General features: G+C 51.3%; 2 protein-coding genes across 2 annotated transcripts; both read left to right on the top strand.

Annotated features, from left to right (window-relative positions):
• Positions 1–18,869: 18,869 nt before the first annotated feature.
• Positions 18,870–19,829, top strand: LOC135999307 (olfactory receptor 14J1-like). Its single transcript, XM_065652868.1, has one exon. The coding sequence runs from the start codon at positions 18,870–18,872 to the stop codon at positions 19,827–19,829; it is 960 nt and encodes a 319-aa protein (XP_065508940.1).
• Positions 19,830–66,469: 46,640 nt separating this feature from the next.
• Positions 66,470–67,402, top strand: LOC135999352 (olfactory receptor 14A16-like). The gene has a single exon (XM_065652910.1). The coding sequence runs from the start codon at positions 66,470–66,472 to the stop codon at positions 67,400–67,402; it is 933 nt and encodes a 310-aa protein (XP_065508982.1).
• The last annotated feature ends 3,970 nt before the right edge of the window (positions 67,403–71,372 follow it).

Consider the following 71,372-nt stretch of genomic DNA (forward strand, 5'->3'; position numbering starts at 1 on the left):
CTGCCCCAGGTAGCTTGTTCCAATGCCCAACAACCCTTTCCAGGAAGAATTTTTTCCTAATATCCAATCTGAACCTTCCCTGGCACAACTTGGCGTCATTTTCTCTTGTCCTATCACTTGTTACTTGGGAGAAGAGACCAACACCTTCCATGCTCCAACCTCCTTTCGGGCAGTTGCAGACAGCGAGGTCTCCCCTCAGCCTCCTGTTCTCCAGGCTGAACAGCCCCAGCTCCTTCAGCCACTCCCACCACACTTGTGCTCCAGCCCCTCACCAGATTCGTTGCCTCCTCTGCACTCTGTCTGGTATTTCAATATCCTTCTTATGATGAGGGGCCCAAAACAGAACACAGGATTCAAGGTGCTGCCTCACCGGTTCCAAGTACAGTGGCACAATCACTTCTCTAGTCCTGCTGGCCACACTATTCCTGATACAAGCCATGATGCTGTTGGTGGCCTTTTTAGCCACCTGGGCACATGCTGGCTCATGTTCAGTTGCTGTCAGTCAACACCCCCATGTCACTCTGCCACGCAGCTTTCCAGCCACTCTTCCCCGAGCCTGTAGCGCTGCCTGGGGTTGTTGTGACCCAAGTACAGGACCTGGCACTTGGTCTGGTTAAACCTCAGACAACTGGCCTCAGCCCAATGATCCAGCCAGTCCAGATCCCTCTGTGTGGCCATCCTTGGTGTCATCTGCAAACTTACTAAGGGTGCACTCAATCCCCTCATCCAGATAATTGATAAAGACATTAAACAGAACTGGCCCCAATACTGAGCCCCGGGGACACCACTTGTGACTAGACAACTGGGTTTGGCTCCATTCACCACAACTCTTTGGGCCCGGCCCTCCAGCCAGTTCTTTATTCATCACAGATACACCATCCAGGCCATGAGCTGCAGCTTCTCCAGGAGATGCTGTGGGATACGGTGTCAAAGGCTTTGCTGAAGTCTAAGTGCACAACAACCACAGTCTTTCCCTCCTCTACTAGTTGGGTCACCTTGTTGTAGTAGGAAATCAGGTAGGTCAAACAGGACCTGCCTTTCACAAACCCATTTTGACTGGGCCTGATTACATGGTTCTCTTGTAAGTGCTGTGTGATGTTAGCCAAGATCATCTGCTCCACGATCTTCCCTAGCACGGAGGTCAGACTGACAGATCTGTAGGTCCCCAGATCCTCCTTCCAGCCCTTCCTGTAGATGGGCGTCATGTATGGCAACTGCAGAAAAGTTGTAACAACCAGGTGCAAACTTCAGTGGAGAATCTGATGTAAAGAAAAGCGATGTAACTCTCAGGGGGAGTTTGCTTGGCTTGCTTTCTGAAGCAGAAAGGAGAAGCCATGACCTCCAGGCAATGGGAAGGGGGATCCTGCCCCTCACACACAGCTCAGGGCTCTTCCTGGGACCGTGGGATGTGGGTGTGCAAGGCCGAGGGAAGGACAACGCTGGTACAGCACCTTCCAGCTTCCCCATGGGGCTGCAAGGAGGCAACGAGGCCCCAGTGCCGTGAGGACAACATGTCTTCTCCTGGGCCTCAGTGGCAGAGACAACTGCCATGGCCAAGGGGACAGAGACCTTGGTTCTCTTGGTGCCTTCCAGCCTCACCAGTGCCCTTTACCATCTCCATCACAGGCTGTTCTACACGGTCCTACACCTGCCCCTCTTTCCCTGCAGGCTGCAGACACCCATCTGCTTCCCCACCTGCTCTCACCCCAGCATTTCTGTCCCTTCACTGGTGTGTCTGCACCCTCACTGGCTGTTCTTTGGAACACAAACCATGGGCTGATCCAGCTCCCTCTGGGTGACCTCTTGCACCACAGCCCTGCCCTTCCAGTGACATTTCTTCCTCCTGGTATCCTGTCCTCACCTTTCAAGTTGCATTTTATGATTATTTTTTTCTCTCTCCTGCTTTTTTGCTCTATCAAGGAAAGCTTGACCATCTCAGAAACTGCTCTTCATGCAGGGAACCCAACCTGTTAGGCTTCTTGTGTTCTTTTACTTGGCCAGAGAGAAGTCACCTCACCATGATCTTCTAAATCCCATGAGTGCTGCTGACCTTTCACCTTCTCTGATAGACACGACCATGTTCCTGCTGCTGACTCGTCATGTTCTCAGGCAGAATGGACATGACAACATGTCTCCAAGGCCTCTTCCTGGGTAGGGCCTGTGGGTACATAGGCAGAGATACCTTCTCAGCTCTGTTCCTACTACTGGGCTGTCACCTCCAGAGACAGAACTGACCTCACTCTTCCCTTCACAGCCAAAGTCTCTGAACTCAGTTATGAGTTTCCTAGACACAAGTGATCTCATAATCCCATACCCATCCATCACCCTCCTTATGGGCCACAACCTGACTAGATAAAAGTATGCTTGTGTTATCAAATTGATCAAATCTATTTCCTACTAAAGATCTGAGTGGAGAAGCATTCTTTACAGGACTGTGAAATGTTGACACCTTTTCTATGTCCTTTCCTGCCTCTTCTATTTTTTTTTTCCTTCTTCCTGGTTGCTAATTGCGAATTTGCTACCCAAAGTGCAAAGCCAATCCCACACCCAGAGATGAGATATTGTTTATTACAGAGTTGTGCAAGTCTGGATGCTGGAATGAAACCAGCACATCGGACAGAGATGGAATAGCCATTACATACAAAATCTTATCCCTACATTCAGACCCTCATGCAGTCCTAAAGAGCCAAGTGATTACACAATGGCATATTGGTTAGAGAGTCGTTTTACCACTACACAGACTTATTAAGGAAGGGACCCGGGCTGAGCCTGGGTCTCCCATCCTAGCGATGTGTATTTTACTATTATAATGAGTGTATAATGAGAAAAGTTCAGCTAAAGGACACTTGATGTAGCAGTCTTGTGATAGATGTTAAAACAAGACTCAACTAATAGTGCAGGCTCCAGAGTGTCTGCACTGCAAGGACAGTGTTCTTTGCAGGTTCTGATTAGGTGTTTTAAAAGTCACTTTTACCTTTGTTAGAGGAGCAGACTGACCAGAACTGAGAGGATTTAGATAGCTTAGGTTAGCAATTGCAGGCAGGATTCATTCTTTTAACTGGTAAGGACTACTTATTCTGTCTTCAAACACCTCTCCAAGGTAAAGGTTCGTTGAATCATAGAATAACTCAGGTTTGAAGAGAGCCCTGAACATCATCTTGTCTGACTCTCCTGCTCAAGGCAGGGCCAACCAGGTGAGGTTGTTCTAGGCCCAGCTTTGCATCATCCACAAAGGAGCTGAAAATGTGCTCCGTGACATGATGCACGGGGAGAATAAAGACGTTCAACAGAGTTGGCCCAAGTACTCATCACTGAGGAATGCCGCTAGAAACTGGCTAAATACAGGACTTTGTACCACTGATGATATTTGGGTTTGGTCATCCAGCCACCTTCCCACACGTCATAACATCCACATCTTCATCACAGATCTCACCAAACTGCTCTAAGGCCACCACAGGAGACCATGTCTGGAGCCTTGCAAAGCTCCATGTACACAACAGGCCTTTCTTTCCCCTGCCACTTTGGGTTCAGCAATCCCTTCCTTGTCCTACAACTGATGGTACAGGAGAATGTGACCCGTCCCCCTCCCAGGGACAGACGTAGGCTGAGCAGCCTGTAATTCTCCCAGTTCTCCTTCCTGCCATTCTTGAAGATGGGTTTGACGTCTGCCTTTCTGAGGGACCTCTGAACCTCTCTGGTTACTCTGTCACTTTTGAGACCACAATCCAGAAGTTCCCACAGGGAAAGAGGGGCAGGTGTAGGACTGTGTAGAACAGCATGTGATGGAGATGGCAAAGGTGATGTAGCAAATAGGGACACTTGAGATGAGCCTGTCCAAGGGAGCTGAGATGAATCTCACCAGGCCACTGGGGTTTGTCCCTGGAGTCACACACAGAAATGTCAGGTTCTGTCAGGTGTCCACATCTGAGCTGGCCTCGTGGACTCATAAAACACATTTTGATATTCAGGGTTGGACACTTTCCCTTTTACACGCAGAAGCAGGAGTCACAGTGTCTCTCTGTGCTCCTGTTCCTGATCCCAAAGGATGGGAGGCACCTCAGCCCCATGGTGTGTCTCCATGTTCTGCGTTCATCTTTGATGTCCCTCATCATTAGGAACGGACATTGGTACAAGGAAGCACATCACAGTGCTGCATTCTGGTGGTTTCCTATGGGATATTAGTCCCAACATGATGTGACCTCAATAAACTGTCTGTCTCACAGGCCTTCATGGAACCCCAAGGAATAGCTGATGGTGTTTGTGCTCACTCGGGTTCATGTCACCTCTCGTACATGATGTGCATGCTCACATCTCATCTAAACAATGCAAACATGAACAGCTGAAATACTCATTCAGTGTGATTCCATGGAGGGACAAAGAACTCTGAGCTGTGGTGAAAGGCTGGAAAAGGTGGTTGTGAGGGGCCAGTCCATGACGATGCCCTGGGGCAGCTTCCGCGGGGTGTCCAGTGCACAGGGGCACAGCCCAGCCCCTGCTCTGCTGGTCCTGCAGGTCTCTGGCAGGAGGCCTGGCTGTGAGAGGACACTGCTGAGTGCCCAGCCCTGCACACACACACTGTGCAGCTGTACACTGGTGTTTCCTCTGTGGCCATTTTTTTGGGCATGTTTTTGAGAGAAGGTTTGGAAGAAGAGCTAAATCTTCAGGCCCTACCCATAGGAGATGACCTTTCTTTCTGGAAAGGCTGTTGTGAGGCCAGCTCTGTCACAGCAGTGCCCATGGCCTGTCCCTGCCTGCGCTCACAGGACTGACACACAGCAGGACGGTGACCAGGCTGCCAGAGCACTCAGGCCTTGCACCAACACAAGGGATGAGAAGGAGAGTGTGGGAGTGGAACGAGAACAGCTCTGGAAGGCCAAGCGCTGGTGCTCCCTGGCAGGGCTGCCAGGCTGGACTCTTTTCTCCTCCTCCCATGCACACAGGAACTGTCCCTGCAGCTCCAAACAGGCCTTGCAGGGAGGATATAGTGAAAAACACATCACTACGGGACCCTTTATTTTGTTTAAATACCCACAGATCATGGCTCCTCATTTATACACCCAGTGGTTACAAAAGAAAAGCAGAAAGTAATTTAGAAAGGGGATGACAATGTTATCACAATTAAAAAAAACATCAATAACAACAGAAAATAGAGATGAGAGGCTGGGTCTGTAAGTAGTTACATTAAAACTGCTATGTAGAAGCAGATGTGCAGTTTATTGCTTCAGAAAACACTTAGATACGAGTTTCCACAGGGCATCCTTGAGCTCCTGGTTCCTCATGCTGTAGATGAGGGGGTTCACTGCTGGAGGCACCACTGAGTACAGAACAGACAGCACCAGGTCCAGGGATGGGGAGGAGATGGAGGGGGGCTTCAGGTGGGCAAATATGCCAGTGCTGACAAACAGGGAGACCACGGCCAGGTGAGGGAGGCACGTGGAAAAGGCTTTGTGCCGTCCCTGCTCAGAGGGGATCCTCAGCACGGCCCTCAAGATCTGCACATAGGACAGCACGATGAACACAAAACACCCAAATCCTAAACAGACAGTAACCACAATAAGCCCAGCTTCCCTAAAGTAGGTGCCTGAGCAGGAGAGCTTGAGGATCTGGGGGATTTCACAGAAGAACTGGTCCAGGGCATTGCCCTTGCACAGTGGCAGTGAAAATGTATTGGCCGTGTGCAGCAGAGCATTGAGAAACCCAGTGGCCCAGGCAGCTGCTGCCATGTGGACACAAGCTCTGCTGCCCAGGAGGGTCCCGTAGTGCAGGGGCTTGCAGATGGCAACGTAGCGGTCGTAGGACATGATGGTGAGAAGAAAATATTCTGCTGAAATGAAAAAGAGAAACAAAAGCATCTGTGCAGCACATCCTATATATGAGATAGACCTGGTGTCCCAGAGGGAATTGGCCATGGATTTGGGGACAGTGATGGAGATGGAGCCCAGGTCGATGAGGGCGAGGTTGAGCAGGAAGAAGTACATGGGGGTGTGGAGGTGCTGGTCACAGGCTATGGTGGTGATGATGAGGCCGTTGCCCAGGAGGGCAGCCAGGTAGATGCCCAGGAAGAGCCAGAAGTGCAAGAGCTGCAGCTCCCGTGTGTCTGTGAACGCCAGGAGGAGGAACTGGCTGATGGAGCTGCTGTTGGACATCTGCTGCCTGTGGGCATGAGGACCTGTGCAAGGAGGAAAAGACAGTGACAAGTTAAGGGAGACTTCTCAGAGCAAAGCCAAAGTCATTTCCCACAGACCCTCCCACAAAGAGACCCTTTTCTTTTTCCAGGAGAACGTCCCGGCTGGAGCCCTGGTCGGTGCTTGATGAGCGTGCAATGAAGAGCAGGGTCTCTGCCCAGGGGCTCTTGAGGAGTCAGCCTGACCCTGTGTGATGGGTGGGGCAGGGGCCAGTCCTGGGGTTCAGCTTTGTCAGATGGAACCGCTCCTGCTGCAGAAGGGACTGTCAGCATCTGTACTCCCAGACCTGAGAAAATGAGTTTGAGAGGTTTGGCGTTTCTACAGCTCCTTCTCCCACCCTGGGAAGTGTTGTTGGGTGTCAGAAACCCTCAGCATTTCTGCTGCACTCAGGGAGAACAGAGCGAGTCCTGCGAGACCAGAGGATGCCTGTGGGTCAGTGCAGAGTGAGGGCAGCTGCTCTGTCCCTCTGTCTTGTTCCAGCTGCCCTGGACTGACACCTTTCTGAGATGGAGGCTGATCACACTGCCATGTTACCCTGAAAAGCCACCAGGCACTGCTGAGAGCAGAGGGACCCACCTCAGACCACATGTCTCACCCTCTCCTAAGGTTTCAGTATCCCACGTTTATCCCGGAAACCACTGATTTCACAAACCCAACAGCATTTTCTCTGTCACAGCATCTCTGTGCTCCTCCATGGGGTTTCACATAACAAACAGATGCTGTAGGACAGGTTTGCATCCTGGAGGGTAGTTCAGAGCCTCTAAGGAAACCCCCAGGAGATATCCAAGTGTCCTAATGATGGCATCTGATTAAAGGAGACTCAGCTCATTCCCCAGCCCCACACACTGCATTGCCCACAGCCCCACAGGGCAGAGCAAAGCTGGGACACGTGTTCCCATGGACACAGCTGCAGGAAAGGACCCACAAGATCAGGCTGTGACTCTGCAGCTGAAACTCCCATCCCCAGAGAGCCTGACAGCAAGAACCAGATCACACCAACAGTGACCCAGAGCAGTGGAGCAAGAAGGAAACTGCGGTGAGGGTGGGTGTGAGAGAGGCCAGGGCAGAGGCAGCCGGGCACTCAGACAGCGTCACCCTTCCCCAGCTGTGCAGCCACCTCCCACACACCAGCATTGCCGGGCAGCTGCTCTCAGCCCCTGTGCTCTGCAGAGGGAACTGGAGCTCTGGCTGCACAGGAGCTGCTTCATGCCTTGGAGCCCCCGGCCCTGAGGGCAGAGGCTTTGCTGGGTGGGAGAGGAGGCGAGGGGGCTGCTCACAGGAGGCATCTGCACTGCAGGGGATAATACAGAGTTTTACGTGTTCTCCCTCCCATATCAATTCTGAGTTTAGTTTCCTCTCATTTCTGATCATTTCCCTGATGTCTGGAGATTCTCCCCCTGGGCGGTGTTTCCCTGTACATGTCTCTTCCCGGTCAGCGCTCACAGACCCCATCCCACTCTCTGTGCCCTCACCCTGGCTCTACAGATCCTGCCTGTTCACAGGGCACTGCCTGGGGGCATCTTCCTGTTTGCAGGTTGGAAAACAGGACAGGTCAGACTAAGGCTGATGGGTTCAGCAGATGTGATGCTGGTGCTGTGCAGAGGCAGAGCAGCAGCTGAAGGGATGTTATGAGGCTTCTGGCAGATGTACTGATGACTCTGAGTTGCAGTTCAGGAGTCTCAGTGACTTGTTTAAGCAGGAGAGCTCATTTTCACTTTATCCTTTTCTGCACCCCCCAACCCTCGGGATAGAAAACTGAAAAGGCAGGCTCAGGAAAGCTCCCTATCTGTCTAGACAATCCTTGCATTGATCTTCTCTTTGAGGCATCCCCTCGGAAAAATCCTGGGGGTGATCTGAAGCTGTGAGCAGAACTGATCCACACAGCAGCCTCTCCACAGCAGAAGCACCTTTCCTGCCCTGATAGGGGTCGCTCCTTCCCCCCACAGCTTCTCCCCACAGCACCGTGGGGATCTCCCCGGGCAGGCTGAGTGCTGACCCTGGCAGGCAGCAGAGTCCCTGTCCCGGCACAGCCCTGGGGTGCAGGGACCCTGCTCTGCAGGACAGCCCTGGGCACCCCTGGCTGCTCACCCAGCTTCACAGCTGTTCAAAATTGCCTGACAAGAGCCCCCTCCTCACAGATCCCTCAAGCTGTGCCTGTGCTAACTTGAGGAGATGCCTCCAGGAGCTACAGCTGCATTGCACTGCACCCAGAGACTTACCATGGCAAGGGCTGCAAAGATTTCTCCTCCAGTGAGCTCTCAGTCATCCTCCCCATCCTGACCACCTTTCATCTCTCTCTGCCTTGCTCGTCTCCCTGAGATCCCCAGGCAGAGCCCTCAGCCCTGCTGTGCTTTGCAGAGGAGCTGCTCCTGGGCAGAGCTGTCTCTCTGCAGCGCTGCCGCTTGCCATGAGCTCCCTGTGTCCTAGGAGCCCAGCCCAGCTCAGCAGCACAGGAGCAGCCCAAGGCGCTTTAATGACCCATCTGGTGGCTTTGGTGCTGAGTCCATGAACCTCAGACCCTGGAGGAAGCTGAAGAAACCTCTCAAGAAGTCCAAGTCAGATTCAAACTCCAAAGTTTCTTGTAATGTTAATGGGTCCCACTGAGGAACACTACTGAGGAAATGACCCCAGGGTCTGATTAGAGAAGAAAACTGGAGGCAGAGATGCCAGGTCAGGACAAGCAAGGTGAAGGTCTCTCTGATGATCAGTAAACCTGGATGTGTTTCATTAATCAAAGGGCCAACCCCTGACCCCCAGCCCTGGGAAGGCAGATCCTGTCCCTCCCACGTTGCCCAGGGCCCTTCCTGGGACAGTGTGATGTGGGGCTGTGCAAGGCCAAGGGCAGGACTATGGTCCCACACCTCCCAGGTTCCTGGCTGGGGACAAGGAGGCCATGAGGCCCCTGTGCTGTAAGGACAAGGTGTCTCCTCACAGGCATCAGAGCTGGAGACAACAGCCACAGCCAAGGGGAGAAGGAGCTCCAGCTGTTAGTGTTTACATGCAGACGGTTTATCCTGATGAGAGCGTCTATCCCAAGATAACATCATGAGGAGTTACAGGACACTACGAATATCACCTGCAGGAGAAACTTTGCGGTCTTGGGGGGCTAGTGCTCGTAATGCCAGAGGTCTGGACTTAGAGGGGAAGTTTCCCTTCGTGTGGGAGAACATCAGGAATGTGTGGAGCTCTGCCTGGGGACAGAGTATATCAGCTGAAAGTTGAGGAGTCAGCGTGAGAGGGCAGAACAACATGGGCAGTGTTGTGGTGGGTGGACATCAGCTACTGACTCACTGATGAGGAAGAGGAATTAGATGAGGCCTCCTTCAGACAAAGGAAAGAAGCCTCCTGTTTCCAGGCAGTGTCCTCATGGCAGACCTAAGATATCCCAATAGCTGCAAGGTACCAGCCATGCAGGAGGGTTTTGGAGCTCATGGACAACATCTTCCTGACACGGGTGGCTGAGGGGTCAGTGAGGTGAGGTGCCCTGTGGGACTTCACACTTACAAACCAGAAAGGGTTGGTCAGGGATGGAACAGTCAGGGATGGGAAAGTGGAGTTGAGGCTCCTGGAAGATGCTAACAAGGCAAAGAGCAGGATTTCAGGAGAGCAGGCTTTGGCCTGCTGAGGGACCTGCTTGGGTCCCATGGGATATGACCTTGGTGTCTGCAGTGTTTTTTCTCTCACATTTCCTCCCTCCTCTCTCCTACCTGCTGTTGTGCAGCATTTTTTACCCTTTCTCAAATACAATATCACAGAGGTGCTGCCAACATCCCTGAGTGGCTCAGATTTGGCAAGGAGTGGGTCCATCTTGGAGCCAGCTCATATCGGCTCTGTCTGACATCAAACTCCCGTTTTCTTCTCAGAGAGGTGACAACTGTAGCATACCCACCCTCACCCCAGTTCCAAGACTTTGCCATGTAAACCCAACACAGGGTGATAAAATGTTGGATGTTACAAACTTCTTGATCATGGAGAAGAAATGGAAAAGATCTTCTGTTAGTAACCTGAGGAAGTCACAAGTCAATGAGCAGGTTCCTATGGGGAACTGTAATTGCCCTGACATTCGCTGGCCAGGCAAAGCGGCAGGTGCCAACAGTCCAGAGGATCTTGGGACAACTTCTTAACGTGGCTGCCTGGTGGGACAACAAGGGTGATGCTCACCTGGATCTGGAACTGGGAGACAAAGAAGAGCTGGTGAGGGATGTGAACATCAGTGTCCACCTTGGCTGTGGTGACCAGGCAACAGTGGGATTCCAGGCACCAGAGGGGAGGGAGGAAGGCCAGCAGCAGAGCACAGGCTGGTGGGCTCCAGAGGAGAAGACTTTGACATGCTGGGAGACGGCGGCCAATAAAGGTGGTGACATGGAAGTAGGTCTGAAGGGTGAAGGAGCTCAGGAAACCCGAGAAGCTTTACAGGATAGCCTGCTCCAGGCACAAGAATGATCTCTCCAAGTACCCATGAAAAGAAGACTTTACATCATGAGGCTGCTTGTCTGAACTGACAGAGCTCCAGGGCAAAAAGGCAGCACACAGAAGGTAGAAGCAGGGGAAGCTGTAAAGGAGGAATTTAGAAACCTTGTCAGATGAGCTGACATTGCTTCCTTACAGTAAAATTATAGACAGGGCAAACGTGGGCCTGCTGCTGAACTTCGTAAGAGTAGAATTAGACAGGACTGATGTACTTCATGGCTTCTTTGCCTCCATCTCCACCAGCAAGGTTTCCTGGGACTTTGTTCCTGAAGGCAGGAGTCTGGAGAACAGCCAGGAGTGGATGGGGCTCAAGTCAGAAGTTACCTGAGCAAACTCAGACACCATTACAGAAAAGGAGATGGGTCACTTGACCAGCTCCCTGAACACAAGTATCGCTGTGCTGTGGCACCTGAGATTCCCAGGAACTCCCACCTCTGGGTCCAGAGTTGTGTGATTCCTCTTGGGGTGTCCTGTCCTGTCTCCTCACTCAAGTGGTGCTTTAGGCACTCACTTTTCTGACACATACAGTCTTTATCAGGAGATTCTCTAGATCAATATTTAGTGGACATTGATACCAGTTGTTCTGGCAATGAGGGCATTGGGAGGGGGACAGAAATATAAGAAATTTGGCTTTATGACTACTTATTAAGGAAATGCTCACTGTTTGGCTACAGTTCTGAAATCTGTCTAATCATCCACACCAGACTTGACGCCTTTAGCAAAGTGCTGCAGAGAGCCTTGTAAGAGCATTTTGGATGTTAACAAGCCCTCTGCTGCCATGGTCCTGAACTGCAGCTACTGAAAGAATGGACAAACCTCTAATGAAGTGAAAGGCAGAAACAAACCCCAAGTTTCTGAGGGTGTTTGGGACCCCATGAGGGGCCATCGCTGACACAAGCAGTCCCTGTCCCTGGAGGCTGCTGAAGGAAAAGCCTGGAGACAATGGTCAGAGGTGGTAAGGGCAATGTGGAGGTGGCTCTGGTGCCCTGTCAGCCCTTCATGGTTGTTTAGCATCAGAATGGCCAAGCCCTGACCCCCAGGGCCTGGCAAAGGAAACCCTTTCAGTCAAATGTTTCTCAAGGCTCTGCCTGTGGTCACTGGGAGGGTATTTATGGTTTGGGTGTGGGTTTGGTGCCAAGTGCTGTTACTTTTACTACAAGGCTCTGGTTTTCTGAGGGTTTGGCAATGCCTGTGAGGTCTCCCAAACCCATGCAGCTTCTTTCATAGACCTGCAATGGTCACCAATCACCTGAGCTGTCCTGGTCCCAAACTTGCTTGAATCCGCTCTTTGGATCCATGCCCCAGCACTGAAAGCACACGTTCCTTCTTCTGTTGCCCTAAAATAAAAAAGAAAAATCAATCTATTCCACATTAGCACAATCAGCCAATGGTCTTTAGGTCTTCTTCTTTAACACGTTTACTACTACACATAGACCCGTGTCTTCCTGCACTCCCATGTGTCTCACAAACCTTTCACTCGTGTCCTCCAGTAATGGGCCAACACTCCAGGAGGCTGGTGCTTCCTCCGGGCTCATGGATGATTCCTGAGGACCATCCAAGCATGGGGAGTGCAAGAGAGGAGCAGAGCAAGGTCAGCTCATGGGCCATGCCTGAGCACAGCCCCCCCAGCAGCAGCCATTCCCATCTCCCAGGCACAGCCATGCCCACAGCATGCAAATGTCACTGCCATATATGACTAGTCCAAGAGAAGCCTGCCTTCTTTCCAGGATCCCCCAAAGTCTTTCTCCTATTCCTCCTCCACCCGCAGACATCAGCCACATCCCACTTGCAGGCTCAGACATGGTTGTAAGGATTTGCTGAAGTCATCAGCCATCACCCTTCTCTACCTCACATCCCCTGACCCTCCCACACCACACGTGGCCGCTCACTGCTGCTCAGGGCCTCTCACTCTTCAGAAGAGGCCTTGAGCTCCTTGGTTCTTCCTGGTGCTTATTATCATCTTCCTCCCTTCCTCCAGAGCTCATGGTGAGATTTCTTGTCCATCACAGCACCTTTATGACCATGTTTTTCTAAATGGGTGTCTTTTTGTGAGCATTTGTGCAGAAAGAGTAGTCTCAGGAAAAAACCAAATATATAAAAACTGATGCCGAGTGAAATGCCATGAAGACCTGAGGAGTTACCCCCATTGCTGTGTCTCTCCTGGAAGGAGTCTGTCCCGAGAAGGACATCCGGCTTCTGCCACTCTCTGGAGAGGCACATGAACAGTGTCCGTGCACCTGGGGAGGAACAGGGTGATTTTTGCCAGACCACCCTTCATCTGAACCACTTAGATATGTACTTACGGATGGGGTGTCGTGCCTTATACTGCAAATACCTATTGGATTGGCACTGGTCGTGGGGCTGCCACAGATGCAGACTGCTGTGTTGCAGGTATTTATATGTAGGCAGATGAACCCTTTTCTATTTTTTTAATTATTATTATTTTTAATACTGACACTCTTAGAGAAATTACACAAAGACTTGAATGATTATTGATGCATTTTAACATGATTATCCACAGAAGGCCCAGCAGCTTTGCATCTCAAGAAATGGGATGCCAGAGGCCAAGGGCAGGATGGCTTGGGCTCTGTCCTGGCATCTGGAAACTGAAGTGTGCGCCCATCTCCCAACACCTGCCCTGCTCAGTGAAGGGTGTGAGAAACTCTGAAGTCACAGCCATGACAGGTATCTTATGTGTAACTGCAGACAGTGTTGTCCTGCCAGCTCAGGATTGGAGCTTCCATCCCTGAAGGTATTGAAAAGATGTGTAGACATGGCACTTAGGGATATGGTGTAATGGGTGGGCTTGGCAGTGTCATATTTACGATTGGACTTTATGACCTTAAGGGTCTTTTCCAACCTAAATCATGATTTGAGTCAAAACCATTTCAATTCCCATCACCTCCAGCTTCCTCCGAGGTCGGCTGTTGTGTGGCACCACTCACCTGGCTCTCCAGGCAGGTTGGGTACTGGTTTGAGCCTGCATTGGGAGTTTTCCCCTTTCTGGGGTAAAAGATCTTCAATGAGAGACAGTTGTAGAGATCTGAGTTGCAGAGATTTCAAGCAGTCCTTTCAAAATCTGAGCAGGCTCAATTTTGGAGCCAGCAAAAAATAGAGACAATCTCAAGTGTCTTCTTCAAGTTTTTGAAAAGTGGTACAGTCACTAATAAGAATAACACGGAATTCCTTATTCTTGATGATGATGATGATAAACTAAAGTTTTTTAATTTCATTCCCAACAGTCATTCTTGCTTCTCAAAAGAGCTGCTACGTCTCAGTAGCTGACCTCTTGCATGGAGTTCTTTTTAAGAGCTTTTTCTCTCACTTCTACTAGTTTTATCATTTAAAAAGTACATCCTAGGAGAGAATTGCCCTGAAATCACCCCTCTTTCATGCTTCTTCCCCTTTTTTTCTGGTGTGAGGGGAGGTGACATAGGGCAGTTTTATTTCTTTTTTGACCAAAGAATGACAAGGAACAGATCCCAGGTAGGTGCAAAGGCACAAAGGAAGCCAGAATGTTTATGTGGTGTGCACTGACACACACCGTCACCTGCATTTCCAGTCTCTGAAGTTCCAATGGTGCAACAGAGTCTGGAGTTCTGAGCTCCCTTCATCTGCCCTTCGTGACACATGTAAAAAGAAACTACCCCAGCCAAAGAGTTGGTTTTGATTCTCTTCACAGCCTGAAGCACCACATGGGTCAGGAGACAGGCCAGGATACCCAACGAGGACTCGCATGCTCTGCACTTAAAGTTCAGGTGTTCCCGAGAATCTCAGCAGACAAGTTGTGGCGATTCGTGGGTGCAAGGAACTGGTCAAAAGCCTCGTCTCCATTTCTGTAACGATGGCTTTGCTGCCTGGCTGGTGTGCAGACTCTGTACATGGATGCTGACACCTGTTGAGCAACCTGCTCTGAAAGGATCAACAAGGTGGGCATGAGGACAGCAGAACAGAAGAACCTGGGTGGGGGCAAATGAAAAGGGATGCACAAGATGTGGTCAGGGCTGTTTGGGGGCACTTGTAAAGCAGCCCTGCACCTCATGTGAATTATTCCTGTGGCCAGGGAGAACTTGAAAGCTGTCCCTAAATTGAAAACATGAAGGGAATGAATGGACAGCATCATTCAGGCTGGATGGGACCTCGGGAGGTGTCTTGACCAACCTCCTGCTCAAAGCACGGTCAGACCAGATTACTCAGGGCTTTATCCAAACACATCTTGGACACTTTCTGGGACAGAGTGGATGCGCACCCCTGGGAAACAGCTTCCAGGGCTTGACTGTCCTCAGGATTGGAAAGTTTCTCCCTTTCTATAGCACCTTTCCAGGCCCAAACATCCAGATTATTTTTTACCCGTCTACTTACACACTGACACAGACCATAATATCCTACCTTGGACACAAGAATATTGCAGGGGATGATGCTGAATGCCTTGCTGACTTCCAGGTAACAGACCACCACTGCTGTCCCCATATCCTGCAACCCTGTCCTTTCCTCACAGAAAGCAAAGAGGATGGACAGGCACAACCTGCCCTGGGTAAACCCCATCACCTTCTCTTTCAGACACCCAGAAATGAGGTCCCAGTGGCCATGTTCTGGGGTACAGCCCTTAGTTCCCCTGCTCGCCCACTGGCCAATTTTGAAAAGTGCACGTAATGTGTGAGAGCTGCCAGTGGTCAGGGAGTCCCCCCAGTCTCCATGAGCTTTCCAAGATGTTGGAGAGTGGCCTCAGTGTGACATGGTCCTGCTGTCTCAGCTCCTGGGATGCTGCCCCTCCTGTCCCATAGACTGGAAAGGATTGTGTTAGTTCCAGGGACCCCTGACTTGATCCCCATCCACTGCCGGTTGTTCCGCCTCCAGCCACAGAGGCCTGGGAGAGCTTGCTGGTGAAGATGGAGGACCAGAGACACAGAGAATATCACTTCTTTCCCTTATTAAATTCATCAGTAACTACAAGTTGTTTGTTTCTCCTTTAACTGTTCCTGCAGTAGTAACAGCTCATTATAAGGCTCTTGAATTGCCTTACAGGTCTAGACTGAGTTTTGCTCTGGACCGTTGCTGTGCTTGGAGGCTTCTGTGCTTGCAGACCAGATGAACTAACTTCTGCCACCCTGCCTTGGCAGTTTATTCCATCCCTGTCACAGCTCTGTCTGCAACACTGACAGCTCCAGCTCCCCCAGTCAGGTCCCTGGCTGAGGACATTGCCTCACATCTGGGCTGAACCACCCCAGCTGTGGCACCAGGAAACCTCTGAGTCGGCCCATGGAAACCTGGTACCAAGTGTCCAAGAGCCCATGTGTGCAAAGGCTTTGCTTCAGAGCACAGACACGGGATGGCCAAAGATTGCTGAATTTCTCTCTAGACCTAGGAGTATAAAACCAGAATATAATGCCTAAATTCTTTCCGGGGAACATGTTCCTCCCCCAGCTTGGAAAAATTAGATCCTTTGCTGTAACATTCCTGGTGTCCTGCCTAATGATGGGACAAGAAAAGGTGATTCCCATACCAATTTATTTTTTAATACAAAGAACACAATGATGGCAAGAAGTGTCACTGCTGAAGAGAGAGAATCTACATCACTGATTACTTGAGGTTGTTTCAAAGGATGTGCCCCTGGAGCCCCAGGGACAGAGGGAGGGAGCCCAGAGGGGACAGAGGAAGGGACATCGTGGGCTGCTCCTGTGCTGCTGAGCTGGGCTGGGCTCCTGGGACAGAGGGAGCTCATGGCAAGCGGCAGCGCTGCAGAGAGACAGCTCTGCCCAGGAGCAGCTCCTCTGCAAAGCGCAGCAGGGCTGAGGGCTCTGCCTGCAGCACCGAGGGCAGAGGAGCCAGGGTGACAGGGGGAACGCAGTCTGGGGTGGGAGGACAGATGAGAGCTCACTTGGAGAATAATCCTCACAGCCCTTAGCATAGTAAGTTTCTGGCTCCAGGGCAATGCAGTTGCAGTTCCTGGAAAGATCTAAAGCTGGTACCTCTTACAGTTTATGAGACTTTTCAGGAGGGCTCTCTCAGTGTCTCTAATATTGAGGAGGATGTTCCCCAGAGCAGGGCTTCCCTGCTGCACCATCGGAGGGACAGGACATGATGGCTTCTTTCTCCCAGGGATGGTTGTAGAGATGTGCATCTGCAGAGCAGGGTCCCTGCACCCCAGGGCTGTGCCGGGGCAGGGACTCTGCCGCCTGCCAGGGTCAGCGCTCAGCCTGCCCGGGGAGATCCCCACGGGGCTGTGGGGAGAAGCTGTGGAAGAAGTAGTGACCCCTATCAGGGCAGGAAAGGTGCTTCTGCTGTGGAGAGGCTGCTGTGTGGGTCAGGGCTCCTCACAGCTCCAGATCACCCACAGGAGTTTTCCAAGGGTATGCCCCAAGGACAAGATCAATGCAAGGATTAGCAGACAGATAAGGAGCTTTCCTGAGCCTGCCTTTCAGTTTCTTATCCCAAGGGGTGGGGTGTGCAGTAAAGGATAAAATGAAAATGAGCCCTCATGCTTAAAAAAGTCATTGAGACTCCTGAACTGCAAATTTGAGTGATGAGTATGTCTGCCAGAAGGCTGATAACATCCCTTCACCATCCCTCTGCCTATGGACAGCACTTGCATCACCTTTGCTGCACCCCTCAGCCTTTATCTGACTTGTCCTATTTCCCAACCTGCAAACAGGAAGATGCCCCCAGGCAGTGCCCTGTGAACAGGCAGGATCTGTAGGGCCAGCCTGAGGGCACAGAGCATGGGATGATCTGTGAGCACTAACAGGGAAGAGACATGGACAGGGAAACACCTCCCAAGAGGAAAATCTCCAGACAGCAGAGATGTGATAAGGGAAGAAGAAACCAAAACCAGAAATGTTGTGGGAGGGAGAATTCAGAAATCTTTGTATGATCCCCTGCAGTGCAGATGCCTCCTGTGAGCAGCCCCCTCACCTCCTCTCCCACCCAGCAAAGCCTCTGCCCTCAGGGCCGGGGGCTCCAAGGCATGAAGCAGCTCCTGTGCAGCCAGAGCTCCAGTTCCCTCTGCAGAGCACAGGGGCTGAGAGCAGCTGCCCGGCAATGCTGGTGTGTGGGAGGTGGCTGCACAGCTGGGGAAGGGTGACGCTGTCGGAGTGCCCGGCTGCCTCTGCCCTGGCCTCTCTCACACCCACCCTCACCGCAGTTTCCTTCTTGCTCCACTGCTCTGGGTCACTGCTGTTGTGATCTGGTTCTTGCTGTCAGGCTCTCTGGGGATGGGAGTTTCAGCTGCAGAGTCACAGCCTGATCTTGTGGGTCCTTTCCTGCAGGTGTGTCCATGGGAACACGTGTCCCAGCTTTGCTCTGCCCTGTGGGGCTGTGGGCAATGCAATCTGTGGGGCTGGGGAATGAGCTGAGACTCCTTTAATCAAATGCCATCATTAGGACACTTGGATATCTCCTGGGGGTTTCCATAGATGCTCTGAACTACCCTCCAGTATGCAAACCTGTCCTACAGCATCCTTGTGTTATCTGAAAGCCCCACGGAGAAATACGGAGCTGCTGTGAAAAAAAAAATGCTGTTGGGTTTGTGAGATGAGCGGTTTCTGGGCTAAATGTGGGGTGTTGAGACATTAGGAGAGGGTGAGACATGTCATGGTCTGAGGTGCATCCTTCTGCTCTCAGCAGTGCCCGGTGGCTTTTCAGGGTAACATGAAAGCAGTGTGATCACCATCTCAGAAAGGTGCCAGCCCAGGGCAGCTGCAGCAAGACAGAGGGACAGAGCAGCTGCCCTCACTCTGCACTGACCCACAGGCATCCTCTGGTCTCACAGGACTCGCTCTGTTCTCCCTGAGTGCAGCAGAAATGCTGAGGGTTTCTGGCACCCGAGAACACTCCCCAGGGTGGGAGGGGAGAAGGACCTTCAGAAATGCCAAACCTCTCAATCTCAGTTTCTCAGCCCTGCGGGTACAGATGCTGACAGTCCCTTCTGCAGCAGGAGCGGTTCCATCTGACAAAGCTGAACCCCAGGACTGGCCCCTGCCCCACCCATCACACAGGCTCATGCTGACTCCTCAAGAGCCCCTGGGCAGAGACCCTGCTCTTCATTGCACACTCATCAAGCACCGACCAGGGCTCCAGCCAGGACGTTCTCCTGGAAAAAGGGTCTCTTTGTGAGAAGGTCTGTGGGAAATGGCTTTGGTTTTTCCCAGACAAGTCTCATCTAAACCGTCACTGTCTTTTCCTCCTTGCACAGGTCCTCATGCCCATAGGCAGCAAATGTCCAGCAGCAGCTGCATCACCCAGTTCCTCCTCCTGGCGTTCACAGACACACGGGAGCTGCAGCTCTTGCACTTCTGGCTCTTCCTGGGCATCTACCTGGCTGCCCTCCTGGGCAACGGCCTCATCATCACCACCATAGCCTGTGACCAGCACCTCCACACCCCCATGTACTTCTTCCTGCTCAACCTCGCCCTCCTCGACCTGGGCTCCATCTCCATCACTGTCCCCAAATCCATGGCCAACTCTCTGTGGGAAACCAGGGTCATTTCCTATGCAGGATGTGCTGCCCAGGTCTTGTTTGTGTGTTTCTTAAATGGTGCAGAGTATTGTCTCCTCACTGTCATGTCCTACGACCGCTACGTTGCCATCTGCAAACCCCTGCACTACGGGACCCTCCTGGGCAGCAGAGCTTGTGTCCACATGGCAGCAGCTGCCTGGGCCACTGGGTTTCTCAGTACTCTGCTGCACACGGCCAATACATTTTCACTGCCACTGTGCAAGGGCAATGCCCTGGACCAGTTCTTCTGTGAAATCCCCCAGATCCTCAAGCTCTCCTGCTCAAACTCCTACCTCAGCGAACTTGGGCTTCTTGTGGTTACTCTCTTAGTAGTATTTGGGAGTTTTATTTTCATTCTTTTCTCCTATGTGCAGATCTTGAGGGCCGTGCTGAGGATCCCCTCTGAGCAGGGACGGCACAAAGCCTTCTCCACGTGCCTCCCTCACCTGGCTGTGGTCTCCCTGTTCCTCAGCACTGCCATGTTTGCCCACCTGAAGCCCCCCTCCATCTCCTCCCCATCCCTGGACCTGGTGGTGTCTGTTCTTTACGCATTGGTGCCTCCAGCAGTGAACCCCCTCATCTACAGCATGAGGAACCAGGAGCTCAAGGAGTCCATTAGGAAAGTGATTTCATGGGCCTTTGTCAATACTGACCATCTTTCCATCACTGTCCACAAATGATGTCTAATTGTATCCCAATGCAGGCCTGTACCCTGTTTTATCCCTTTTACTTTGTTAGCATTACCCATATTGTTATTTATGGTTATTATGTTTGTACATAACTGTTCATGTTTAGCTCACTATTCTGAATAATGAACCCATTATAAATAGTTTTAAAACACCTGAAACCTGTATAAATGTTTTTCTAACACTGTGTCAGAGCTTAGTCTCCCATAGCATCTCTGTGACAAAACGACATCTTCAGAGTGCAGTTCCTCAAGATTTGGTTGGTCTTCCAAAGCTGTTTTCAACAATGGGCCCAGGAATTTCCCTCAAAAGGGCCTGAGGAAAAAGCTCAATGTCACCTTGGAAGCTGATTCACAACAGAGTTGTGATTTAAGACACAACCCTTGCTGTCTGTTGACAGTGGAGATGAGGAGTGGTCATGAGATACAGCCACACTGGGCTGTCCTAGTGCATGATGGGGCAGAGGACAATCCTCCCGGAGAGGAATCTGGAGCTGCCCGAGAGCCCATGAGATACACACGGACCGGCTGTGCCTGAGGTGGGCAGTGACAGGACCCCACAGAGTGAGACATGGCCCAAGGTGGAGTCATCAAAGGGAAAGCACTAAATGCAGGTATCTGCAGGGAAACAAAGATGGACACAGACAGTCTGATACAGACCAGCTCCAACAGGCAACAGCACCTTCACAGCCACCACACCAACAGCAGCACTTACACAACCATGAGCAACAGAACTGACCCTGTCCTGTTCCCCCTCTCAGACTGATCTGGTGTGAAAGTTGCACGAGTGGTCTGTACATCCTGGGTAGAACCTACCTGCAGTTTCACACACCCCTGTGGTCCCTCCAGTGTGGACCTGGGGTTTGGGTCAGCCCAGACTCAGAGATATTACCCACTTGGACATTCCAACCCTGGGGTTCTCCAGATCCTGGTGTCCTCCTCCTCCTTGCTAGCCTCACTTAGAATTGACCAAGAAGGTGTGTACGTGCCATCACACCCAAACGCACACACAATAGTGAGCCCACTCACACAGCAAAGAGCCAGGAGCAGAGTTTAATTAGTTTTGTGGTTTAACCCTGACAAGCAGCTCAACACCACATAGTCTGTCACTCACTGCCCCACAGCAGGATGAGGCGGAGGATTGGAAACACAAAAGAAAACTTGTGGGTTGAGATAAAGACAGTTTTACAGGTAAAGCGAAATCTATGCATGTAATCAAAGAAAACTAAGGAATTCATTCACTGCATCATCGGCAGGAGGGTTTTCAGCCATCTTCAGAAAAGCCAGGCTCCATCACATGTAATGGTTACTTGGGAAGACAACACCATCACGCCGAATGTCCTCCCCTCCCTTCTTCTCCCAGATTTTATTGTTGACCACGGTATCATATGTTGTGGAACACCCCTTTGGTCAGTTTGGTTCAGCTGTCCCAGCCATGTCCTCTCCCAATTTCTTGTGCACCCACAGCCCCCATGCTGGTGGGGTTGGTGTGAGAAGCAGAAAAACCCTTGATACTGTGCAAGCACTGCTCAGCAATGACTGAAACATTGGGGTGGGACCAACACTGTTTCCATCACAAATGTAAAACGAACTCATACAAGTTGCTATGAATATAAGTAACTCTATCCCAACTGAAACCAGTCTATTAAGCAGGACAGACCATGGTGTTCAGGCAGGGGATTTGGCCAGAACAGCACTGACCAGCCACCTCCCCATGGGCAGCTTGTTTCTTGAACCCCCCTCCTTCCCACTCTTCCACAGATGGCTATTTCCATGATCCAAATTTCTCTGCCCCGATCTCCTCACAATTCATAGCCATCATCAGTTTCTTTTTCCCCAGTAGGCTCGGGTTTTCCCCACTTGCACTCAAATTTGATAGTTTGGATTCCATTGCCTTGGTCCTCTGGGACTTCAGTGACATCACTGGTGGCTCCTCCAGGCACTGATGGCCTTGCAAGACTTGACTGCCCAGACAGTCCCCAGTGCTCCCCTCTGTGCAGTCTGGCCAACCTGGTCACATCTGCAGCCACCTGTGAGGCCCAGCTGGCACACACGGAGCTGCTCATACTGCTGGTCCCTTCTCACATCCCTCAGCTTCTCATGCATGTCCCACAGTTTCCCGTGGCACGTACAGGTGGTTTCAGCCCAGGGCAGGGCCTCCCCAGGGGCTCACTCATCTTTCTGCAGCCTTCCCGTCTGGTGTCCTTGATGACCTCATGATACCTGCCTACCTCTGGCCAATCACATTGCTGTCATGAGGTGACCTCACAAGTAACAATCTGGCCATGTTGGCTTTGTCCACATCTACCCCAGGTAACTGCAATAGAAGTGGCATCACAACCCACCTCCAGCCGTGTCATCTTCCCCTTCTCCTGCATCTCCCATCTCCCAGGCTCTCAGCACTGCTGGGGGTGTTTTCCAGCATCCAGGTGACATCACCAGGCCTGTCTCACCACATGCCCAGTTGGGTTGTTTCCAAAGACGTGACCTCAAAATCCACCTCCCTCCCATGATGCCCCACCTTGCATCATCCTCTTCTGGCACCAGGGGTCACCTCCCAGCCAACCTCCCACACACTGCCCCTTTACCTGCCTCTCCTCTTTGCTACCCAGCACTGTCGTTTCTGCTGGGCAGGCAGCAACGTGCTCCCCATGGGGACTGCAGAGCCCTGGTGGGACAGCTCGGTGGTGGGAGGGCAGCCATGGGTGGGCAGGGCTCCTCAGGAAGGCAGGCGGGTGGATGAGGAGGTGGAGACGAGCTCTGTGCAGAGGGGAGCCTGGCGTGCACAGCCCTTGCCTTGGAGGAAGCCTCATGGTCACAGGTCCTGGATTACATGGCAAGTTGGACCATCTCTTGGTCTGCTGGGAGGGCAGCAGAGCTGGGCACAAGCAACCCAGGAGGTTCCTGCAGGATGTGGAAGACAGCATTTTGAGACAAACACTGGACGAGCTGACTAGGGCTGGTCTCTTACTGGCAGACAAGGTGGATCAGGCTGGGGATGTAAGGATGAGGGCGGTCATGGCTGCAGTGACCGTGAGATGGTGGAGAAGCAGGACAACTGCAGAACAACAGTGCAGTCCTGCAGGAGAACTGATTTCAGTTACTGGAGGATCTCCTTGGGCTGTCCTAGAGAACAAAGGGGCTCTCTTGGATATTCAGGGACAACATCCTCAAAGCCCAGGAAGAAGCCAATCTGGTGGTCAGGGAGTCGAGCAGGGCCTGGCAAGAGGTCAGGATGGGTGCACAGCGACCCTCTGACTTAGGAGATCAAACAGCAGAAGGACGTGCAGGGAGGCTGGAGGGGAACAGGCTGCCCAGGAGACAGACAGACAGACAGCTGGCCTGGGGGTGCAGGGATGGAGCCAGCAAAGCCAGCGCTGAGCAGTGGCTGAAATGGCCATGCAAGGGGAGCGCCCCCAGGAGGGCTTCTCCAAAGATATTGTCAGCACAAGGAAGGCAGCTGAGGGAACCCTGGTCCCAGTGGCCAGTGGAGCAGGGGACGGAGTGACAAAGACAGTATCAAAACAGCAATTTTTCAGAAGAAAGATTCTTCCTTTGACAGTGCTGGTAGGAAATGTGTTTTGCTGAGTAACTGGACGCACCTATGCATTTTACTATTCATTTACCTCTACATAAATATTTATTTTTCCTTATACTCACATAGAAAGACAGATAACACAGGTCTGTTGAGATCACTGTCAACATGACCATCTACAAAGAGAACAGTTCAATTAACCTTTATATTCTTCTTTCCTCCATCAGGCAAGAGTGGCCAACAGCTTTGAGCATGACTCACGCTGTGCCAAGAGTAAAAAGTGGCATTGACAGTCCAGGGCAGTGGATTTTTTGGTGCCTTCGACTCTGTGCAAGACACATGGATTATCTTTCTTAATGCTGTAGGCTTTGGTGGGACAGAAATCTAGAGGAGGTTTTCTAAAATTGGAGGGAAAAAGAAACCAAGTGAAAGATGTAGAGTGAAGGAAATGCTTTCTTGCAACTTTAAGCATCAAACTTTGTTGGTGGTGTAATTCTCCTTTCTTTGTTTTGAATACTTTAAATACCAGTGTTTTCCCATGAGATCAAAATGAGACTTTTCAGGATGTGCATTAAGAGCAAGAGGACAACTACTGATCTTCCACAAGATTTGCTTTCTCAGCACTCTCTCTGTTAGGCTGTGCATCTGACCTCTCTCATCCTTCAGGTATTTCCTCCTGCCCTAACTAAACTGACCATGTCTGAAGTACAATTTCAAGCAGCCAATCTGCACACAAGCACTTGCTCTCTGGATTTCCCTTGCCCTTACTGTTTGATCACTCAGACACTTGTCAACAATCCAGTTGCTGCTTTCAGCTTCAAGGAGTTAAAAGCTTCCTTGTCTTTCAGTAGTCTGTCTAATTCTGTCTTTAGCCAACTCTTTTATTGTGTTTATTTTCTAATTTCCTTTCTGTCTAGATCATTTCTTGCATGGTTATGCCTTGGAGACAGTGAACCTCATTGGTGACAGTTTGTCCTTGGCATACAGTTGAGGAGTGTGTTTTCTTTTAACCATGATTCTTATCAGTTCATTTTGTTTGTTCAAAAGTAAAGAAAAGTCCCTCTTTGCCTGTGTGCAGCCAGGTCTCTAAGGAGAGCAGGTGGGAGCTGGTGCAAAGGAGCTGGAACATCCAGCTGCAGGCTGCAGTGGAGAAGTCTGGGGTAAGGAAAAGGGATGCAAGTGCCAGGTGGCCAATGAGAGAAATGATGGGGCTGGGGAGGTGAGGAGCAAGGTTGTCCACACGGTGTCAGAGCTCAAGGGACAGCTTCTCCAACCAGTCCAGACCTCCTTAGGAGAGACCCTGGATCAATATCAGATAATGCTGCAATCACCTCTTCTGCACACGGAAAAAAAATAAACCATATCCTTTACCAAAAAAAAAAAAAAGTCATTTTTATTAGAAGGTTTTTGAAATCACTCTCCATAACTACAGTAGGAAATGTCTCTAATTAACTGTACAAGACTAGAAGGAAATTACAAGGAGACATGGTTTCTTAGAGCTTTCTTCAGTGTGATGAGCCCCATGGTGCATTTGGTGCTAAATCCTTGAACCTCAGGTGCTGAGAGGAGATCGCACAAACCTTTCCAGAAGTCAACGTCAGAAGAAAAAAGTACTAAGTCCCTTGAAGTATTAATGAGTTCCACTGAGGGCAAGTACCAGCAAAGCCTCCCCAGGGGCTCGTTAGAGCAGAGAATTGGAGGCCATGCTGGCAGATAAACAAAGGGTCGTGTGCAGGCAGCTGAGGTGCTGAGAAAACCCTGGTTTTGTTGGACGAAGCAGAGAGGCCAAGGCCTGACCCCCAGCCCCTGGGAAGGCAGATCCTGTCCCTCACCCGTTGCTCAGGGCTCCTCCTGGGGCAGGGGGATGTGGGCTGTGTGATGCTGAGTGAAGGACAATGGTGTGACAGTTCCCAGCCTTACTGGGGTGTGCAAGGAGGCCATGGGGTGCCCCAGTGCCTGAGGACAACATGGCTCCTCATAGGCCTTGGTGGCAGAGATGATTGCCATAGCCAAGGGGACAAAGACTTGGGTTGTCTTGGTGACATCCAGCCTTGCCAGTGCCCTTTGCCATCTCCACCACGGATTGTCCTCCACTGTCCCACAGCTGGTTCTGTTTCCCTGCAGGCTATAGACACCCATCTCGCTTCCTCCCCTTGCTCTCACCCTGGTGTTCCCATACATTGGCTGATGTGTCTCCACTCTCGTGCTCTGTTCCTTGAAACACAAGGAGGTGGACTGATCTCATGCTCCTTCTGGATGATTTCTCATATCGCAGCACCACCCTTTGAGTGACATTTCTTCCTCCTCATGTCCATTCCAAGCTGCGCTGTGTGGCAGTGTTTCTGCTGGAGAAAGGAGGATCCTGAAAACTACTGACCTGTCAGCCTCTGACCTGTGCCTGGGAAGATCATGGAACAGATCCTCCTAGAAGCTGTGCTAAGGCACAAGGAATGGTGACTCAACCAGTTCCCTGGGCAGCCTGTTCCACTGCTTCACAACCTTTTCCATGAAGAAATGTCTCCTAATATCAATTCTGAACCTTCCCTGGCACAAGCTGAGGCCATTTCCTCTCATCCTATCACTTGCTACTCAGGAGAACAACACCACCCTCCATGCTACAACCTCTTTTCAGGTAGTTGTAGAGAGTGAAAAGGTCTCCCCTCAGTCTCATTTTTCTCCAGGCTAAACACCCCCGGGTCCCTCAGCTGCTGCTCAGAAGACTTGTGCTCCAAACCCTCAACAGCCTTGTCCCCTCCTCTGCACTCACTCCAGCACCTCAAGGTCTTTCTTATAGTGAGGAACCCAAAACCGAACTGAGGATTCGAGTTGTGTCCTCACCAGCACCAAGTACAAGGGGATGATCACTGCCCCGGTTCTGCCCACTACACTATTCTTGATGCACACCAGGAGGCCATTGGCCTTTTTGGCCACCTGGGCACACGCTGGCTCATGTTCAACTGCTGTCCATCAACACCCCCGAGTCTTTTTCCACCAGGCAGCTTTCCAGCCACTCTTCCCCAAGCCTGTATTGTTGCAGGGGATTGTTATAAACCAAGTGCAGGACCCGGCACTTGGCCTTGTTGAATCTCAGACAATTGGCCTCAGTCAGCCAACGTCCCTCTGTGTGGCCTTCCTGTCCTCCAGCAGATCAGCACTCCCACCCAGTTTGGAGTCATCTGCAGACTTACTGAGGGTGCACTTGATTCCTTCATACAGATCATTGGTAAAGAGATTAAACAGAACTGGCCCCAATACTGAGCCCTGGGGACACCACTCGTGACCGGCCGCCAACTGGGTTTGTTTCCGTTCACCACAACTCTTTGGGCCCGGCCCTCCAGCCAGTTCTTTATCCATCGCAGATACACCATCCAGGCCATGAGCTGCAGCTTCTCCAGGAGATGCTGTGGGATACGGTGTCAAAGGCTTTACTGAAGTCTAAGTGCACAACATCCACCACCTGTGTGGTGGATTCACTCCCCCACGACAGACTTTCCCTCATCTGCTAAGCCGGTCACCTTGTCACAGAAGGAGATCAGGTTGGTCAGGCAGGACCTGCCTTTCATAAAGCCATGCTGATTGGGCCCGATTGCTCGTCTCGTATGTGTGACCTCCCAGTCCTTTCCCAGCCCTGTTCCTGCTGTTGGCCTGTCCCCTGCAGGGGCACAAGTGACTCACAGTCCCCTCCACAGCCATTGGCTTCCTGCTGGACTGTGAGTTCCTGAGACACAGCTGAGCACATGGCATCGTACCCAGCCATCGCCCTCCTTGTGCTCCAGTGTGTGAGCAGGTAAAACTAAGCTGGTTTCATCAAATGTATCTAATAGATTTCCTATCAAGGGTTTGAGTGGAGAAACGTTCCTCAGAGGAGCTGCTGTATTTACACTGGGGCATTTTATGTCTCTGCTTCTGCCTCTTTTTCTTTCTTCTTCCTCTGTCTATTCTGACATGAAAGAGCTCTCCAAGGAAAAGATTCATGGAATCCTACAATAAGGCGGGTTGGAAGAGACCCCTGAACACCATCTCTGTCCCACTGACCTTTATGGCACCCCACGGAAGAGCTGATAGCATTTGTGCTCCCTTGGGTTCATCTTATCACATGCACACAATGGACATGCACATGATGTGTATGTTTACAACTCATCTGTACAATGAAAACACAGACTTTTGACCTAGTATTTCATAGAATGATAGAATGTCCTGAGTTGGAAGGGACCCACAAGGATCATAGAATCACAGAATCGCAGAATGCTGGGGATTTAAAGGGACCTCAAAAGATCATCTAGTCCAATCCCCGTGCTGGAGCAGGAACACCCACGTGAGGTTACAGAGGAACCAGGCGGGTTTTGAATGTCTGCAGAGAAGGAGACTCCACAACCTCCCTGGGCAGCCTGTTCCAGGCCCTGTCACCCTCATTCTGAAAAAGTTTCTTCTCATATTGAAGTGGAACCTCTTGTGTTCCAGGATCATTGAGTCCAACTCCTGTCCTTCCACAGGACAACCTCACAGTTCACACCGTGTGTCTGAGGATGTTGTCCCGTTTCTTCTTGAACACTGTCAGAATTGGGGCCGTGACACCTCCCTGGGCAGCCTGTTCAGTGTCCAGCACCTCTGGGTGAAGAACCTTTTCCTCATGTCCAACTGACCCTCCCCCGGCACATCCTCCTGCCATTCCCTTGGGTTCTGTCACTGGTCACCAGAGAGAAGAGCTCAGTACCTACCCTTCCTTCTCCCCTTGTGAGGAAGCTGTAGCCACCATGAGGTCTCCTTTTAGTCTTTTCTTCAGCTCTGATGCTCAGAAACCCCTTGGTTTGCTTTCTGAAGCAGAAAGGAAAAGCCATGACCTCCAGGCAATGGGAAGGGGGATCCTGTCCTTCACACATGGCTCAGGGCTCTGCCTGGGACCGTGGGATGTGGGTGTGCAAGGCCGAGGGAAGGACAACACTGGTACAGCAACTTCCAGCCTCCCCATGGGGCTGCAAGGAGGCAATGAGGCCCCAGTGCCGTGAGGACAACATGTCTTCTCCCGGGCCTCAGTGGCAGAGACAACTGCCATGGGCAAGGGGACAGAGACCTGGGTTCTGTTGGTCCCTTCCAGCCTCACCAGTGGCCTTTGTAGTCTTCATTGCAGACTGTTCTACACAGTCCTACACCTGCCCCTCTTTCCCTGCAGGCTGCAGACACCCATCTGCTTCCCCACCTGCTCTCACCCCAGCATTTCTGTCCCTTCACTGATGTGTCTGCACCCTCACTGGCTGTTCTTTGGAACACAAAGCATGGGCTGATCCAGCTCCCTCTGGGTGACCTCTTGCACCACAGCACTGCCCTTCCAGTGACATTTCTTCCAGTCTCCATCTTCCAAGTTGCATTTTATGACTTTTTTTTCTCTCTCTTGCTTTTTTCTGCTATTAAGGAAAACTCAACCATCTCAAAAATTGCTCTTCAAGCAAGGAACCCAACCCGTTAGGCTTCTTGTGGTCTTTTACTTGACCAGAGAGAAGTCACCTCACCATGATCTTCTAAATCCCAGGACTTATGTGGGCCTTTCAGCTTCTCTGATAGACACAGCCATGTCCCTGCTGCTGTCCCGTCATGTTCTCAGGTGGAATGGACATGAGAACCCTGTGGGTACTTATGCAGAGGTTCTTTCCCAGCCATGTTCCTGCTGCTGGGCTGTCACCTCCAGAGACAGAACTGAGACACAACTGACCTCATAATACCACACCCATCCATCCTCCTCCTTAGCAACCAGGACCTGACCAAGACTGAAGCGTGTTCTACACACTCCTACACCTGTCCTTCTTTCCCTGCAGTCTCTAGACACCCATCTTGCTTCCTCTCCTTGTTCAAATTTCTTAAATATATTTCCTACTAACAATGTGGGTGAAAAGCACTCCTCACTGGAACCGCTGTATTTATTTTAACATCTCCTGTATCTCCTCTTCTGCCTTTTTAAATTTTTTTACTATTCTTCTACCTATTGTCTCTCCAGAAACATCTCCAAGTCACAAATTATTTCAAATCACGGAATAACTCAGGTTTGAAGAGAGCCCTTGTCTCACCCATCTTGTCTCGCTCTCCTGCTCAGGGCAGGGTGAACCAGGGGAGGTTGCTCGAGGCCTCCTCCCAAGTTTGCACCGTCCACAAAGGAGCTGAAAGTGCACTCTGTTACATCATAGAAGGGGAGAATAAAGACGTTCAACAGTGTTGGCCCGAGTGCTGGTCACTGAGAGGTGACACTGGTAACTGGCTGCACAGAGGACTTTGTACCACTGATGATACTTGGGCTTGATGGTTCAGCCAACTTCCCACCCAGCATCCACTTCTTGAGCCCCATCAGCACCACTCTGCCCAGAAGGAGACCATGTCTGAGGCCTTGCAAACACCCTGTACAGAACATGTCTTTCTTTCTCGTGTCCATTTGTGTTCAGCAATCCCTTCCTTGTCCTTCACATTCCTGGAAATGGCTGCAGGATGACATATCCCACCCCCTTCCCAGGGCTGGAGGTAGGGTGGCCAGCCTGTTATTCTCCCAGTTCCTGTTCCTGCTCTTCTTGAAGATGGGTTTGAGGTCTGCATTTTCTAAGGACCCCAGATCCATTCTGGTTTCTACGGCACTTTTGAGAGCACAATATGGAATCACGGGCAAGGGTGACATAGCAGACTGCAGCACTTGCAATGAGCCTGTCCAAGGCAGCTGAGATGAATCTCACTGATCCAGTGGGGTTTGTTCCTGGAGTCACACACAGAAATGTCAGGTTCTGTCAGGTTCTGTCATCTGAGCCAGCCTTGTGAACTCCTTCTGCACCCAGGGATGTTCAGAGACAGAGTCTGTCCCTTTTAAACAGAGGCAGGATTCACAGTGTCTCTCTGGCCTCCTGTTGCCACTCCCAAAGGACAGGAGGCACCTCAGCCCTGTGGTGTGTCACCCTGCTCTGCACTCATCTGAGATGTCCCACGTCATGAGGAATGGACACGGGGACCTCAGTTCAAGGAAGAAGATCCCAGTGGGTTGTTTCCCATGGGCTGTTACTCCCAGTGTGAGTGACCTCGATGTTTGTCCCACAGGCCTTCCTGGCACTCCCAGGAATAGCTGATGGCATTTCTGCTCACTCGTATTCATCTCACCTCATGTACATGATGTGCATGCTCATATCTCATCTGAACAATGCAAACATGGACTTCTGACCTACTCATTCAGGAAAAAATTCTCCATCTGGTGTGACAGCCCAGTGCTGGAAATGGAGGTTGTGAGGGGCCAGTCCATGACGATGCCCTGGGGCAGCTTCCATGGGGTGTCCAGTGCACAGGGGCACAGCCCAGCCCCTGCTCTGCTGGTCCTGCAGGTCTCTGGCAGGAGGCCTGGCTGTGAGAGGACACTGCTGTGTGCCCAGCCCGGCACACACACACTGTTTACACTGCTGTTTCAACCTGCAGGCTACTTTCACAGAATCACAGAATGTCAGCGATTGGAAGGGACCTCGGAAAATCATCCACTCCAATCCCCCCGCTGGAGCAGGAACAGCCAGGTGAGGTTACACAGAACCAGGCGGGCTGGAATGTCTGCAGAGAAGGAGACTCCACAGCCTCCCTGGGCGGCCTGGGCCAGGCTCTGGCACCCTCACCGCGAACAAGTTTCTTCTCATATTTAAGTGGAACCTCCTATGTCCCAGCTTGCACCCATTGCCCCTTGTCCTATCATTGGTTGTCACCCAGAAGAGCCTGGATCCATCCTCGTGACACCCCCCCTTTCCATATTGATAACCATGAATGAGGTCAGCCCTCAGTCTCCTCTTCTCCAAGCTCAAGAGCCCCAGCTCCCTCAGCCTTTCTTCATATGGGAGATGCTCCTCTCCATCATCTTTGTGGCTCTGCGCTGGACTCTCTCCAGCAGTTCCCTGTCCTTCTGGAACTGAGGGGCCCAGAACTGGACACAATATTCCAGATGAGGTCTCACCAGGGCAGAGTAGAGGGGAAGGAGAACCTCTCTGGACCTACTAACCACCCCCCTTCTAATACACCCCAGGATGCCATTGGCCTTCTTGGCCACAAAGGCACAGTGCTGGCTCATGGTCATCCTGCTGTCCACCAGGACCCCCAGGTCCCTTTCCCCTACACTGCTCTCTAACAGTTCGTTTCCCAACTTATACTGGAACCTGGGGCTGTATCACTCTGGGTTTAACAACCTGGTGTGGGTTAATTGCCCACACAATTGGAAAGTCGTGGCCTGCACTTTTTCAGATTGGACTTCAGTTAGACCTTGGGTCTGTGGCACCAATAACATTGTTCCAATACTGTCACCTCTAGATAAAACACAGGTGTTCACCGAAGATTCCTGAAATATAAGAACTCAAGAATGTGATATTAATGAAGGATGTAACATAAGAGGAGAAGTCAGGGTACAGAACTGTACAGCATTCTCTGCAGTTATATGAATTTTTACTTCTAGGTCAATAGGCTGCAGTCCCACTTTACAATCCATTGGTGTGAATAATTCCATTTCCCCTGTAGTTAGTCCTGACACTGTACCCACAGAAGTGTATACATATTGCCACCCTGTAGATGGGGGCAGGGGGTCGATATAATCAGCCTGACAGGTATGCAAGGCCCACTGACCCTGTTTTATCTTTCCCCATGGCCTACATAATGCCCTTAAATGTACCTGAGTACAAGCAGCACAAAGATGTACGCATATTTTACAAGTCTATAATAGCAAAGGGGTTTGATTGTGAACCGTGTTCCCTGCACGTGCAGTATAAGCTGATTGATGTCCACAAGCTATATGCACATTTCGATCTTGAGCATGCAACCCGTCAGAGGCCATATTATTTACTTCCCTAGTGTTTTGTGACTTAAATGTATCAACTTTGTTATGCTCTTCTATTAACCCTTCACAAGGGGAATCCACCTCCACAGAAGATGTAGGGATAAAAGTTTTGCAATGCCCTAAAGATCCCCCAAAGGCATGCGATTGCTTATTGTGGCTGGTACAGAAAACTGCTGCTCTGGTATTTCTCGAGGATGTCCATGCCAAACTATTCCTAAAAACAGTACAGTAGCACTAGGGCTCTGTGTTTTCGTTGGATTAGTTGCCCAGACTTGGTCCTCTACATGAAATTTCAGTGATTTGACAGCTACTTCAGTTTCTTATCGTGACACTGCCATGATCAGCAATATAATGGCAAACAGAAATGGCACCTGACCAGAGCGCGACATTGGCTACTATCATTTGGTGGCAAATGGAGGGACTGTGTTTGTCAGGCAACGTGGGGGGACCACAGAGATGATTCTTGCTATTGTAGGGAGGAAATTCATGCTGCCAAAGCTCAATTAGAATTGAAGCTGTTCAATAATGTGAACGGCAATTTAAAAAGCTTTTTAAAATACATTAATGGCAAAAAGCAAACTAGAAATAACTTTGGCCTGTTACTTGATGAGCATGGTCACCTTATTAACAGGGACATAGACAAAGCTGAGATGTTTAATGCTTTCTTCACCTTGGTCTTCAACAGTGATGATGGACTTGTGGGCCCCCATAACTCTGGGCTGGAAAACCACGGCTGTGAGAACGATAAACTCCCAAACGATCCGGAACTTGTACTGGATCTGCTACTGCAGCTGGATCCCTACAAGTCGATGAAGCCTGATAAGATTCATCCAAGATTGCTTGAAGAGCTGGGGATGTCATGATACAACCTGATGGAATGGCAGGAAGATGTGCCAGGGGAGGGTCAGCTGGACATGAGGAAAAGGTTCTTCACCCAGAGGTGCTGGACACTGAACAGGCTCCCCAGGGAGGTGTCACGGCCCCAACCTGACAGTGATCAAGAAGAGACTGGACGACGTCCTCAGACACATGGTGTGAACTGTGGGGTTGTCCTGTGCAAGGACAGGAATTGGACTCGATGATCCTGTGGGTCCCTTCCAAACCAGGACATTCTATGATTCTGTGTATCCCTGAGGCAATACTTGGAAAGTATATTGCTTTTGTTGCCAGGTAAAGGCAAACTGGTCTTGTATTGAGCTGGCAGGTGGGGGTGGGCACAGTGCTGGTGATGGCGTTAGGGACGGTTGGATTTTTCGCATAAGCATTAATTTTTGCCATTGGCAAAACATTTCTGATGTTCTGGTCCCGTCTATTTCTGACCATGGGATACCAGCTTGTGCAAGGTCATTCTGCATTTGTGTCCTCATAACCCATGCTGTAATTCCTTTTGGTTTTGCTGCCTTGCCTTTATTTACCACCCAAACAGAGGGTCCCAAAATTACAGCCCAAATTTCCCCCAAGGAATTTATTAGAGCACCTACGTTATCCGTAGCATTTGTCCCTGCTGCTGTCGTCAAGGGTTTTAGTGAGGCAGGTGCTCCTCTCAAAAACTGCATTTTGACAGTTGTTACTGCTACACTGTCCGGATTGGATCCTAACAGCAATGCATGAGCCATCCCCATCTGCCGCATCCAATTAATACCTTTTGCATTGCACACCAGCTTCTGAGGGTTGACACTGATTTGACAGGTTCAGCATACGGTGGTAAAACTCCTGCACACAACCATTGATATGTTGTAATGCGACAACCTCACGGTCAGGAGCTCTAAGATAGGTAAATAATTACCATACCCATCTGCTGGCTGACTTGTGAGAAGAATCCAGTGCTGCTTTCCATGGCAACACATGCAGAGCCGTTTCAGTTGCCTGGGGGGTAACCACTGCCCCGTCATCAATCTCAGGCCCTGCCTCTGGCAGAGCCCATTGATCCAGGAAAGTGGCCACGGGGGCCCAGTGCTCAGTGCTGGGCCATCCCTGAACACAGGGAGTCACCAGCATGGCCGCCCCGGTCCTTGGCCTTTTTGCAAACCATGGCATGGCCATTTCTGGTGATGCTGACCATGCCAAATGTGTGAGCTGACACAGGCAGGTCACGGGAACAACCACAAGCCGCAGATGAAATGCAAAGTGTAATTTATTTTCTTTACCTTGCTAACGGGGGGATCCTCAAAAAAGCACCTGGGCAGAGGTGACACAAGCAAGAGCACAGGTGCCGCAGAGCTCAGTCCTGGCTGGATCCCAGGACCTGCTGGTTTCACCTATATATCAGGGATTCATGCAGGTGCCTTTTACCACACTGCTTTGATATTTACCTGCAATAGGGCAGGAATTTCAAGGTTGTTGGAGAAGGTGCCTATAAGACTTTCACAATTCTATGTTATATAAAGGCAGAGGTTCAACCTGCGAAGCACACGCGGCTAAACAAAAATAAGTGTGATTTGTGTTTTTCTACACCCCACGTAGTGTGTATTTACAAATCTCCTCCTTGCCAGTCTTCTATTATATTCCCACAACCTACAATTAGTGTCGTACTCGGTCTAAAGCTGGAGCTGGCTTTTCTGGCTAGTTACTTCCGTTAGTTCAGGTTTTCCAGCTACTTTGGTTAGTTTTGTTTGGAAGTTCTGTTCTGTTGGGAGTTTTGAGTGAGTTCAGCCTTTTGCCGTTCTGCCATTTTACAGTTGGCCCTTGGGCCTTTCTGCCTGTTGCCCTTTTGCTCCCTCTTGCTGGGATCAGCTGTTCAGGACCAAGGTGCTCCCTTCTGCAAGACTGGCTGTTCTGTGTGACTGGAGTTACATGAGGGATTGCACTGAGTAGATTTTTTAATTTAATTTAATCTGATTTTTTAATATTTTTTATTTTTTATTTCATTTTATTATATACATAGTAGTAGTAGTAACAGTACAATGTTAGTAGTAGCAGTAGTATATTATACTATACTATTTTTATTGTCTTATTAAAATGCTTTTTCTGAACCCATGGGTTTCTCCCTTTCCTTCAGTTATCCTCCTTATCCCACTTGGTCAGCTGGGGGAATATGTGAGTAGCTGTTGTGGTCTTAGTTGCTGGCTGGGGTAAAACCATGACAGGGAAGAATAGCAGTAGCTCAAGAAATCCTGAAAATCACTTTCCAAGATGATGGCTCTGGAGGTCCAGAGTGGACCTCAGGATAAAGAAATGTCATTCTGAGCACAGTGCTGTGGTCATTCAGAAGGACTTTGGAACAGCCATGACTTTGTGTTTCAAGGAACGGCTGGTGGGGATGGAGAGACAGCAGCAGAGGTGGGGACACACCGGGGTGAGAACATGGTGGGGAAGCGCATGGGGTGTCTGCAGCCTGTGGGGAAACAGCCACAGGCCTGGGACAGTGTAGGATGGATCGTGGTGGAGACAGCGAAGGGCGCTGGTAAGGCTGGATGTCCCTGAAAGACCCAAGGTCTTTGTCCCCTTGGCTATGGCTGATGTCCCTGACAGCGAGGCCGAAGAGGAGACACATGGTTGTCATGGCGATGGCACTCCATTGCCTCCTTGCACCCCCCAGGGAGTGTCACACCATTGTCCTGCACTGGGCATCATCCCCACATCTCCAGCAAGAGACCTGAGACACACGTGAGGGACAGGATCTCCCTTCCTAGGGGCAGGGGGTCAAGGCTTGGCCATTCTCCTTCATCAAACAAACCAAGGGTTTTCTCAGCATCAGAGCTGCTGCACTTTGCCTTTGCCTGATGCAATCACTGCCTCCAATTATCTGCTCTAACGAGTCCCTGGGGAGGCTTTGTCAGTAACAGCCCTCAGTGGGGCCCATTAATGCTTCAAGGTACTTTGGGCTTTGCTTCTGACTTGGGCTTCTTGAGGAGATTCTTCAGTCTGCTCTTGGTATCTGAGGTTCATGGACTCAGCACCAAATACGCCATGGGGCTCATTAAAACACAGAAAGCCCCAACAAGCCATGTTTCCTTCCTAATTTTCTTCCAATCTTCAAGACTTGTAGAACTAACGGGAGAGGTTTCAATGGGACACTTACTGATGAAGACTTCAAAGAAGATTTCATAAAGGAGGGGTTTTTCTTTCAAGGGTACTTTCTGTCATTTTTCAGGGTATAGAAGAAGTGACAGCAGCATTCTGCAATGGACATTGATCCAGAGGGTCTCCTGAAGCCATCTGGACAGGCAGGAGAACAGTCCCTTGAGGCTGGACACTGTATGGACACCCTTGCTCCTCACCGCCCACCCCCAGTCTGCCCGTTCCCTCATTGGCCACCTGGGACTTGCATCACTTTTCCTCACATCAGACTTCTGCACTGAGCTCTGCAGGTGGATGCTGCAGCTCCTGCACACCAGCTCCCACCTGCTCTCCTGTGTAAACACTACACAATTTCATAAACACTAAAACACTTTCCTCAACTGTGTGTGTGAGCTGGGTCTAATGAGGTCCACCATCCACACGGGACATCCACACAGGAACTGTTTTAGACAGAGAGATAGGAAAGGATATATATAAACACAATTAACACGTTAACTACCATGTTAATTAGACTTCTGAAGAATGAGGCAAGTTTGGAACTCCCTGAAGCTCTGAAGCAGAAAGCAGACAGTTGAGAGGCAACTGAATGACCAAAGAGCAAGTGGAGGAGGAAACCTGAGAGCACTGGGAAGGGCAAACGTCCAGACAGTCTGCTGGGAAGTTGTCCTTTGACATGGACATTTAATCAGGAGAGGTGGAAACTCCCGAATGACAAGGGAGATGAAATAATAGAGTGTTGGTAATAGAAGTACAGGGGAAGACCAATATTTGTTTTCGTACCCTTAGTACACTTCCCGGTAATTCACTTTTTAACATTTTTTTGTGTTTGTGGTGGGGGTTTTTTTATTTGTTTTGGATTTTTGTTTTAATATGTTAAAAATAAACAAACAAACAAACTCAGAAACAAACACACCAAACAAACAAACCAAAACCAAAAAAACCAAACCAAAAAAAACCCCACCACCAACAACAAAGTGCACCTTTCCAGGCAGACATCAGTCATCAGTTGTCTCACCATAAACAGCCAGTGCCATTTTCGGGGCCCCAGTGCACCTGAGGTGCTGGCCTGGGATTGGCATCTATCACAGAGGACCTGGGGGAGACCAGAGCACCTTGCGATGCAGGTGGAGCCTGGGCAGGGGTTCCTGGGGCATCTACACTGGCACCAGGTGTCTGTGTCCCTGGAGCTGAAGACATTTGTGTCCTAAATCCATTCCCAGTTCTGGAAAACTCTTTCCTTTTCAAAGAAAAGAAACCCTCCCAAAGAAAAGAAGAAAAATAAAGACAAGTATGTTGACACCTTCCTTTGCTTTGGATCTTTGTCTTCAGTTCTTATTTTAATTTTCATTGACATTAAGTGACATCTGTTGGGCCTGCAGGCATTAAGCCAAGATCATTTTGTGTCTTGCATAGCACCCCATGCCCTCTAAACCTTCCCTGCCCAGGACTCCTCACACTTTGCCCAGAGCGAGTCATACTGAGGTGTTGACTGGTTCACTGGTTGAGATGTTGGTTTAGATGGTCACCTCCAGCACAGCTGGATTCATGGCCCATAATCGTCTGCTCTGACCAGTTAGAAACAGAGCCCAACATCACAATGGGATTGTAAGAGAACCGAGGTTGAAGGGACCTCAGGAGTCTGCAGTCCAACCTGTCACAAACTGGGTCACACCAAGGTGTTCAAGCCTTGATGCAATCAGAGTTTGAAAACCTGCAAAGACAGAGCCTGTGCAGCCTCTCTGGGTGACCTGAGACAGCACTTGGCTGAGCTCCTGGGGAAAAAGCTTTTCCTTATGTCCTGGCTGAACCTCTCTCACCTTCCACCCATTCTCTTCTGTTCTTCTACCACACACCATGATGAAGAGCCTGGCTGCGTGTTCTCCATGACCTCCTATAAGAGTTGGTTCGAAGAACAGTATTTGCCTGAACATCGCCATCAGGGACTTGGAGAACAGATGCCCTGATAGAAAGAATTGGAACATGACTTGGAGAGAGGCCTGACGAAAAAAATTGTGTTGTACAGGTCTCTCCAACCCGGGGGCTACAGGTAACAATGGCTGCTGTACGGATTCCACCTGCTGCCGCAGCCAGACTTGCCCCCACCTCCTAAAAGGAATTGTGTTCTACAGGTCTCTCCCACCTGGGGACTATAGCTGCTGTGCAGAAGATGGATTTTCACCTGCTGCCTCAGCCAAACTTGCCCCCACCTCCTCCCTGCTACTAAGGCCAGTGAAGAAGAGCATGCGCAGAGGCTCTCCAAAGGTCTTGAGGTCACCCAATGGACCAGTAAGAGACCCCTGAACCGAGGCGATGCAGGCACAGACGGGTTCTGGCAAGCGAAGCGGGGACTCTTCAGGCCTGCGCAGTTCAGCCTGGATTGCGAAACAAAGGCAGAGATTGGCCTCAATCCATGGGAGCGAAGCGGGGTGAAGAAGCATGAAAGACGATTCCCGAGGGGACATCGCTGAGCTCTCCCCACCAAAGGAACACGGATCACAACGGAGAACCGGCAGGACTCTTCTCACGACACCTGAGACCATAGGGACGCCTTTGGATCTCGTAGTGGTAGCCAACCATTTTTTTTCCCCCTTTCTTTTCTTTCCTTTTTCTCCACTCTCTCTATCACGTGCCGCTTTACGGGCAAAATAAATAAAGAAATATTGATGATTGAATTACAACCTCTTGGCTTTTTGATTCCCTTAATTTTGCACTTCAGGATCAAGGTAAATGAAGCATCACGAGTCCATCACCAAATGGACCGTGACAGGCCTGGAGTACAAGTGTTATGAGGAGCGGCTGAGGGACCTGAGGCTGTTTAGCCTGGGAAAAAAGAGACTGAGGGGAGACCTTATCGGTCTCTACAACTACCTGACAGGAGGTTGTAGCGTGGTGGGTGTTGGTCTCTTCTCCCAAGCAGCAAGTGATAGGATGAGAGGAAATAGTCTCAAGTTGTGCCAGGGAAGATTCAGGTTGGATATTAGGAGACATTTCTTCGTGGAAAAAGTTGTGAAGCAGTGGAACAGGCTGCCCAGGGAAGTGGTGGAGTCACCATTCCTGGAGGTGTTTAGACGACATTTAATTGGGTTTCTTAGGGACATGGTTTAGTGCCAGAGTTGGGTTATGGTTGGACTCGATGATCCTGAGGGTCTCTTCCAGCTGAAATTATTCTATAAATCGATTGACAAATCAAATTCAGGGCAGTTATTCCCTTATAGTGCCAGTTACAGGCCTGCAGTGTTACGTGAGGTGCCAAGGCTCTCGCACACCCCTACATGCACTGGGCAGGGACAGCGATGGTCCTGTCCAGGGCAGCCATCCCCATCCACAGTGAGTGTGGGACAGACACCCCAGACAGCACTGCAGACAGATTCGGTGCCTTTGTGCAAGAAACTCATTCCCACCTCTGAAGCATCGCAAGATCTGTCCCTTCTCTATCCAGGAGATGTAGGGCAGCCCATGAATAGGAAGCGCTTCACACCGCGGTGTCCATGCGTATAGCAACACTTCCAAATCTCCTCTTTTTCTTTTCACCAAACATGTTCTCAATTCCTTGATAACATACTCTGCTCTGAAGTCAAACCTTTGCACACATGGGGACCTGGATTCTTGAGACCAACCAGATTTCCCTAAGACTCTCAGAGCTTGGCTGGGTGCTACAGCTGAGGTGCCACAGCCCAACTGTGCACTGATGCCCTGAGCCAAGGGCACAGCCAGGACAAGCTGCAGCCTGTGCTGTTTGACGCCCATGGAGTCACCGCCAGGCGTGGTGGGACAAGTCACACAGCTTGGGGTGCTGCAATGGCTGGGTACGGGCTTTTCAGGAGAGACGGGCTGGAAGGGTCAGCAGTGGGATTCCCTCAGAGTGAAGAAGTTGCTTGGATGTATGGAGCTCCTTTATGTGGGGAGTGACAAGATGGGTTTTCCCTTGTGAGTGAGGGCACCAATGACAAAGCCTGTGGGGGCACATGGCCATGGCCCCCAACAATCTGGTGCCACCGAAAGTGGGGCACAGCAGTCAGGGAGAGGCACCAGGATAAGGAGGAGAAAGCAGCACTGAAAGACTGTGCTAGGGAAATTGGAAATTATTTCTTTTTGCTTGAATACACTCTTGATGGAAGCCTGCTACTGCTGCCATTTTACTGGCCACTTTCTGGGCTCAGGAGAGTCCTGGAGGCTGAGGCCCCTTTTCTTTAGGGGGCACCGGGGGCTCCCCGGGCGAGTGGTCCCTGCCCTGGCTGGAATTGGAGGGTCCGTGGCTGCAGCAGTGCAGGGAGAGTCCAGAACTTGAGAAACTTTGGGGTTCCACCATCAGGAATCTCTGAAGTTTCCAAAGGAGAAGCGGCCAGTCCTGTATCGGGGCAGGAGAATAACCCCATCCATCAGGACAGAGGAGGACCTGACACGCTGAGCAGGGACCCTGAGGAGAAGGGCCTGGGCACTACAAGGGCCGCCACACAAGCCCGTGCCGCACGCTCACCATGACCAAGGCAGCTGCACACGGGGCTGCATGAGGAGGAGCGTGGGGACCCAGACACCTGGAGTTCTCATCCCATTCGGTTCAGCACTGGTGTGACCCCACACACGGGTGTGTGCCAGTGTGCAGCTCCCAGTTTGGAGAAGCACGGAGGAACTAGAGAGTGTAGGGCTCTGCCCAAGGCTTTGTGCTTCAAGGAACAGCTGAGGAGGATGGAGAGAGATCAGCAAAGGAAGGAAGATGCTCAGACAAGAGCAAGGTGGGGCAGCAGGGGGGATGTGTCCAGCCTGCAGGGCAAGAGGTGCAGGGGATGCCACAGCATAGGACAGGCTGTAGTGGAGATGATCAAGGGATGTAAAGAGGCTGAAAGCCCCAACAGACATGAACTCCTTCTCCCCTTGGCTATGGCTGTTGTCTCCAGCTCTGATGCCTGTGAGGAGACACCTTGTCCTTACAGCACAGGGGCCTCATGGCCTCCTTGTCCCCAGCCAGGAACCTGGGAGGTGTGGGACCATAGTCCTGCCCTTGGCCTTGCACAGCCCCACATCACACTGTCCCAGGAAGGGCCCTGGGCAACGTGGGAGGGACAGGATCTGCCTTCCCAGGGCTGGGGGTCAGGGCTTGGCCCTTTGGTTAATGAAACACATCCAGGTTTACTGATCATCAGAGAGACCTTCACCTTGCTTGTCCTGACCTGTCGTCTCTGCCTCCAGTTTCCTCTCTAACCAAATCTTGGAGTCATTTCCTCAATAGTGTCCTTCAGTGGGACTCATTAACATTACAAGAAACTTTGGAGTTTGAATCTGACTTGGACTTCTTGAGAGGTTTTATTCAACTTCCCCTCAGGGTCTGAGGTTCATGGACTCAGCACCAAACCCACCAGAGGGGTCATTAAAGCGCCTTGGGCTGCTCCTGTGCTGCTGAGCTGGGCTGGGCTCCTGGGACACAGGGAGCTCATGGCAAGCGGCAGCGCTGCAGAGAGACAGCTCTGCCCAGGAGCAGCTCCTCTGCAAAGCGCAGCAGGGCTGAGGGCTCTGCCTGGGGATCTCAGGGAGACGAGCAAGGCAGAGGGAGATGAAAGGTGGTCAGGATGGGGAGGATGACTGAGAGCTCACTGGAGGAGAAATCTTTGCAGCCCTTGACCCGGTAAGTCTCTGGGTGCAGGGCAATGCAGCTGTAGCTCCTGGAGGCATCTCCTGAAGCTGGAACAGCCACAGCTTGTGGTATCCCTATGGAGGGGACTCTTGTTCCCAAATTTTGAAAATCAAAGCAGACGGTTTTCCAGCCAAGGGTGCCCAGGGCTGTCCTGCAGAGCAGGGTCCCTGCACCCCAGGGCTGTGCCGGGACAGGGACTCTGCCGCCTGCCAGGGTCAGCGCTCAGCCTGCCCGGGGAGATCCCCCCGGTGCTGTGGGGAGAAGCTGTGGGGGGAAGGAGCAACATCTGGTAGGGCAGGGTCGTGCAATAGAATGGGGGCTGCATGGGTCAGGGCTGTTCACAGCTCTAGTTCACTAAAGGACATTCTCAGGAGGCTTTTAAAGAAGCACACTAAGACAGGGGCTTTGTGAAAGGGAAGTATCTTATTCTAACAATCTCATACTCTGCGTTGTCTATGTGGCCAATGGGACACAGAAATTAATGTCTCAGTTCAGGAGGAGGCACTGAAATTCCAGATCCATTTCTCTCAGAGGTGAATAAACCTGCGAGTATCAGAAATCAACACACCCTGGCTTCCAGACAGGATCAGGATCACTTTTCCATGCTCATTATTGTTGGTCTGATGTTCCCATCAGAGCCGGCGCACACAGAGCTGCCCCTGGGCAGTGCCGGCTGCTGGGAGGGGTCTGCAGGGCAGAGCTGAGCACACAGCGGCTGGGATGGGGTCTGTGACACTGACAGGAGGAGACCTGGGCACAGAGACACAGCTGCAGGCAGGGACAGCTCCAGGCAGCAGAGCAGGGGCTGGTCAGGAGCTCTTCTGCTCCTGCTCTGCAGATGGCTGCTGGGGGTTGTCTGCTGGGCAATGATCTGACTGTCCCTTCAGCACATCCCATCTCCAGGAGCCCTGACTCTGCTCTGCCTGTCCTGCTGGGCTCACCAGCTGACCCAGAAAGGCCCGGTTCTGCTGTAGGATGCCAGGAGTGCTGAGCCTTTCCTTGGGGTCCGCACTGTCCTGCCAAAGTCCTTTGCTTCTCTGGGTGAGGGGTCGTGTCCTGCTCTCTCCATCACATCTGCACCTCTGGGCTGGGACAGAGAAGAGTTTGCAGATCTGCCCTTTCAAACAGGGCTCCCTGCTCCAGTACAAGTCCAGTTTTGGGTTTTCTTTTAAAGAGAGGATTGTTTATGAAGTTGTTTTTAAGGCAGCACAGGTGAAAGCACAGGGCAAATGGGTAAAAGCTGCTCTCCTGACTCTGCACTGAGCCACAAAGAGATGAGCCCTTTTGCCTGTCCTATCTCAAGACTCTTCACATTTTCAGTCATATATATGAGAAACTCAAGCCCTACAAAAATCTAGTCATGAGATGTGATGGTGGAAAATTAAAAACATGGACAAAATCATAATAATGACACACTAAGCCTCCGCTCTGCAGCCCATGCTCTTAAGTGTCATGAGAGCAGATATTGAAGTTTTTCATGAACAGTGCATAACATATGACATTGCTTGTGAACATCAGAGCTCTCAAACCAGCTCCCATGTCCCCACTGCAGCTGAGCAAAGCTGGCTGCTGGGCCCCAGACGGGCAGAGGTCCTGCTCCTCACAGCACACTCAGCCAGCACATAGCAGAGAAACGAAATGCATTTCAAATGGGGCTGGGTGTGAATGAAAAATGGAGTGGCTTTGCTCAGAGGAGTATGTCCTGATTTTAAGATGTCATTTCCTTTTTGGAAGAGAGTCCCCACGGCAAGAAACAACAAATGTCCAACAGCAGCTGCATCACCCAGTTCCTCCTCCTGGCGTTCACAGACACACGGGAGCTGCAGCTCTTGCACTTCTGGCTCTTCCTGGGCATCTACCTGGCTGCCCTCCTGGGCAACGGCCTCATCATCACCACCATAGCCTGTGACCAGCACCTCCACACCCCCATGTACTTCTTCCTGCTCAACCTCGCCCTTCTTGACTTGTGCTCCATCTCCATGACTGTGCCCAAATCCATGGTCAACTCTCTGTGGGATACCAGGGCCATTTCTTATATGGGATGCACTGCCCAGCTCTTTCTGTTTGTCTTTTTCATTGCAGCAGAGTTGTATCTGCTCACCGTCATGTCCTACGACCGCTACGTTGCCATCTGCAAACCCCTGCACTACGGGACCCTCCTGGGCAGCAGAGCTTGTGTCCACATGGCAGCAGCTGCCTGGGCCAGTGGGTTTCTCAATGCTCTGCTGCACACGGCCAATACATTTTCACTGCCACTGTGCAAGGGCAATGCCCTGGACCAGTTCTTCTGTGAAATCCCCCAGATCCTCAAGCTCTCCTGCTCAGATGCCTACCTCAGGGAAGTTTGGCTTCTTGTAGGTACTGTCTGTTTATCATTTGGGTGTTTTGTGTTCATTGTGCTGTCCTATGTGCAGATCTTGAGGGCCGTGCTGAGGATCCCCTCTGAGCAGGGACGGCACAAAGCCTTTGCCACGTGCCTCCCTCACCTGGCCGTGGTCTCCCTGTTTGTCAGCACTGGCATATTTGCCTACCTGAAGCCCCCCTCCATCTCGTCCACATCCCTGGAGCTGGTGGTGTCTGTTCTGTACTCAGTGGTGCCTCCAGCAGTGAACCCCCTCATCTACAGCATGAGGAACCAGGAGCTCAAGGATGCCCTGTGGAAACTCATATCTTACTGTTTTCTGAAGCAATAAACTGCCCATCTGCTTCTACATAAGAGTTTTAATGTAGCTAATTGCAGGACCAGCCTGTCATCTGGATTTTCTGTTACTGCTTGGTTTTTTATTGTTTTAGTGTTGTCATGCCCTTTCTAATTCTCTTTCTGCTTTTCTTTTATAACCACTGGCTGTGTAAATGAGGAGCCATGCTCTCCTTTTCTCTTAAACAAAATAAACATTCCTGTAGTGACTTGTTTTTCACTATGTCCCTCCTGCAAGGCCTGTTTGGAGCTGCAGGGACAGCTCTTGTGTGCATGGGAGGAGGGGAAAAGAGTCCAGTCTGGCAGCCCTGCCAGGGAGCACCAGCGCTTGGCCTTCCAGAGCTGTTCTCGTTCCACTCCCACACTCTCCTTCTCATCCCTTGTGTTGGTGCAAGGCCTGAGTGCTCTGGCAGCCTGGTCACCGTCCTGCTGTGTGTGAGTCCTGTGAGCGCAGGCAGGGACAGGCAATGGGCACTGCTGTGACAGAGCTGGCCTCACAACGGCCTTTCCAGAAAGAAAGGTGAAAGGCTTAGGTCTTCATTCAAACTTTTTCTCAAGAACCTTCTGAGAATGTGGCCTGAAGATCAAAACACCAGGGTACAGCTGCACAGTGTGTGTGTGCAGGGCTGGGCACACAGCAGTGTCCTCTCACAGCCAGGCCTCCTGCCAGAGACCTGCAGGACCAGCAGAGCAGGGGCTGGGCTGTGCCATGTGCACTGGACACCCCTTGAGAAGAAGTCTCAGGACAATCATCATGGACTGGCCCCTCACAACCTTCATTTCCAGCCCTGGCCTCTCACCCCAGCTCACAGGGGTTGCTCTTCCCTCCTTGGTGGGACACTGAATGAGTTGTTCAGCAGTCCATGTTGGCTTTGTACAGATGAGATGTAGGCACACACATCATGTACGTGAGGTGAAACGCACGCGAGTGATCACAAACACCATCAATTATTCCTTGTTTTTCCATTAAGGTCTGTGGCACAGACAAGGTCTTGAGGTCACTTGATGTTGGGAGGAACACCCCATGGGAAACCACCTGAATGCAGCACTGCGAACTTCTTCCTTGAACTGAGGTCCCGTGTCCATTCCTCATGACGTGGGACATCTCAGATGAGTGCAGAGCAGGGTGACACTCCACAGGGCTGAGGTGTCTCCCGTCCCTTTGGGAGTGGCAACAGGAGGCCAGAGAGACACTGTGACTCCTGCCTCTGTGAGTAAAAGGACAGACTCTGTCTCTGAACATCCCTGGGTGCATAAGCAGTCCTGAGACCAGTTCAGACACGGATGCCTGATGGAACCCTGGCATTTCTGTGTGTGACTCCAGGAACAAACCTCAGTGGCCCAGAGAGATTCATCTCAGCTGCTGGGACAGGCTCATTGCAAAATGCTCCTGTCTGCTACATCACCCTTGCCCATGATTCTGGATTGTGCTTTCAAAAGTGACAGCAGAAACACGGGAGTTCTGAGGTCCTTGGGAAAGGAAGATGTCAAACCCATCTTCAAGAAGGGCAGGAAGGAGAATTTGAAGAATTACGGGCTGGTCAGCCGACCTCCGTCCCTGGGAAGGGAATAGGCCGCATCTTCCTGTACCAATCTCCAGGCACCTGAAGGACAAGGAAGGGATTGCTGAACCAAAATGAGCGGAAAACCCAATGAGTCCCAAGAAATGCTCTGAACCCATTCCAGAGATTTAGACCCCCGGGAAAGAGCTCAGTGACAGTGCAGCCCATGCAGTTGCATCTGTGTCCCTCACCGAGCAGCACAACCAGGGTGGAGTCACCCCATGGTCCTGCAGCCAACCTGCTCTGTAGAGCATCAGTGCCAGGTTGGGGCCCTGTGGGGAGCACAGGGAAGGGGCCAGGAGCACCAGACCAGATCAGAGGAGGGATGGGGGGAGATCAGACAGGAGCTGACCGGGGCTGGAAATTGCCTTGGAGAGAAAAATGCTGGTGTTCAGTTGCCCCAAGATAATACCCAGTGTTCAGGGTGCAGGGCCAGAAGTCCTTGCTGTCCTGGTGCTTCACCAGGCCCGGGAAGTAGCTGGAGAAGGATCAGTGTCCCCCACTTGCCATCTCTTAGTGCATCATCCCTCGTGAAGGGTGGCATGGAAAGCAAGTCTGGGACCCTGTGTCAGGACTTGCACCGAAGAAAGTATTCACCCAGAAGCCACATCATTTTGCTCTGGTACTTCAGTCCTGGTGCTCATCGCATGTCCTTAAGACAAACTTTTGCACCCCTCTTGTCAACCTTACCCCAAAAGTCACCCCTAGACAAGGCTCCTGAGCTGGGGCCGAGCTGGAGAACTGGGGTCCAGCTGTGACCAGAGGAAGGACAAGGCCTGTCCTGGGCCCTCTAAAGGGCTGGCAGCCTCTGTGATCTCCGCCAGAAAAGGCAGCATGCAGGAAACTGTAGACCATCCCCAAGCCCATTGGAGGCCCTTAGGAAGAGTTCCTCTCTCCAAATATCCAGCCCAGCTTGTTGCTGCATGAACAACCAGGAGAAACTGCCCCAGGACCCTCATTCCAGACCCCATCTCCTCCACCCCATACAGGCAGTGCTCTCCCCCTTGTCACTGAGGTGGTTCCAGGGACCCAAGGGACACCTGTGGGGAGGAGATGTTGGGTAGTACAGTGTCCTTCAGTGCTCCTCATGGTACCTCCTGCTGGGCTTTGTGCCGCTGGTCACAACCCTCTGAGCCTGGCTGTTCAGTCAGTTCTCAGTGGTGCTAAACAGGAATATGCCCATGAGCACGTTGGGCTGCACTGGGAGGAGCGTGGCCACCCAGCCAAGGGCAGTTATTGTCCATCTTGACTCCGCACTGGTGTGGTCACATCTGGAGCGGGGTGTCCCAGTGGGAGGTTCCCCATTCTGGAGGAACGGGGAGGAGCTGTCATGTGGCCAGAGACAGTTTGGGTCATGTGTGGAGATGTTGAGAGACCCAAACTTCTTTAGCCTGGTGAAGTGGAGGCTGAGGAAACGTGCTGTTTTTACTGAGATTGAGTTAATTTTCTTCATGCATTTTGAATCTCTCTCCTTCATAGCTACTACAGTCTTTTGTTTAAATTTGCTATGAGAATAATAACACTGTTTCTTCCCTGGGATAGAGTTAATTTTTTCTTTTAGCAGCTTTACAGTGTTTCCCATTTGGTATGAAAGGAATGTCAGAACTCACTGATATCTTGGCTGTTGTCAGGGAAACCAAGGACTTCTTTGGCCATCCAGCAGCAGATGCAAATTGGCAGGAGGGGACACAGACAGGACAGCACCTGGGTTGACATGCAGGCTGATCAATGAAATATTCCCTGTGATTAGCATCATGCTCAGTCTGAAGCTGGAGCTGGCTTTTAGGGCTTGTTACATCCATTACTTTGGGTTTTCCAGCTGGTTTGGTTAGTTCTATTCAGAAGTTTCATTCTGTCAGGAGTTGCATGTCAGTTCGCTCGTTTGCCGTTCTGCCATTCTGCAGTTGGCCCTTGGGCCTTTCTGCCTGTTGCCTTTTTGCTCTCTCTTGCTGGGATTGGCTGTTCAGTACCAAGGTGCTCCCTTCTGCAGGACTGGCTGTTCCGTGTGACTGGAGTTACATGAGGGATTGCACTGAGTATATTTTCTTAATTTAATGTATCTATTTCCATTTAATTTACCTTGACTATTGTCAGTGAAACCAAGGACTTCTCTGGAGTCCAGCTGCAAGTGCAAATTGGTAGGAGGGGACACAGACAGGACAGCACCTTGATTGACATCCAGGTCAATCAACGAGCTATTCTCTACCGTTAACATCATGCTCAGTATAGAGCTGGAGATGCCTTTGCCAGCTAGTTGATTTTGGTTTTCCGACTACTTTGGTTAGCTCTGTTGGGAAGTTCCATTCTATTGGGAGTTCAGTGTTAGTTCAGTTTTATGATGTTTTGCTGTTTTTCAGTTGGCCCTTGGGCCTGTCTGCCTTTTGCACTTTTACTTTCTCTTGCTGGTATCAGCTGTTCAGGACCAGGGTGCTCCCTTCTCTTGGGCTGTCTGTTTGGCACAGCTGGAGTTACGTGGGGAATTGTGCTGAGCATCATATATTTTACTTTATGTATATTTTAGTGTAAGTATATTATCAGTAGTAGTGTATTATTTTTATTATTTTAATTGTCTTACTTTTTTTTCTAAACCCACAAGTTTCTCCCTTCCCTTTCAGTTCTCTCCCTTATCCCACTTGGAGACTGAGAGCAGGATGTGAGCAGCTACATGGTCTTAGTTGGTGGCTGTGGTAAAACCATGACAAGAAAGAGTAGTAGTAGCTTCAGAAATCTTGAAAATCACTTTCCAAGATGATGGCACTTTTTTGGGTTTGTTTCTTTTTTTTTTGGTAGAGGGAAACAACATGAGAAAGGAAAACCATCAGAAACTGCAGCTCTGGAGGTCCAGAGTGGACCTCAGGACAAAGAAATGTCATTCTGAGCGCAGCGCTGTGGTCATTCAGAAGGACTCTGGATCAGCCATGGCTTTGTGTTTCAAGGAACAGCTGGTGGGGATGGAGAGACAGCAGCACAGGTGGGGACACATCGGGGTGAGAACAAGCTGGGGAAGCGCATGGGGTGTCTGCAGCCTGTGGGGAAACAGCCACAGGCCTGGGACAGTGTAGGATGGACTGTGGTGGAGATGGCCAAGGGTGCTGGCAAGGCTGCATGTCCCTGAAAGACCCAAGGTCTTTGTCCCCTTGGCTATGGCTGATGTCCCTGACAGCGAGGCCTAAGAGGAGACACATGGTTGTCATGGCCATGGCGCCCCATTGCCTCCTTGCACCCCCCAGGGAGTGTCACACCATTGTCCTGCACTGGGCATCATCCCCACATCCCCAGGAAGAGCCCTGAGACACACGTGAGGGACAGGATCTCCCTTCCCAGGGGCAGGGGGTCAAGGCTTGGCCATTCTCCTTCATCAAACAAACCAAGGGTTTTCTCAGCATCAGAGCTGCTGCACTTTGCCTTTGCCTGATGCAATCACTGCCTCCAATTATCTGCTCTAACGAGTCCCTGGGGAGGCTTTGTCAGTAACAGCCCTCAGTGGGGCCCATTAATGCTTCAAGGTACTTTGGGCTTTGCTTCTGACTTGGGCTTCTTGAGGAGATTCTTCAGTCTGTCCTTGGTATCTGAGGTTCATGGACTCAGCACCAAATACGCCATGGGGCTCATTAAAACACAGAAAGCCCTAACAAGCCATGTTTCCTTCCTAATTTTCTTCCAATCTTCAAGACTTGTAGAACTAACTGGAGAGGTTTCAATGGGACACTTACTGACGAAGACTTCAAAGAAGATTTCATAAAGGAGGGTTTTTTTCTTTCAAGGGTATTTTCTGTCATTTTTCAGTGTGTAGAAGAAGTGACCGCAGCATTCTGCAATGGACATTGATCCAGAGGGTCTCCTGAAGCCATCTGGACAGGCAGGAGAACAGTCCCTTGAGGCTGGACACTGTATGGACACCCTTGCTGCTCACCGCCCACCCCCAGTCTGCCCGTTCCCTCCTTGGCCACCTGGGACTTGCATCACTTTTCCTCACATCAGACTTCTGCACTGAGCTCTGCAGGTGGATGCTGCAGCTCCTGCACACCAGCTCCCACCTGCTCTCCTGTGTAAACACTACACAATTTCATAAACACTAAAACACTTTCCTCAACTGTGTGTGTAAGCTGGATCTAATGAGGTCCACCATCCACAAGGGACGTCCACACAAGAACTGTTTTAGACAGAGAGATGGGAAAAGATTAATTAATTAAACCTCTGAAGAATGGGGCAAGTTTGTAACTCCCTGAAGCTCTGAAGCAGAAACCAGAGAGTTGAGAGGCAACTGAGTGACCAAAGAGCAAGTGGAGGAGGAAACCTGAGAGCACTGGGAAGGGCAAACGTCCAGACAGTCTGCTGGAAAGTTGTCCTTTGACATGGACATTTAATCAGGAGAGGTGGAAACTCCTGAATGACGAGGGAGATGAAATAATAGAGTGTTGGTAATAGAAGTACAGGGGAACACCAACATTTGTTTTTGTACTCTTAGTACACTTCCTGGTAATTAACTTTTTAAACATTTTTTTGGGTTTCTGGTGGGGGGTTTTTTGTTTGTTTTGGATTTTTGTTTTAATATGTTAAAAATGAGCCAACAAAAAAATCCAGAAACAAACAAACAAAACAAACAAAAAACAGAAACAAAAACCCAAACCAAACCACAAAACAACAACAACAAAAAAGTGCAGCTTTCCAGGGAGACATCAGTCATCAGGTGTCTCACCATAAACAGTCAGTGCCATTTTCGGGGCCCCAGTGCACCTGAGGTGCTGGCCTGGGATTGGCATCTATCACAGAGGACCTGGGGGAGACCAGAGCACCTTGCGATGCAGGTGGAGCCTGGGCAGGGGTTCCCGGGGCATCTACACTGGCACCAGGTGTTTGTGTCCCTGGAGCTGAAGACATTTGTGTCCTAAATCCATTCCCAGTTCTGGAAAACTCTTTCCTTTTCAAAGAAAAGAAACCCTCCCAAAGAAAAAAGGAAAAATAAAGACAAGTATGTTGACACCTTCCTTTACTTTGGATCTTTGTCTTCAGTTCTTCTTATTTTAATTTGCATTGACATTAACTGACATCTGATGGGCCTACAGGTATTAAGCCAAGATTATTTTGTGTCTTGCATAGCACCCCATGCCCTCTAAACCTTCCCTGCCCAGGACTCCTCACACTTTGCCCAGAGCGAGTCATACTGAGCTGTTGACTGGTTCACTGGTTGAGATGTTGGTTTAGATGGTCACCTCCAGCACACCTGGATTCATGGCCCATAATCATCTGCTCTGACCAGTTAGAAACAGAGCCCAACATCACAATGGGATCATAAGAGAACTGAGGTTGAAGGGACCTCAGGAGTCTGCAGTCCAACCTGTCACAAACTGGGTCACACCAAGGTGTTCAAGCCTTGATTCAATCAGAGATTGAAAACTTGCAAAGACAGAGCCTGTGCAGCCTCTCTGGGTGACCTGAGACAGCACTTGGCTGAGCTCCTGGGGAAAAAGCTTTTCCTTATGTCCTGGCTGAACCTGTCTCACCTTCCACCCATTCTCTTTTGTTCTTCTACCACGCACCATGGTGAAGAGCCTGGCTGCGTGTTCTCCATGGCCTCCTATAAGAGTTGGTTCGAAGAACAGTATTTGCCTGAACATCGCCATCAGGGACTTGGAGAACAGATGCCCTGATAGAAAGAACTGTACAAGGACTTGGAGAGAGGCCTGAGGAAAAGAATTGTGTTGTACAGGTCTCTCTGACCTGGGGCTACAGGTAACAATAGCTGCTGTCCATAAGATGATTTCACCTGCTGCCTCTAGCCAAACTTGCCCCCACCTCCTCTCTGCTACTAAGGCCAGCGAAGCAGAGCATGTGCAGAGGCTTGACAAAGGTCTTGAGGTCACCCAGCGGACCAGTAAGAGACCCCTGAACCGAGGTGACGCAGGCGCAGACGGGTTCTGGCAAGTGAAGAGGAGACTCTTCGGGCCTGCGCAGTTCAGCCTGGATTGCGAAACAAAGGCGGTGATTGGCCTCAATCAACGGGAGAGAGGAGGGGTGAAGAAGCGTAAAAGACGATTCCCAACTGGACATCATTTAGATGTCCCCACCAAAGGATCATGGATCATGACGGAGGACTGGCAGGATGCTGCTTTTGGGACCTGAGACCATAGGGACGCCTTTGGAACTCATGGTGGTAGCTAATCCTCTTTCCCCCTTTTTTTTCTCTTTCCCTTTTCTCCACTTTCTCTATCGCGTGCCGCTTTACGGGCAAAATAATAAAGTTAACACTGTTTGACTGAATTGTAACCCCTTGGCATTTTGGTCGCCTTAATTTTGCGCTTCGAGATCAAGGTAAATGAACCATCACGAGTCCATCATTGAATGGACCGTGACATTAAATTGGTGTCACGGACAGGATTCTGAGAATACAGAGGAGTGCAGGTGCTGTGTGGTCTGTAATAGGGGAAGAAAGTTTCGCTCCAGCCACACCTGGCCCTACACCCGATAAGGTGATAGGTGTCCAGAAAGTAAGGGGGGCGATTCAGTTTTTTGCACACCACACATGCCTTGGTGTTGAGTGCTCCAAACTTGAGTTGAGGGCTCTGTCTCTGGGATCTCAAAGTGCAAAAATGGGTGTTGTTCTCATGTTGATGAGAATTGTCCGCTAGGGAGAGTGAAGGGGCAATCCTGTGTGTTTGCGTAACTAAGTTGAGCCTGCCCGTAGCAGATTTTTGTCCCCTCCAACCACTCGGGAAAGAGAAGGGTGACACAGCAGTTGCTGTGCTTTTGTATAACTAACTTGTGCCTTCCCGACGTGGGTTTGGTCCCTTCATAGTAAGAATGACTGAAAAGGTTGATAATCAAGATTTTTGGTTAGGGAAAGATCGAGACTCATTCTACACACTTTTAGCAAAGTACGGGGCTCGACCCTCCATACCCAGAGAGGACTGGGCTTGTGATAATTGGGCTAATTGACAGAGTGTAGTTGTGGATAACTTGTTAGGAGACATAACATGTATGTGTGATAAGCAATCCAGGGCTCCACATGGCCGCGGTTTAGGTTTAGGCTGCCACTTGCCGTCCTCTACCAGCAGAGACATGGAACGTCACGGCGCGTGGACAGTGGCTGATCACCAATAGCAAATGGGGATGGGACGCGTGATCAGCGCATTGTAGCCAATCATTACCGTTTCTTTAGCGCGTGCTCAGGGAAAAAGTTCTATATAGTCTTTGTTGTTATGTTGAATAAAGGAGAACGATTTAACCCACATTGGGATGCTGTCGTTATTCTGGCCGACTCTTTCTGTCCAACGAGGCTCATCCTAAGGATCCACTCCGACATGTAGTGGACCGAGTGATTTCTCTACAGACTAAGTCTAAGTTTAGATCAGATAAGAACAAAGCTATGGTCTGTGCTGTCCTAGGCCAGCCTAGTAGCAGCGATTGAAGATCACCTCAGGCAACGTAGTAATGAAAGCAAAATTATAGAATCCCTTGAAAATCTGGTGCAGATTTTGCAAAAAACGATCTCCAATTTAGAACAATTAGAAAATTCTTCACAAGGATTCGAAAAAGAGAGGGAAGAAAATCGCTCATTAAAAGCTACTCTAAAGGAGGAATGTTTAAAAAGCACAAGAGTGCTGAGGGAGCGGCAGCTAGAGGAGAAAAGTATCTAAGAAATAAATCAAATTTACCCTCAGAAAGAATTGGAGGAGATGAGAAAACGTGATGAGGAATACCCACACGTGAGACCCTTAGTGAAAACAGAATATTTTCATGCAAATGAAGAGGATACTGACCCTCACATTACAACTAAGCAAACACCTTACACTGCCACCGAGCTGGCCAAGCTAAAGAGAGAGTATGGGCGCCTCCCTAAAGAATCTGAAATGGAGCACGTGTGGCACATATCCCTAACTGGGGGAGACCAAATTCAGTTAAGTGAACAGGAAGCTCATGGTTACTGGGGGCATGGAGTTTTCTTAACAACTGGTGACAGACGTGCCCCGTGGTCCCTAACCCAGCGAGCTGCTTATTGGGCTGGAGGGCTGAACCCTTTAGATAGGGGAGAGCCCCTGGCAATCACTGGCACACCTGATCAATTGCTAGAAAGTGCACACAAAGCAGCCTGCTTGCAAATGGTACATGAAAGAAAATTGATTCCCGAATGTGAATCCTCCATGATGCTGGCAGTGAGTCCTGACATGATGACTCCCTTGATAAGGGGACTTCAGGAATCACTTAAACCTTCAAAGGACAATCGCATTGATGAGCCCAGTAGGTTGGAAGGTTTGATTAGAAGCCAGGGTACCAGAAGTGGGAGCCAGAGAGGTGGACCTGACACTACCATTGATTCACTCTTTACCCCTGCCCCAACTTCCCCCAACCAACCAAATACTAAAAAGGTGTGGACATGGGGGGAAGTAGCACAAGAATTGATACATTATATAATAGGAAATATGGCCCTGTAAAAATCCTAGATGAAAGGTCAAGAGCAATCCATCATATTGAAGGAAAGAATCTGCCCCTTTCTACTGGTACTGCTGCTGCTACCAGTGCTGCGAGAAAGCAGCATCTGCATATTAAAAGAGGAAAGGGAGAAAAACCTAAGATCTGACAACAATGGTGGTTTTTAGGAATTAAAAAGGGAGTTCCCAGAGATATAATAAAGGGCTTACCCCTTGATAAACTGAGTAAACTGGTATCAAGGTGGCGTAATCCAAAAGAACATTCACAGAGCATGAAAGAAGTCCTACCCATTATACCTTCAGCTCCCTCCTCCACCGAGCATGCAAGTCTCTCCCAGAAACAGGAAAACTAGAACCTCCATTCCCTCCATTCCGCACTCATACCTGAGGGCAGGACGTGACAGGCTGTGGGCATTACAACATAGTCCAGAAGCTTCTCAGTCTCTCTGGGCACCTCCTTTGTTGAGGACCCTGTCAACTGACTGAGGGTCCCACCCCTCCTGCCCCCCAGCTGGTGCAGGTGAAGTCACCCTGCCCGGGGCAGGGGAGGATGTGACTGTCAGCACCTTGGTACCACCCTGGTGTGTACGTGGGGACAGGCACAGTGGGGCACAAAAGGTGCGAAGGAGCCATCGACTGCCCCATTGAAGGCTCTGGATCTCAGGGGGATGTGCAACTGCAACAGTGGGGCATTGTGATGTCACTGGTGATGTCACAAAGGGCCCCGCCCAGGCACCCCTTTAAAAGCAGGGCGGGGGGTGCAGACCTGCATCCTCTGGCAGGACGGGGAGGTGGCCACTCCACCATGGCCCGGTCCTGGTGAAAGAGGAGATGTCACCACAGCTGGAAACGCTGCCGTGGCTGGCGCTGCTACCAGAGCCACTCTCGCTGCCGCTATGTCCCGTCCCTGGAAACTGTGAGGCCCCTAAGAGCCAAAATTTCCCATCCCTGCACACCTTGGGCCACTCAGGGTAAAATTTCCTGTCCCTGGACTCATTAGGTCACCAAGACCTAAAATGTCACATCCCTGCACCGCTTGGGTCACCGAGAGCCAGAATGTCCCATGCCAGACCCCAGATATCCCATCCCTGGAGACTTTGGGACCAAGACCTAAAATGTCCCATCCCTGGATCCAGGATGTCCCGTCTCTAGACACTTTAGGCCACCCAGGCCCAGATATCCCATCTCTGGACCCCATGAAGCCACCAAGACCCAGGATGACCCATCCTTGCAAACTCTGGGGACACCAAGTCCTAAGATGTCCCATCTCCAGCCACCTTGGGCCACCAAGATCAAGATGTCCCATTCCTGGACACTTTGGGCCACCAAGACCTAAAATATCGTATCCCTGGATCCAAGATGTCTCATGCCTGGAGACTTTGGGCCACCAAGACGCAGGATGTCCCATCCCTAGACCCAAGATGTCCCATCCCCAGCCCCCTTGGGCTACCCAGGCCAAGATGTCCCATCCCTGGAAACTTTGGGCCACCAAGACCCAAGATGTCCCATCTTTGGATCCCTTAGGCCACGAAGAACTAAAATGTCCCATCCCTGGACACTTTGGGCCACCAAGATGAAGATGTCGCATCACTGGACCCATTGGGCCACCGAGACCAAGATGTCCCATCTCTGGACCCAAGATGTCCCATCTCCAGCCCTCTTGGGCCAACCAGACCCCTGATGTCCAATCTCTGGACCCCTTAGGCCAACAAGATGTCCCATGCCTGGACTTTGTGAGGCCATCAGGTGCCAAAATGCCCCATCCTTGGATCCTTTAGGTGACCAAGACCAAGATGTCTCATCCCTGAAAACTGTGAGGTCACCAAGACAGAGGATGTCCCATGCCTGGACACATTTGGTGACCAAGACCTAAAATATCCTATCCTTGGGCCCCTTGGGCTAGCAAGACCTAAAATGTCTCATCCCTGGACACTTTGGGCCACCAAGACCCAGGATATCTCATCCCTGGACTAAAAATGTCCCATTTGCAGCCATCTTGGGCCACCAAGACCTAAAATGTCCCAACCCTTGCACCCCTTGGACCACCCAGGCCAAGATGTCCCATCCCTGGACACTGTGAGGCCACGAAGACCCGGGATGTCCCATCCCTGCACCCTTTGGGGACACCAAGTCCTAAGATGTCCCATCTCCAGCCCCCTTGAGCCATCCAGGCCAAGATGTCCAATCTTGGGACCCCTTAGGCCACCAAAAGACCTAAAATGTTCCTTTCCTGGACCCACTGAGCCACCAAAACCCAGGATGTCCCATCCCAGACTACAGATGTCCCATCCCTGGACACTTTGGGCCAATCAGACCCAAAATGTCCCATCCTTGGAACACCCAGGGCAAGATGTCCCATCCCTGGACACTTTGGGCCACCAAGACCCAGGTTGTCCCATCTCAGGACCCAAGATGTCTCATCTGCAGCCATCTTGGGCCACCAAGACCTTAAATGTCCCAACCTTTGGACCCCTTGGAGCACCCAGGCCAAGGTGTCCCATCCCTGAACACTGTGAGGACACCAAGACCCTGGATGTCTCATCCCTAGACCCTTTGGGGACACCAAGTCCTAAGATGTCCCATCTCCAGCCCCCTTGGACCACCCAGACCAAGATTTCCCATCTCTGGACAACTTTGGCCGCAAAGACATAAAATGTCCAATCCCAGAACCCGGATGTACCATCCCTGGAGACTTTGGGTGATCAAGACCTAAAATGACCCATCCCTGGACCCCTCGGACCACCAAGACCAAAAATGTCCTATCCCTGGACCCCTTGGGCCACAGAGAGCAAGGGTGTCTCATCCCAGACCCCTGATGTCCCATCCCTGGACATTTGGGCCAACCAGAGCAAAGAGGTCCCATCCCTGGACCCCTTACACCAAAGAGACCAAGATGTCTCATCCCTGGACACTTTGGGCCAACAAGACCCAGGATGTCCCATCTCTGGACACAATATGTCCCATCTCCAGCCCCTTTGAGCCACCAATACCTAAAATGCCCCAATCCATGGACCACCCAGGCCAAGATGTCAATTCCCTGGACACTTTGAACTACCAAGACCCAGGATGTCCCTTTTCCGGACCCCTTAGGCCACCAAGATATAAAATGTCCAATCCCAGACCCCAGATGTCCCATCCCTGGACACATTTGGCCACCAAGACTTAAAATGTCCCATCCCTGGACACTTTGGGACACCCAGGCATAGATGTCCCATCCCTGGACACTGTGAGGCCACCAAGACCAAGGATGTCGTATCTCCGGACCCCTTTGGCTACCAAGACCAGGATGTGCCATGTTCAGCCATCTTGGGAAACCAAGACCAAGATGTCCCATCTTTGGACTCCTTGGGCCACTGTGAACCAAAATGACCCATCTCAGAGCTCCAATGCCCCATCACTGGAAACTTTGGGCCACCGAGACCAAGATGTCCCATCCCTAGATCCAAGATGTCCCATCTCTGGACCCAAAATGTCCCATCCCTGGACACTTCGGGCCACCAAGATGCAGGATGTCCCATCTCTGGAACTTTTAAGCCACCAAGACCCAAAATGTCCCATCTCCAGGCATCCTGGTCCACCAAGACCAAGATGTCGCATCACTGGACCCCTTGGGCCACCGAGACCAAGATATCCCTTTCCTGGAGTGAAGATGTCCCATCTCTGGACCCAAAATGTCCCATCCCTGGACTCTTGGGGCCACCAAGACCCAGGATGTCCCAACCCTTGGACCCCTGGAGCTCCCAGGCCAAGATGTCCTATCCTTGCACTGAAGATCTCCCATCGCTGGACACTTTGGGCCACCAAGATGCAGAATGTCCAATCTCCAGCCCCCTTGCTCCACCAAGACCAAGGTTGTGCCATCTCTGGACCCAAAATGTCCCATCTCCAGCGCCCTTGGGCCGTCAAGAGCCAAAATTTCCCATCCCTGGATACCTTGCGCCAATCAGCGCAAGATGTGCCATCCCTGAAACCCTTAGGCCACCGGGACATAAAATGTCCCATATCTGGACACGTTGGGCCATCAATACTGAAAATGTCCTAAACCGGGACCCCTTAGACCACCAAGACCCAAGATGTCCCATCCTTGGACACTCTGGGGACAATAAGACCAAGGACATCCCTTCTCTGGACTCAAGATGTCCCATTTGCAGCCATCTTGAGCCATCAAGATGTTAAATGCCCCAACCCGTGGACCACCCAGGCCAGGATGTCCCATCCCTGGACACTGTGAGGCCACAAGACCCAGGATATCCCATCTCTGGACCCCTTCGACTACCAAGATCAGGATGTCCCATCCCTGGACCACCTGGGCCACCCAGACCCAGGGTATCTCATCCCTGGACTCAAATTGTCCCATCTCCAGCCCCCTTGGGCCATCAAGAGCCAAAATTTCCCATCCCTGTATCCTCTGGGCTACACAGAGCAGGATGTCCCATCCCTGGACCCCTTAGGCCAACAAGACCTAGAATGTCCCATCCCCGGACACTTTGGGCCACCCAGGCCAAGATGTCACATCCCTGGACCCTGTGAAGCCATCAAGACTCAGGATGTCCTATTCCTGGACACTTTGGGGACACCAAGTCTTATGATGTCCCATCTCCAGCTCCATTGTGCCACCCAGGCCCCGATGTCCCATGTCTGGACCCCTTAGGCGAACCAGAACCAAGAACTCAACATCTCCCCCAACTTCGTCCCACCTTATGTGGAGAGTATTGAACTCCAAGACCTCAAAACTTCTCCCCAAACTTACCCCCTCCTCACCTGGGGATGTTCAACCCTAACCATCTCCCTAACTTCACCGCACCTCATCTAGAGGATGTTGGACCCCCAGACCAAACATCTCCCCCAACTTCACCCCACCTCACCCGGAGGAGGTTGAACTCCAGCTGAGACCAAACATCTCCTCCAATGTTGTCCCATCTCGGGAATAGTGAACCCAAGACCCCAAACGCCTCTCCAACTTTGTCCCACCTCATCTAGAGGGTGGAGAACCCCAAGACACCAAACATCTCCCGCAGTGTTGTCCCACGTCATCCAGAGGATGTTGAACCCCAACATCTCACCCAATTTTGTCCCATCTGGAGGATATTGAACCCCAAGACCCCAAACACCTCCCCAACTTCATGCCTTCTTTACCTGGATGATGTTGAACCCCAACCAAGACTCCAAACGTCTTTGCCAATTTTGTCCTACCTCATCTGGAATGTGGAGAACCCAGGACTCCAAAACATCTCCCGCAGTGTTGTCCCACCCGAGGGATGGAGTACCCAAGACCCAACCATCTCCCCCAACTTCATCTCTCCTCATCTAGCCGGTGGAGAACTCCAAGACCCCCAACATCTCCCTCAGTGTTGTCCCACCCAGAGGATGTTGAACCCCAACCAAGACCCGCAAACATCTCCCCAACTTCATCCCTCTTCCCCTGGGAGGATGGAGAACCCAAGACATGAACCATCTCCCCCAGTGTTGTCCCACCTCACACTGACAACGTTGAACTCCAAGACTCCAAGATCTCCCCAACTTTGTGCCACCTGGAGGATGTTGAACCCCAACTGAGACCCCCAAACATCTTCCCAACTTCATCCAACCTCATCTGGAGGATGGAAAACACAAGACCCTCACATCTCCTGTCAACTCCTCCTGATTGGTGAGTGGAGGGGGTGGGGCCTGTGGGTTGGGTCTGTGGGCGGGGCCTGCCAGGGGCAGTGGCCACTGCTGCTCTCCCAGGGAAGTTCATCTGGATCCATTTTGGGGCCACCAGGAAGTTGGTGTCGCCCAACAAGATGTGTGAGTGGGTGGAGGGCCCAGCAGGGGCCATCTAGTTGTCCGGCGTCTACTTGTCCATCATCCATCTGTCCATCCATCCGTCCCTCCACATGGCCATCCCTCCATCTCCTCATCCCACCACCCACCTGACCCTCATTCTCCATCTCCTGGTGTCTCCACCCTCATCTGTCCATCTGTCCATCCCCATCTTCTCACCCACCCCCTGGTCCCTCCATCTCCATCTCCTGGTGTCTCCATCACCTCGTGTCTCTGTCCATCTGTCCATCCCATCTCCTCACCCACCACCCACCCGACCCTCCCTCCCTTGGTGACTCTATCTCCTCATCCATCCATCTCCTCACATCTCCCTCTCCTGGCCCCTCCATCTCACAGAATCACAGAAATCAGGGACTGGAAGGTGTAAGAGTCAGTCCGAAGAACAGTATTTGCCTGAACATCGCCATCAGGGACTTGGAGAACAGATGTTTTGATAGAAAGAATTGGACAATGACTTGGAGAGAGGCCTGACGAAAAAAATTGTCTTGTACAGGTCTCTCCAACCCGGGGGCTACAGGTAACAATGGCTGCTGTACGGATTCCACCTGCTGCCGCAGCCAGACTTGCCCCCACCTCCTAAAAGGAATTGTGTTCTACAGGTCTCTCCCACCTGGGGACTATAGCTGCTGTGCAGAAGATGGATTTTCACCTGCTGCCTCAGCCAAACTTGCCCCCACCTCCTCCCTGCTACTAAGGCCAGTGAAGAAGAGCATGCGCAGAGGCTTGACGAAGGTCTTGAGGTCACCCAATGGACCAGTAAGAGACCCCTGAACAGAGGCGATGCAGGCACAGACGGGTTCTGGCAAGCGAAGCGGGGACTCTTCAGGCCTGTGCAGTTCAGCCTGGATTGCGAAACAAAGGCAGAGATTGGCCTCAATCCATGGGAGCGAAGCGGGGTGAAGAAGCATGAAAGACGATTCCCGACGGGACATCGCTGAGCTCTCCCCACCAAAGGATCACGGATCACAACGGAGAACCGGCAGGACTCTTCTCACGGCACCTGAGACCATAGGGACGCCTTTGGATCTCGTAGTGGTAGCCAACCCTTTTTTTTCCCCCTTTCTTTCCTTTCCTTTTTCTCCACTCTCTCTATCATGTACCACTTTACGGGCAAAATAAATAAAGAAATATTGATGATTGAATTACAACCTCTTGGCTTTTTGATTGCCTTAATTTTGCACTTCAAGATCCAGGTAAATGAAGAATCACGAGTCCATCACCGAATGGACCGTGACAGGCCTGGAGCACAAGTCTTATGAGAAGCAGCTGAGGGACATGAGGCTGTTTAGCTTGGAAAAAAAGAGACTGAGGGGAGACCTTATCGGTCTCTACAACTACCTGACAGGAGGTTGTAGCGTGGTGGGTGTTGGTTTCTTCTCCCAAGTAGCAAGTGATAGGATGAGAGGAAAGGTTCTCACGTTGTGCCAGGGAAGGTTCAGATTGGATATTAGGAGGCATTTCTTCATGGAAAAAGTTGTGAAGCAGTGGAACAGGCTGCCCAGGAAGTGGTGGAGTCACCATTCCTGGAGGTGTTTAGAAGACATTTAATTGGGTTTCTTAGGGACATGGTTTAGTGCCAGAGTTAGGTTAGGTTATGGTTGGACTTGATGATCCTGAGGGTCTCTTACAGCTGAAATTATTCTATAATTCTATTGACAAATCAAATTCAGGGCAGTTATTCCCTTTAATGCCAGTTACAGGCCTGCAGTGTTACGTGAGCTGCCAAGGCTCTCGCACACCCCTACATGCACTGGGCAGGGACAGCGATGGTCCTGTCCAGGGCAGCCATCCCCATCCACAGCGAGTGTGGGACAGACACCCCAGACAGCACTGCAGACAGATTCGGTGCCTTTGTGCAAGAAACTCATTCCCACCTCTGAAGCATCGCAAGATCTGTCCCTTCTCTATCCAGAAGATGTAGGGCAGCCCATGAATAGGAAGCGCTTCACACCGTGGTATCCATGCGTATAGCAACACTTCCAAATCTCCTTTTTTTCTTTTCACAAACCAGTTCTCACCCCCTTGATAACATAATCAAGGAACAGACAAACCATTGTCACATTGGGCCTGTCAGCAGCACCTTGTCATTCCTACAGATCAGTGACACGTCTGCCCAAGTACCTCAGGGGCAGCAGAGACGCCACTGACAAAACACACGTTTCCTTCCAGGTCTGTCATTCCCAGCCCTGGTTCTCTTTGGCCTTGGGGACAGCAGGGCTTGCTCACTCTCCTGTTGCCCAATTTCAGCCCTAACTTTCCATCTGCCAAGCACTGTGACATTGCTCTGCTCTGAAGTCAAACCTTTGCACACATGGGGACCTGGATTCTTGAGACCAACCAGATTTCCCGAGAACTCTCAGAGCTTGGCCGGGTGCTACAGCCGAGGTGCCACAGCCCAACTGTGCACTGATGCCCTGAGCCAAGGGCACAGCCAGGACAAGCTGCAGCCTGTGCTGTTTGACACCCATGGAGTCACCGCCAGGCGTGGTGGGACAAGTCACACAGCTTGGGGTGCTGCAATGGCTGGGTACGGGCTTTTCAGGAGAGACGGGCTGGAAGGGTCAGCAGTGGGATTCCCTCAGAGTGAAGAAGTTGCTTGGATGTGTGGAGCTCCTTTATGTGGGGAGTGACCAGATGGGTTTTCCCTTGTGAGTGAGGGCACCAATGACAAAGCCCTGGGGCTGTGGGGGCACATGGCCATGCCCCCAACAATCTGGTGCCACCGAAAGTGGGGCACAGCAGTCAGGGAGAGGCACCAGGATAAGGAGGAGAAAGCAGCACTGAAAGACTGTGCTAGGGAAATTGGAAATTATTTCTTTTTGCTTGAATACACTCTTGATGGAAGCCTGCTACTGCTGCCATTTTACTGGCCACTTTCTGGGCTCAGGAGAGTCCTGGAGGCTGAGGCCCCTTTTCTTTAGGGGGCACCGGGGGCTCCCCGGGTGAGTGGTCCCTGCCCTGGCTGGAATTGGAGGGTCCGTGGCTGCAGCAGTGCAGGGAGAGTCCAGAACTTGAGAAACTTTGGGGTTCCACCATCAGGAATCTCTGAAGTTTCAAAAGGAGAAGCGGCCAGTCCTGTATCGGGGCAGGAGAATAACCCCATCCATCAGGACAGAGGAGGACCTGACACGCTGAGCAGGGACCCTGAGGAGAAGGGCCTGGGCACTACAAGGGCCGCCACACAAGCCCGTGCCGCACGCTCACCATGACCAAGGCAGCTGCACACGGGGCTGCATGAGGAGGAGCGTGGGGACCCAGACACCTGGAGTTCTCATCCCATTCGGTTCAGCACTGGTGTGACCCCACACACGGGTGTGTGCCAGTGTGCAGCTCCCAGTTTGGAGAAGCACGGAGGAACTAGAGAGTGTAGGGCTCTGCCCAAGGCTTTGTGCTTCAAGGAACAGCTGAGGAGGATGGAGAGAGATCAGCAAAGGAAGGAAGATGCTCAGACAAGAGCAAGGTGGGGCAGCAGGGGGGATGTGTCCAGCCTGCAGGGCAAGAGGTGCAGGGGATGCCACAGCATAGGACAGGCTGTAGTGGAGATGATCAAGGGATGTAAAGAGGCTGAAAGCCCCAACAGACATGAACTCCTTCTCCCCTTGGCTATGGCTGTTGTCTCCAGCTCTGATGCCTGTGAGGAGACACCTTGTCCTTACAGCACAGGGGCCTCATGGCCTCCTTGTCCCCAGCCAGGAACCTGGGAGGTGTGGGACCATAGTCCTGCCCTTGGCCTTGCACAGCCCCACATCACACTGTCCCAGGAAGGGCCCTGGGCAACGTGGGAGGGACAGGATCTGCCTTCCCAGGGCTGGGGGTCAGGGCTTGGCCCTTTGGTTAATGAAACACATCCAGGTTTACTGATCATCAGAGAGACCTTCACCTTGCTTGTCCTGACCTGTCGTCTCTGCCTCCAGTTTCCTCTCTAACCAAATCTTGGAGTCATTTCCTCAATAGTGTCCTTCAGTGGGACTCATTAACATTACAAGAAACTTTGGAGTTTGAATCTGACTTGGACTTCTTTAGAGGTTTTATTCAACTTCCCCTCAGGGTCTGAGGTTCATGGACTCAGCACCAAACCCACCAGAGGGGTCATTAAAGCGCCTTGGGCTGCTCCTGTGCTGCTGAGCTGGGCTGGGCTCCTGGGACACAGGGAGCTCATGGCAAGCGGCAGCGCTGCAGAGAGACAGCTCTGCCCAGGAGCAGCTCCTCTGCAAAGCGCAGCAGGGCTGAGGGCTCTGCCTGGGGATCTCAGGGAGACGAGCAAGGCAGAGGGAGATGAAAGGTGGTCAGGATGGGGAGGATGACTGAGAGCTCACTGGAGGAGAAATCTTTGCAGCCCTTGACCCGGTAAGTCTCTGGGTGCAGGGCAATGCAGCTGTAGCTCCTGGAGGCATCTCCTGAAGCTGGAACAGCCACAGCTTGTGGTATCCCTATGGAGGGGACTCTTGTTCCCAAATTTTGAAAATCAAAGCAGACGGTTTTCCAGCCAAGGGTGCCCAGGGCTGTCCTGCAGAGCAGGGTCCCTGCACCCCAGGGCTGTGCCGGGACAGGGACTCTGCCGCCTGCCAGGGTCAGCGCTCAGCCTGCCCGGGGAGATCCCCCCGGTGCTGTGGGGAGAAGCTGTGGGGGGAAGGAGCAACATCTGGTAGGGCAGGGTCGTGCAATAGAATGGGGGCTGCATGGGTCAGGGCTGTTCACAGCTCTAGTTCACTAAAGGACATTCTCAGGAGGCTTTTAAAGAAGCACACTAAGACAGGGGCTTTGTGAAAGGGAAGTATCTTATTCTAACAATCTCATACTCTGCGTTGTCTATGTGGCCAATGGGACACAGAAATTAATGTCTCAGTTCAGGAGGAGGCACTGAAATTCCAGATCCATTTCTCTCAGAGGTGAATAAACCTGCGAGTATCAGAAATCAACACACCCTGGCTTCCAGACAGGATCAGGATCACTTTTCCATGCTCATTATTGTTGGTCTGATGTTCCCATCAGAGCCGGCGCACACAGAGCTGCCCCTGGGCAGTGCCGGCTGCTGGGAGGGGTCTGCAGGGCAGAGCTGAGCACACAGCGGCTGGGATGGGGTCTGTGACACTGACAGGAGGAGACCTGGGCACAGGGACACAGCTGCAGGCAGGGACAGCTCCAGGCAGCAGAGCAGGGGCTGGTCAGGAGCTCTTCTGCTCCTGCTCTGCAGGTGGCTGCTGGGGGTTGTCTGCTGGGCAATGATCGGACTGTCCCTGTAGCACATCCCATCTCCAGGAGCCCTGACTCTGCTCTGCCTGTCCTGCTGGGCTCACCAGCTGACCCAGAAAGGCCCAGCTCTGCTGTAGGATGCCAGGAGTGCTGAGCCTTTCCTTGGGTCCGCACTCTCCTGCCAGAGTCCTTTGCTTGTCTGGGTGAGGAGTCGTGTCCTGCTCTCTCCATCACATCTGCACCTCTGGGCTGGGGCAGAGAAGAGTTTGCAGATCTGCCCTTTCAAACAGGGCTCCCTGCTCCAGTACGAGTCCAGTGTTGGGTTTTCTTTTCAAAAGAGGATTGTTTATGAAGTTGTTTTTAAGGCAGCACAGGTGAAAGCACAGGGCAAATGGGTAAAAGCTGCTCTCCTGACTCCGCACTGAGCCACAAAGAGATGAGCCCTTTTGCCTGTCCCGTCTCAAGACTCTTCACATTTTCAGTCATATATATGAGAAACTCAAGACCTACAAAAATCTAGTCATGAGATGTGATGGTGGAAAATTAAAAACATGGACAAAATCATAATAATGACACACTAAGCCTCCGCTCTGCAGCCCATGCTCTTAAGTGTCATGAGAGCAGATATTGAAGTTTTTCATGAACAGTGCATAACATATGACATTGTTTGTGAACATCAGAGCTCTCAAACCAGCTCCCATGTCCCCACTGCAGCCGAGCAAAGCTGGCTGCTGGGCCCCAGACGGGCAGAGGTCCTGCTCCTCACAGCACACTCAGCCAGCACATAGCAGAGAAATGAAATGCATTTCAAATGGGGCTGGGTGTGAATGAAAAATGGAGTGGCTTTGCTCAGAGGAGTATGTCCTGATTTTAAGATGTCATTTCCTTTTTGGAAGAGAGTCCCCACGGCAAGAAACAACAAATGTCCAACAGCAGCTCCATCACCCAGTTCCTCCTCCTGGCGTTCACAGACACACGGGAGCTGCAGCTCTTGCACTTCTGGCTCTTCCTGGGCATCTACCTGGCTGCCCTCCTGGGCAACGGCCTCATCATCACCACCATAGCCTGTGACCAGCACCTCCACACCCCCATGTACTTCTTCCTGCTCAGCCTCGCCCTTCTTGACTTGTGCTCCATCTCCATGACTGTGCCCAAATCCATGGCCAACTCTCTGTGGGATACCAGGGCCATTTCTTATATGGGATGCACTGCCCAGCTCTTTCTGCTTGTCTTTTTCATTTCAGCAGAGTTTTATCTTCTCACCATCATGTCCTACGACCGCTACGTTGCCATCTGCAAACCCCTGCACTACGGGACCCTCCTGGGCAGCAGAGCTTGTGTCCACATGGCAGCAGCTGCCTGGGCCACTGGGTTTCTCGTTGCTCTGATGCACACGGCCAATACATTTTCACTGCCACTATGCAAGGGCAATGCCCTGGACCAGTTCTTCTGTGAAATCCCCCAGATCCTCAAGCTCTCCTGCTCAGATGCCTACCTCAGGGAAGTTTGGCTTCTTTTGGGTACTGTCTGTTTAACTTTTGGCTGCTTTGTGTTCATTGTGCTGTCCTATGTGCAGATCTTGAGGGCCGTGCTGAGGATCCCCTCTGAGCAGGGACGGCACAAAGCCTTTTCCACGTGCCTCCCTCACCTGGCCGTGGTCTCCCTGTTTGTCAGCACTGCCTTGTTTTCCTACCTGAAGCCCCCCTCCATCTCCTCCCCATCCCTGGACCTGGTGGTGTCTGTTCTGTACTCGGTGGTGCCTCCAGCAGTGAACCCCCTCATCTACAGCATGAGGAACCAGGAGCTCAAGGATGCCCTGTGGAAACTCATATCTAAGTGTTTTCTGAAGCAATAAACTGCCCATCTGCTTCTACATAAGAGTTTTAATGTAGCTAATTGCAGGACCAGCCTGTCATCTGGATTTTCTGTTACTGCTTGGTTTTTTATTGTTTTAGTGTTGTCATGCCCTTTCTAATTCTCTTTCTGCTTTTCTTTTATAACCACTGGCTGTGTAAATGAGGAGCCGTGCTCTCCTTTTCTCTTAAACAAAATAAACATTCCTGTAGTGACTTGTTTTTCACTATATCCTTCCTGCAAGGCCTGTTTGGAGCTGCAGGGACAGCTCTTGTGTGCATGGGAGGAGGGGAAAAGAGTCCAGCCTGGCAGCCCTGCCAGGGAGCAGCAGCGCTTGGCCTTCCAGAGCTGTTCTCGTTCCACTCCCACACTCTCCTTCTCATCCCTTGTGTTGGTGCAAGGCCTGAGTGCTCTGGCAGCCTGGTCACCGTCCTGCTGTGTGTGAGTCCTGTGAGCGCAGGCAGGGACAGGCAATGGGCACTGCTGTGACAGAGCTGGCCTCACAACAGCCTTTGCAGAGAGAAAGGTGATCTCCTATGATCAGGGCCTGAAGGTTTAGCTCTTCTTCCAAACCTTCTCTCAAAAACATGCCCAAGGAAATGGCCACAGATGCAAACACCAGGTTACAGCTGAATAGTGTGTGCATGCAGGGCTGGGCACACAGCAGTGTCCTCTCACAGCCAGGCCTCCTGCCAGAGACCTGCAGGACCAGCAGAGCAGGGGCTGGGCTGTGCCCCTGGGCACTGGACACCCCACGGAAGCTGCCCCAGGGCATCGTCATGGACTGGCCCCTCACAACCACCATTGCCAGCCCTGGCCTCTCTCTCCACCTCACAGAGGTTGCTCTTCCCTCTATGGAGGGACACTGAATGAGCAGGTCAGAAATCCATGTTTGCATTGTACAGATGAGATGTGAGCACGCACATCATCATACATGAGGTGAGATGAACCCGAGTGAGCACAAAAACCATCAGCTATTCCTGGGGGTTCCCTGAAGGCCTGTGGGACAGACAAGGTCTCGAAGTCACTTCATGCTGGGAAGAACACCCCATGGGAAACCACCTGAATGCAGCACTGGGATGTGCTTCCTTGAACTGAGGTCCCGTGTCCATTCCTCATGACGTGTGACATCTCAGATGAGTGCAGAGCAGGGTGACGCACCACAGGGCTGAGGTTTCTCCCGTCCTTTGGGAGTGGCAACAGGAGGCCTGAGAGACACTGTGACTCCTGCCTCTGTGTGTAAAAGGGACAGGCTCTGTCTCTGATCATCCCTGGGTGCATAAGGAGTTCACAAGGCTGGCTTAGATGACAGAACCTGACAGAACCTGACATTTCTGTGTGTGACTCGAGGAACAAACCCCACTGGATCAGTGAGATTCATCTCAGCTGCCTTGGACAAGCTCATTGCAAGTGCTCCAGTCTGCTATGTCACCGTTGCCCGTGATTCTGGATTGTGCTGTCCAAAGTACCATAGAAACCAGAATGGTTCTGGGGTCCTTAGAAAATGCAGACCTCAAACCCATCTTCAAGAAGAGCATGAACAGGAACTGGGAGAAAAACATGCTGGCCACCCTACCTCCATCCCTGAGAAGGGGACGGGACATGTCCTTCTGCAGCCATTTCCAGGAACGTGAAGGACAAGGAAGGGATTGCTGAACCCCAATGGAGAGGGGCAAGAAAGGCATGTTGTGTGCAGGGTGTTTGCAAGGCCTCAGACATGGTGTGCTTCTGGGCAGAGTGGTGCTGATGGGGCTCAAGAAGTGGATGCTGGGTGGGAAGTTGGCTGAACCATCAAGCCCAAATATCATCAGTGGTACAAAGTCCTCTGTGCAGCCAGTTACCAGTGTCACCTCTCAGTGACCAGCACTTGGGCCAACACTGTTGAACGTCTTTATTCTCCCCTTCTATGATGTAACAGAGTGCACTTTCAGCTCCTTTGTGGACGGTGCAAACTTGGGAGGAGGCCTCGAGCAACCTCCCCTGGTTCACCCTGCCCTGAGCAGGAGAGTGAGACAAGATGAGTGAGACAAGGGCTCTCTTCAAACCTGAGTTATTCCGTGATTTGAAATAATTTGTGACTTGGAGATGTTTCTGGAGAGACAATAGGTAGAAGAATAGTAAAAAAATTTAAAAAGGCAGAAGAGGAGATACAGGAGATGTTAAAATAAATACAGCAGTTCCAGTGAGGAGTGCTTTTCACCCACATTGTTAGTAGGAAATATATTTAAGAAATTTGAACAAGGAGAGGAAGCGAGATGGGTGTGTAGAGACTGCAGGGAAAGAGGGTCAGGTGTAGGAGTGTGTAGAACACGCTTCAGTCTTGGTCAGGTCCTGGTTGCTAAGGAGGAGGATGGATGGGTGTGGTATTATGAGGTCAGTTGTGTCTCAGTTCTGTCTCTGGAGGTGACAGCCCAGCAGCAGGAACATGGCTGGGAAAGAACCTCTGCATCAGTACCCACAGGGTTCTCATGTCCATTCCACCTGAGAACATGACGGGACAGCAGCAGGGACATGGCTGTGTCTATCAGAGAAGCTGAAAGGCCCGCATAAGTCCTGGGATTTAGAAGATCATGGTGAGGTGACTTCTCTCTGGTCAAGTAAAAGGCCACAAGAAGCCTAACGGGTTGGGTTCCTTGCTTGAAGAGCAATTTTTGAGATGGTTGAGTTTTTCTTAATAGCAGAAAAAAGCAAGAGAGAGAAAAAAAAGTCACAAAGTGCAACTTGGAAGATGGAGACTGGAAGAAATGTGACTGGAAGGGCAGTGCTGTGGTGCAAGAGGTCACCCAGAGGGAGCTGGATCAGCCCATGGTTTGTGCTCCAAAGAACAGCCAGTGAGGGTGCAGACACATCAGTGAAGGGACAGAAATGCTGGGGTGAGAGCAGGTGGGGAAGCAGATGGGTGTGTGCAGCCTGCAGGGAAAGAGGGGCCGGTGTAGGACCGTGTAGAACAGCCTGTGATGGAGATGAAAAAGGGCGCTGGTGAGGCTGGAAGGGACCAACAGAACCCAGGTCTCTGTCCCCTTGGCCATGGCAGTTGTCTCTGCCACTGAGGCCCAGGAGAAGACATGTTGTCCTCATGGCACTGGGGCCTCGTTGCCTCCTTGCAGCCCCACGGGGAAGCTGGAAGTTGCTGTACCAGTGTTGTCCTTCCCTCGGCCTTGCACACCCACATCCCACGGTCCCAGGAAGAGCCCTGAGCTGTGTGTGAGGGACAGGATCCCCCTTCCCATTGCCTGGGGCTCATGGCTTCTCCTCTCTGCTTCAGAAAGCAAACCAAGGGGTTTCTCACCATCAGAGCTGAAGAAAAGACTAAAAGGAGACCTCACGGTGGCTACAGCTTCCTCATAAGGGGAGAAGGAAGGGTAGGTACTGATCTCTTCTCTGTGGTGACCAGTGACAGAACCCAAGGGAACAGCAGGACGATGTGCCAGGGGAGGGTGAGTTGGACATGAGGAAAAGGTTCTTCACCCAGAGGATGCTGGGCACTGGAACAGGCTGCCCAGGGAGGTGTCACGGCCCCAACCTGACAGTGTTCAAGAAGAGACTGGACAACATCCTCAGACACACGGTGTGGACTTTGGGGTTGTCCTGTGCAGGGACAGCAGTTGGACTCGATGATCCCTGTGGGTCCCTTCCAACTCAAGACATTCTATCATTCTATGAAATACTAGGTCAAAAGCCCATGTTTTCATGGGGCAGGCCTGACCTGCCCTGTTTTCAGGTCCTGCCTGACCAACCTGATCTCCTTCTGTGACAAGGTGACTGGCTTAGCAGATGAGGGAAAGTCTGTCGTGGGGGAGTGAATCCACCACACAAGCTGTGGATGTTGTGTACTTAGACTTCAGTAAAGCCTTTGATATCGTATCCCACAGCATCTCCTGGAGAAGCTGCAGCTCATGGCCTGGATGGTATATCTGCGATGGATAAAGAACTGGCTGGAGGGCCGGGCCCAAAGAGTTGTGGTGAATGGA

This window comes from Caloenas nicobarica, chromosome 28, assembly GCF_036013445.1.
Source record: "Caloenas nicobarica isolate bCalNic1 chromosome 28, bCalNic1.hap1, whole genome shotgun sequence".
NCBI lineage: Eukaryota > Metazoa > Chordata > Aves > Columbiformes > Columbidae > Caloenas > Caloenas nicobarica.

What these genes read in the sequence shown, in the direction of transcription:
- LOC135999307 (XM_065652868.1), top strand. Translation starts at nt 18,870, where the DNA reads ATGTCCAGCAGCAGCTGCATCACCCAGTTCCTCCTCCTGGCGTTCACA.
- LOC135999352 (XM_065652910.1), top strand. Translation starts at nt 66,470, where the DNA reads ATGTCCAACAGCAGCTCCATCACCCAGTTCCTCCTCCTGGCGTTCACA.